General features: G+C 46.4%; 3 protein-coding genes and 2 pseudogenes across 5 annotated transcripts; 4 read left to right on the top strand and 1 right to left on the bottom strand.

Annotated features, from left to right (window-relative positions):
- The first annotated feature begins 17 nt into the window (after positions 1-17).
- Positions 18-10,019, top strand: SAR1A (secretion associated Ras related GTPase 1A). 2 transcript variants are annotated; one of them, XM_028729579.2, is made up of 7 exons: positions 18-163; positions 3,057-3,131; positions 4,021-4,140; positions 4,864-4,929; positions 6,140-6,243; positions 6,639-6,770; positions 8,880-10,019. In XM_028729579.2, exons 2-7 carry the CDS (start codon positions 3,074-3,076, stop codon positions 8,994-8,996), a joined length of 597 nt encoding a protein of 198 aa, XP_028585412.1. In that variant the 5' UTR covers positions 18-163; positions 3,057-3,073; the 3' UTR covers positions 8,997-10,019. The 2 variants fall into 2 exon arrangements, with proteins under 2 accessions (XP_028585412.1, XP_028585413.1); XM_028729580.2 differs by lacking the exon at positions 18-163 and adding an exon at positions 682-811.
- Positions 10,020-13,427: 3,408 nt separating this feature from the next.
- On the top strand, positions 13,428-14,367 carry LOC114597243 (zinc finger protein RFP-like; annotated as a pseudogene).
- On the top strand, positions 14,366-15,832 carry LOC144328103 (E3 ubiquitin-protein ligase TRIM15-like; annotated as a pseudogene).
- Positions 15,833-16,125: 293 nt separating this feature from the next.
- Positions 16,126-23,478, top strand: TYSND1 (trypsin like peroxisomal matrix peptidase 1). Of its 2 annotated transcripts, XM_028729581.2 has the most exons (4): positions 16,130-17,601; positions 18,581-18,711; positions 20,172-20,357; positions 22,200-23,478. In XM_028729581.2, exons 1-4 carry the CDS (start codon positions 16,448-16,450, stop codon positions 22,415-22,417), a joined length of 1,689 nt encoding a protein of 562 aa, XP_028585414.2. In that variant the 5' UTR covers positions 16,130-16,447; the 3' UTR covers positions 22,418-23,478. The 2 variants fall into 2 exon arrangements, with proteins under 2 accessions (XP_077786636.1, XP_028585414.2); XM_077930510.1 differs by lacking the exon at positions 20,172-20,357 and having other exon boundaries at positions 16,126-17,601.
- A 15,625-nt stretch (positions 23,479-39,103) lies between these two features.
- LOC114597245 (testican-2) lies at positions 39,104-67,956 on the bottom strand. The gene is made up of 9 exons (XM_028729582.2): positions 67,857-67,956; positions 63,037-63,151; positions 61,688-61,802; positions 54,382-54,496; positions 52,726-52,845; positions 49,231-49,449; positions 47,880-47,942; positions 46,663-46,800; positions 39,104-45,653 (listed from the first exon to the last, which is right to left on the bottom strand). The coding sequence occupies exons 2-9, from the start codon at positions 63,066-63,068 to the stop codon at positions 45,508-45,510; spliced, it is 948 nt and encodes a 315-aa protein (XP_028585415.2). The 5' UTR covers positions 63,069-63,151; positions 67,857-67,956; the 3' UTR covers positions 39,104-45,507.
- Between the last annotated feature and the right edge of the window lie 1,953 nt (positions 67,957-69,909).

The following is a 69,909-nucleotide window of genomic DNA, read 5'->3' as shown; positions in this document are numbered from 1 at the left end:
TTTCCCCTCACCGGAAGTAGCCTCTGCCGCTGAGAAGGGAGGAGATGCTACGTAGTTCCGGCGTGTCGCTGGCGGCTGAGGAGCGAGAGCGGAGGGGTGAGGGGGAGCCGTCGGAGCCGCTTGCCGCCGTCGTTGGTCGAGGCTGCTGCTGCCGCCCAGTCCGGTAACAGGGAGGCGCCGCTGGGCGAAGGGAGGCCGCGGGGGAACGCGGGGACTGCGGCGCGGGATGGGCGTTGGGCCTGGGCCGGCGGGCGGGCGGCCGAGACGGAGGGAGGGAGGGAGGGAAGCGAGCAAGTGACACGCAGGCGAGGTGGGGGCGGGGAGGAGTGGTCTGAGGAGGCCGAAGCCGGAGGGAGCCGCTCTTCTCTCTCTCTCTCTCTCTCTCTCTCTCTCTCTCTCTCCCACGGATAATTTATAATTATATTTTATATTATATTTATTATATTATATATTATAATTATTATAATATAATGGATGTGTGTTTGTGCCTGTGTCTCTCTCCGCCTGTCCATTGACCTCTCGGGACCGGCTCACCGCTTCTCTCTTTCTCTCTCACTCGGCCTTAGCTAAAGAGCCTTTTCCTTCTCTTACGTGGCTTGCCGGGATTGCCTCCCTCTTCTTTCTTTTCTCTCTCTCTCTCTCTCTCTCTCTCTCTCTTTCTCTCTCTCTCTCTTCAACTCCTTCCTCCTCAACTCTCTCCGTCGTTCTCCTTTAGTTTATTTGTCTTTGGGGTCCCCGAAGTCCCCAAGGCTCAGCTGCTGACAGCCCACCTTTCTCATTTCCACCCTTCCCCTCCTCAAAAACAAAAAGGGTAGGTGGGGTATTAATACTAATAATGGTGTTGTAATGCTAAACCGGTGTTGTAAAATCGGGGATGGAAAGCGGGAGTGCCGAAACAGTGGAGTAGTGACCTCTCTCTCCCCCACCCACACAAAAAATGGCAATCTGTGCCCCTCTCTTGAGAATGAGGGTGACACCTGTGCATTTTTTTTGTGGGGGGCGGGAGGGAGAGGCATGGGTCTTTGGCTTGCCACCCTGGTTATCCTCCAACTAGTTGCTGGCTTGGGTTGTAAGGTTATAGTTGGTTTGAATAGCCGGAACTGCTAGCACTCTATTCCGCCCACCCGCTACTCATCCTTGGTTTTGGCTTTGCCCGAAGGCAGCTTGCTCTCTGTAGGATTGCCAACTTTATCCCTTTGCTCATAGGCACTTTCGTTCCTTAAAGAAATATATGGGAGGCTCCCAATTCGTGGCAAGTGAATTCTGTTCACCTGTTGGGTTTCTGGTTATTATGTAATCTGGTTAGTCACAAGGGGTAGGGGTAAAAGATGGCAACCCAGACTTGGCATTTGGATTTTATGTGAGCTTTGATAAAGGGATGAGTGATGCTGTTCTCTTCTTGGGAGTGTACTGTAACCCAGGGTTTCCCAAACTTGGGTCACCAGCAGTTTTTGGACTACGACTCCCATCATCCCTAGCTGGCAGGACCAGTGGTCAGGGATGATGGGAATTGGTAGTCCAAAAACTGCTGGAGACACAGGTATGGGAACCCCTGGTGAAACCTTTGTAAATTTATGTTAAAAATACTTCCCCCCCCCCCAGGTAACTGAATAGTTTGACAGGTAATTTTTAAAATAACCAAAATGTTTTGAGCCATAAGCCTTTCTGGAATTTATGCCCTCTATCCTAGAAGTCATGGAAGTTCATTTAGTTTATTAGTAGTAACGGCAAATGCACTCTGTAATGCTGACAATAGTTTTGTTGTCAGAATCACAGAAGTTGGAAGGGAACCCAAGGGTCATCTAGGCCAGTCCCCTGTAATGCAGGAATGTTAACTGCTTCAGACTTCAGAACCTTTTCTTGGCATCAGTCTGTTTATGGGGCTGAGCACTGACTGATTAAGCTTGGAATTCATGGCATCCTATTTGTGTAGCTGTGTTGAAATAAGGAAGGATTATTATCTGGTAATGGTAGACTTTAGACAGAAAAGTTGGTGGGTAACTTGTTCAGTGTTCAAATTTATGAGGAAAATGTCCCCACCCTAGCCCCCTCCCAATTTTAGCCAAATTGTACGCCCTGTAGCCTTTGCTTTGCATTCCACTCCCTCTTGTAATTCAAGCAGTAGTTTTGTTGTAACATTTGGATTCCATGCTTTTGAATTTATAAATACATTAGAAATTTAAAAGTTATCCATTTGGAATTAGATGAACCGAAGAAGATGTCTGAGCACCAATTAAACGGCCTTAATATTGGTATCCATGGGTACTCTTTGTAAGAACATTTGTGAGCATAGTGAGTGTTATTGTGTGTTTCATGGGGCATGTTTCACCTGCTATGAAACATACTAAAGCAAGGAACAACTTTTCCCACCCTCAGTTAAGATGTATGTGTATCCATACATTCTTCCATTGTATCCTGAGAGAAATGGATGCCAGTAGCTTATGTACCTTGCTTACTTGAGTGTTCCCTAAACACACGCTGCAGAAGGAGAACCTTTATTTGTGTTCACCATATGCAGTGACAAGGCAGGGGATCCACAACTATATAGTAGTTGGGGCACTTGTTAGCCCTTTACAAAGACCGCTAAAGACTTGTTTTGGTGCATAAGCCTGAAATGAAAGGCTCCCAACCAAGAGAAATCAGTTTAATTTCTCTTCTATATTTTCTTTTTGTGATTTGTGGGGCTGTCACTCAAAGTCTTGCATAAGAAGTAATATATATTTGGAAGCTTCAGGAAGACACCTCGTAACATTTCTACTAAGAATAGAACTTGACTTCATATGGGGTTAGAGTAACCTGCTATGCATATCAAATATGCTGGTACAGAGAGTCAGTTGAAAACATAGGAGCCATTGTGCAAACTGTTTAACTTATATTCCCTGCTTGAGGGAGGAAGTGTTGATTTGTTCCTGCTATCTTCATAGCTACCACTCAGTTTTGTTTTTCTGCTGGTCCTTCTTAAATGGCAACTTTCTAGTTCATAGGAAATTATGATAGCTGAAATGTTCTGGTATATAGCCAAAATTGACAAACAATTGCTTTTATTTTTCTCCTAGGCAATTGATCTCCCACAATGTCATTCATATTTGAATGGATCTACAATGGCTTCAGCAGTGTTCTGCAGTTTCTAGGTAAGGCTTCAAATGTTCACCTATGAACAGTTCTCTTCGGCTTAGTGTTAACATCTGAACTGCTGGTTTTCACACAATCTGCTACTAGGAACTGAGAGGTGGTGGCACATTATCTGATGCCATTTTCACCCCTCTGGCTTTTCTAATTCTGAATGTGTCATTTTGCTCATTTGCCCTAGAGACCTTGCTAATTTTTTATTTCTTAAAACTGGCTACCTACAGTGGGTCTCAAATTTCAGCAGCACCCTGTGCAGTGCCAAAATTCTACAGACTCCCCTAACCCGCCTCTACTACTTTGCAGTCCCATCTCTAGTTGATTGGCTGCAGCTCTTCAGATTTTAAGAAAGGAAACTGTCCTATCCCCACCAGGAGATGCCAAGGATTGAATCTGAGATCTTCCATATTTAAAGCACATGTTGTACTGAGCTATGATCCTTCTCCCCTTTTCCCTCTTGGCTAACTTCACCAAATGTATTGGAGTCTATATGGAAGTAATTGTACAATTACAAGGAAAGGGTGGAGACACCATAGCTTACAATTCTAGGAGACTAAAGGGCACAAAAACCTGGGTAAGAGGGGCAAGCGGCAACACTCAATGAAAACAGAAGACTTCTACTTTGTATAGTACCTAAGAGGAAGTAGTCTGTCTTAATTTCAGTACTGTACAAGTTAGAAAGCTCAGCCCTTCCACAAATGCTCCCTTCTTCCACTAGTAGCACTGGCAATTTTCTGTAGAAAAGCATCTGTTAATGTGCCCAAGGTAGCATGGATATTCAAGATACAGTTTTCAAGATCCATTTATTCTAATTATACAGCTTACTTTGATCCAGTGATCTTATTCCATTTTTTTAACATGCTGCTTTTTACACGCTGCTTTTTTGTTCTGCAGGATTATACAAGAAGTCCGGAAAGTTAGTTTTCTTGGGTTTGGATAATGCAGGCAAAACCACTCTTCTGCACATGCTTAAGGACGACAGGTTGGGTCAACATGTGCCTACCCTGCATCCAAGTAAGCTTTACATAGCTTTGGGTGGTGTTATCTATTAAGGTCATTTAAAAAAAAAAATTGCTACTGTATGTTACTAGACTACTTAGAGCAGGCATGGCCAAACTTGACCCTCCAGCTCCTTTTGGGACTACAGTTCCCATCATCCCTGACCACTGGTCCTGTTAGCTAGGGATGGTGGTAGTTGTAGTCCCAAAGCAGCTGGAGGGCCAAGTTTGGCCATGCCTGACTTAGAGCCTAGCATGTATGTTTTAAAAAAGTTGTATAATAGCAGTTCTCATTGCCTTGAAAAGTAAGGCTTATAAGCCTTTTGTAACGATTAATAATTTTATAAAAAACTAGTAAGAGATTATAGGGAACTGTGTCATTAAATGCACATTATACCTGGTAAATTTTTATAAGCTAGAATTAAAAATAATTCCATGTCATTTGAAGAATTTGAAAGTAATTTTAGACTTAGGTGGTGCTTTAAGGCTAGGGTCTTAGCCCTTCAGCCATTGCTAGAGTCCAGCTCCTCAGCCACAAACAGCCAATGGCCTGTGATGATGGGAACTGCTGCTGTTGTCATTGGACTGCATCTGGATGGCAGCAGGTTAGCCACCCCTGCTTTTAAAGTCTGGTTTGTCCTGAATGGCTTCTCTTAGATGCAGGGATTTTTATATGTGAGAGAAACAGTACAACCAACCAGTACTGGAGTTCATAAAATATTTCCCTTCTTTGCTGCAGCATCAGAAGAACTGACAATTGCAGGAATGACTTTCACAACTTTTGATCTCGGTGGCCATGAACAAGGTAAAAGCAACATTTCCCGTCTTGTGATTTGCGATTGATAAGTGTTTCTGTCTTGGTGCTGGTTATTTTGATGTAGCAAATTATTAACTGGGAGTTTTAATTAGCTGGTCATGATGATGCCATCATGGTTCTCAACCTTTTTGGTATGGTGACTGCCCCGCGCCAAAGTCCAAATTTACTTGGCATGGTGACCCATCAATTTATATTGTTTTTTTCCTTGCTGTCGGTTTATTGTTACATGAATTTTGGATCACAAGCTCGAGTTTGTGTACCTCTTGTTCCCATGCTTTTCTCCTCGAACCATACTTTTCCCTCTTGGCTCCACACTTGCATGATTTTGAATGATATGACAACCCCTGTTCTCAAGGGGGGGGGGGCACTTGAAACGAAGAGTGCCCTTTCACCACTCCCACACACCCAAAATAAACCTTTGGGTCTTTACTCCACACTTCCCTTTGTGGGGGAGGAGTTTGAAACAACACATTTTTATACAAGCCAAGCCTGTGCATTTTTTTAAAAATACAATTTTTGTTTGTTCTGGGGATATCGTGATACTTTAAGTTATAGCAACATCCACCATGAAAAGAAACTCGCAGCTAAGTCAGTCCAAAAGCCCACCTAGTCCAGCATCCTGTGCTCACACATGCTAACCAGATGCCTCAGGATGCTTGCAAACGGGACCTGAGTGCACTCTCCCCACTTGTGACTCCTAGCAGCTAGTATCCACAGGGGTACTGCCTCCAGTAGAGGAGGTGGAACATAGTTATTGTGGCTAATAGCCATTCTAATCCTCCTTACGGAAACAGCTCTTGCAGAAACAACCACATGAAGATAAAATGTGGCTCGGTTTTTAAAGCAGAACAAGTTGGCCTCAAGAAATGGCCCTGAAAATGTGGAAGGACTGAAATTTTGAAGCTAGTTTACATAATGTATACTTTTTAAATTACTGAGCATAGGTGTGAAGTGAGCACTTGCCATAGAATTAAAGGAATTAAGGCACCCCAAGGGTCATCTAGTCCATCCCCTGCACTGCAGGGAAAAAGATAAGCACATGCAGTAGCTACTAGTGACGTTGTTGACTTTGATTATAATGGCAAGCTGGAATTTGAAAATGTGTCAAGAAACACTCATGACCAAAATTCTGCCTTTCTTGGGTATTGCAGCTGGTGGCTGTGTTATCTTTATAAAAATGTTTTTCTTTCCCTTTTAGCTCGGCGTGTTTGGAAGAATTATCTACCAGCGATTAATGGGATTGTCTTTTTAGTGGACTGCGCAGATCATGCACGTCTTTTGGAGTCCAAAGTGGAGCTTAATGTATGTAGCGTCCCCCCCAGTTTTACACAACCAGTTGGAGCCTGTATAGAATCTCTCTTCCTTTCTGTCACCTGAAGAATTGGATCTTAAGACTGTGTGAAAGAGAAGAGGTGTCATAATGAGAAAAATCTAATAAATATAAAGTGGAGAATGAAAACAAGGCAGTAGTAGTTAAAGCATCTAAGTTCTAGAAACAGTTTTAGGCCCGAACATACTTTTCAATAAGCTTCTGTAGGACTTCACTGTAAGTCAAGTGCAACTACCGTGATGCCTCACTTTGTACAGTAGTGCAAAGATTTTATGTATGATAATAGACAAGAAACTGTTTGGGATTTATCGAGAATCATTGCTGCAGATACATTGTGACGCACATGTAATTCTCTTTTTCCTATTAGGCACTAATGACTGATGAAACAATATCAAATGTGCCAATTCTTATCTTGGGTAACAAAATTGACAGACCAGAAGCTATCAGTGAGGAAAAGCTGCGAGAGATTTTTGGGCTTTACGGGCAGACCACAGGAAAGGTAAGAAGTCAAAGCTGCTCATAAAAATAAGGAAATTGATATACCGTATTGCAAGACTGATATCCTTTTAAAAGCTCTCTCAGTAGAGTGGTATTTCAAGATCCAAGTCTTGAAATCTGAAGTTCTAATGGCTTTTAAAATACTGGAAAAGGACAGATAACAGGCTTTCAGTACATCTTAGTAGTTTTACTAGCCTACTAAAGAGGTTAGTAGGCTGTGTTTCTGTGCTAGCCCAGGAAGAGGAGAAACTTCTTTAAAGACTAGTGGGGAAAATTGCCTTCTACGAAACAGGCTGACTGCCTTTCTTCCTCAGCCAGTGCAGAAACAAAGAACTCTAGCAGAAGAAGAAAACGAGATCCCTCCCTCTCCACCAGCCCACTTGCTCACCATGTAATTCCTGGTCACCAATGGCTACCAGGCAATTTGTTAAGTAAAAGGCTAGTTTTAGTCAAATCTATAATAAAAGTACAATTGGTCAAGGAGAACTGCAAGAGCTCGCTTTCGTAGAATAGCTTTATTTGGTATATTTGCTCCTTTTTGGAATTCTTTCTCTTATGTGCAGTTAGAAATGACCAATCTTGTATAGTACAGTGGTGTGCCGCAAGACGAACGCCTCGCAAGACGAAAAACCCGCTAGACGAAAGGGTTTTCCGTTTTTGAGTTGCTTCGCAAGACGATTTTCCCTAAGGGCTTGCTTCGCAAGACAAAAACGTCTTGCGAGTCTTGCGATTTTTTCCCCGCTTCCCCCCCTTTTTCTAAGCCGCTAATAGCCTTTTAGCCGCTAAGCCTTTAATAGCCGCTAATAGCGCTAATCCGCTAAGCCGCTAATAGGGTTGCTTCGCAAGACGAAAAAACCGCTAGACGAAGAGACTCGCGGAACGGATTATTTTCGTCTTGCGAGGCACCACTGTATATGAACCCCCGGCTTCCCCAAAAAGAGATGAACAACAAAATCGCCTGACATTTAAAAAACTAATAGATTTATTGTGTCATAAGCTTTCCTGGTATACTTCATCAGTTGCATGAAATGTTACCTTCAGTTGGAGGGTACATATATACGTGGGTGTAGAGAGAGAATTGTAAAAAGTGGGCAAAGACAAATCTAGTGTGACAAATCTAGTAAAGCATAAATATATACATGATCATTCATAACAGCAATCGTTACTAATAACATAGGAAGCCTTAAGTCATTGTGTTAATGAATGCCTACTAAAGGGCATGCATTATCTAGATTTAAAGCCTAAACTAATCGAATCAAGTTTCTCTGATTTAACCATTTTCTGCTTGAGTCTCCATTTGAAGTTCCTTTATTGGAGAATAGCAACTTTCAGGTCAATAGTAATGCCTTAGGAGATTGAATTTTGCATACAGTGATTTCTTAATATTGCCATCTTTGTTGTCCAGTTGGTTTCCATTTATTTTTACATAGACTGTACGTAAAAAAACACAAAAACATTGCTGGCTGATAGATATACTCAGATTTTAAAAAGTGTTGCATATGTTCATGCTTGCCTGACCTCTATGGGTATACTGCAAATTTTATTTTTGTTTCTTGCATTTATGTACTGCATACTATGTTTCAGTCAAGGTAGAATTTACAATTCAAAAATACAATTTAATATACTTGTGAAATTTACAATTTAAAATGTTTACAATTAAAAATAGCTCAGCTGTTTGCAAAAGGGGTTTCAGACAGCCCTACACTGGGCTTTGGCTGCACCAGACTGCATGCCAAACTGGGGAGGAATTTACCTTACTCACGAGCTGATGAGGGTGAGTTAAATCCTGCTGATTTGGCTGTACACATCAGTTCCCAACAGGGGAACACAGGGGAACACAGCCAACATAGAATCAAACGTTGCCCATCAGGTGATCACACCCACCCCCCCTGTTGGAGTGTTGTCGGTTGATTGGCAGGTGGGTGTGTTTTTAAAAAATGGCATTGCAGGCCAAATTTAAACCCCAGTGCACCATGACCTGCAGCTCGGAAGTTCCCTACCCCTAATTTTTAAGAAAGTTTTGTGTGTGTTTGAAGCCATGCGTAACTCTTTTACTGTTTTAAGAATTCCGCAACTGAGTCTCTGTGAATGAATTCTTGTTTGACTCTAGGGGAATGTGCCACAGAAGGACTTGAACACACGTCCCATGGAAGTGTTCATGTGCAGTGTACTGAAGAGGCAAGGCTACGGTGAAGGTTTTCGTTGGCTATCGCAGTATATTGACTGATACTTGGAGAGAAATCTACTCCTGGACTGATCCTGTTCACAGCTTCCTTATGGACTTTTCTATTAGAACATGGAAGGCTCTCCAACCGCATACTGGCAATGACCGAGAGACTCCTGTCTTCACTTACCCAATATCACAGTGGTGACACAATTCTTTTCCCTTTGTCTGGGAGATAACATTCTACACACTGGTGCAGGTTGTTGTCACTTCCAGTTGCCATTGTTTCCCATGGAAACCATGGCTTTCAGTTACAATGGGGCTGGTGAGTTGGAACGCAAAACTGCACACAGCGCTCTGAATGGCTGGAAAAGAGAACCTGTCTCACCACTGTGGCCAATTGACTTTGGAAAAAGCAATTCTATTTTTTAAAGAAAGTGTTTAATGTAAACGGTGTCCCTTTAGATTTCTTAAGTTAGCATTCATCTTGTTTGGGCCAGAATTCGATAGGGTTTTTATTAATCTATTTAAATGTTATTTAGATAGAGAGATCCCAAATTACTGAACCAGCTATCATGATATTAATAATCCTTAGTGAACAGAAAGATGGGCTTAGTGAACAGAAAGATGGTTGTGCTGTCACACTGTTTGATCATGAAGATGGTGCTATTGGGACTGACTTGTGCAATGATTTGTTTTCTTTAATTTACAGGGGTTTTAGTTGGGGAGGGAAATGGAACGCACATGCAGACACACTTGTTCTAGCTTTCCATGTCATTATGCATAGGAGTCTGAAATGCGGTTAATCACCTTAGCCCACCTCTCAAAGTTGCCACCACTTCCTTTGTCGGCAGTCTTCTTATCCCCCTTCTCTGCAGCAGCAGTGGAACAGTTGTCTCAGGCTTGTGATATGGTTTGTTCTACATTGCAGGCAACTGCTGGAAAAAAAATGCAGTAGAAATCATGAGTTTATTTTGTTGGGTTATTGTAGCATTAAATTTTTCCACCAAATGCATATCATAATGCTGTTAATGTAAACTAACCCTGTTTCTTTTATATTCAACAGAGCTTGTGTTTGAAATTTCATTACTTGCCTAGACATCTTCATTTTCCATTTTAAAGAAACCACAAGTAGACATCAGTCTCCTTTAAAGGAGTATGATGGGGCTTTAGCTGAAATTATTTTAATACTCGCTGGCAGTGTATTTCACTGATAGATGCAAGAGATTGGTGGCTCAGAGTCTGAAAACTCTTGGGGTGACTTGTGTGCTAAATTTTGTTACAGAAGATGAAATGCAAAATGGCAAAACACCAGAAGAACTCTTGTTTTTGTGCCATAGGCACTTTTTCTGCTGAAAGGTGCACTCTGTTGCTAGGACTTTAGGTAAACTTGATTGTTAGTTCCTGTGATCTAGCACCTTTTGTCTCTGCATCAAAATCTTTGAAAGGGAAATAAGTCCTTAACATAGCCATTAATAGTTTGAAATTCCAGTTTCTTGTGCTGGTGGTGTGAAAATTGTTTTGTTTTGGTTTTTTTTAAAAAAAACTTCTGAGTTTTGCCACATTCACTCAGCGCTTGGGCGTGTCAAAATGTGTTGCTATTTACCCAAACACTTAATGGATTCCACTGAAGCATGTAATGCAGCTGTAAAGACAGGAAAATTTACACTTTCTCTGCCAGCAAAAGGAACAGAATGTATTGCTGACATGGTACACTTAAATTGCACCGGTTGATGCATCTGACTTGTAAAGCTTAATACAGTTGGGGTACTCCCAGAGTAGTTTAAGCTGAACCATCATTAGAAAGAAGCGTGTGACAGTAAACTATTCCTGAAAAGCATAACTAGAAGTCTGATCAGGATCAATAAGGCTCTCTTTCCACTTATAGAATACTTGTAATTCTTGACCTATTTGCAGTGTCTTCACCAAAAATGGCTGCATATAGCATCGTCATTGATTTCTCTTTTAATCTTGTCTCTGTGAAGCCTTTTGATTTTGCAGAAGCTTTTCGATCTGTAAATATCTCCCCAGGCCACCGTGCCTATGACTGTGTGGCCAAGGAGGTGTATAGAACCACGTCAAACTACAGTGGTCATGCAAACACACTTGACTTTAACCAATCAGTTACTACATTATTTGAATCTCCAGTATTGACCACTTAGAGTTCTCCTGTTGGATGTTACATTCAAGGAATGCTAATGGAATTGTTCTTGAAACAATATGCGACCTGGTAACCCCTTACCAGAATTGACATACTCCAGTTCCATGCTTAAAGGGAAGACCCCAGTGAACAGAGCTATAGAATTTGTGCCCAGTAGAGGCATAGTTTTCTATGAAGGTGGTGTCTCAACCACTGGAGAAAGCACTTGTGAATAGCTCTGACCTTTTCCCCCCTCCGCCTTGCCATGTATTGTCACTAGACAAGTCTTAACTCCTTGCAATGTATGGATATAAAGTTTAATATATACTTTAGAAACTGGATTACAGATTGGAAGGCGAGAGAACATGTCATTCTGTTAGCAAAATGTTTTAACTTCCCATTTCTGGAAACGTGAAACATGTTTGCAGAGAAGGTTTGTCTGTATCCAAAACATTTTAATAAAGTTTTTTTAATAAAAAAAAACAAGAACAACCCATCACACTTAGTGGACTGAGTCTGGCCATAATCCTAATACGTTAGAAGTTCATATGCTCACAAAATAAACTAGTGATAAAAGGTGTACAGTTCCTGATCTATAATGGCATTTTAGATAAATGGTTTTAATAAAAAAAAATGTGACTTGAAGGTAGTAGAAAGTATGTCACATAGTAGTGTTAGCCACCAAATATGTTCAGTTACGTAACTGAAGCTCTGAAGCATGTTTAAGTTAGCTGGTTGGTTCAGAAGAAAACCTATAAAGGAAAAGGAAGCCCTTTCTGCATGTGGAGTTGCTTAAAAAGAACGAGATTGAAAATTCATTAACAGGTTAAAGCCCGATTCAGAAGTTAACACAGAAATAGAGCCTGAACAAGCGTATAACTGGTACAGTTTCTGTTTGTATATTTCAGCTAGTTACTATTACTTAAGTGGCCATTTGAATAAAAATGAAAATTAAAGTAGATTCTATTTAAGATAATGCAAAAAAAAAAGTATTATTTCTTGCAGCTTTTGCTCTTAGATGTACATTCTTTCATAACTGGGTGGAAGGTGAAAAAAGTGCTTAGTAGCTGCAGCTGAGGGGGCGGGAGGAAGATCTGGAGGTGACGTTGCCAGTTGTTTTGTGTACTGGGTGTGGGTTGCACAAGAGAGGGGAGGAAGTCTGGAAATGGCAGGGAAGGTGAAAAGAGACCTTGGTAGTTGCATGGGGGGGGGAGCAAGTAGGAGCACAGCCCCTAGTAAAAAAGCAAGGAAAAGAGTTAATCACCTGTCTAAATAGGCCATTGTCTTCATCGCATACATGTTATTTGAGTAAGATCCTTGCAACCATCTCATTCTGTGCATTTCTTTAAAAGTTTTGCCTTTTCTCCCAGGCCATATTGGGGGAAGGCCGGCACAAGAATCTCCCTGCCCCAACCTTAACTAACTTGATGGGTAAAGAGACTGCGGTAACCGTTTTGCAACCTCAAGCAGCTCCTTATATTCTGTTGTGGCAGATATGGCACACAGATTACCCAACCTGCTCTGCTGCTTGAAAGCATGCATATCTAAGAGCAAGAGGAAATGCAAGAAAGGACATGTTTATGCGAATCTTGAATAGAATCTACTGCTCTAATTTCCTAGTAGTAGTGTGACATCTTGCATTTTTTTAAAATTAGGAAATTGTTTGTTTTTTTCAGCCAATGCTAGGCAATGCAGGGGATAAGGAAAGTTGTGCACGTGCTTGGTGCAAACCAGTGTTGCCTAGCAACAGCCTGGCTGGGCTGTAATTTTGCAGCTGGACCCACTGCCAGCATGGGTGAGTAATGGAGTCGGAGAAGTCAGGAGGCAGAGAGGTCTCCCTTCTCTGCAAAAAAAAAAGGGATTCAGCAGAGGCATTGAAAGGAATTACGTATAGAGAGATAAAATAATTTTTAATAAGACAATTAGCAACTGAACTAAATAATGGCAGGGAGATGTGACAGTTTCAAGGCAGGGGATAAAAATACAAGTATGAAAGGAGATGGGGAGGAGAATTTATGGGAGGTGAGTAAAAACAGTTTGACAGGCATGCAGGGAGGAAACATAAAACACAGTCTTTTCGACTTAAAGCCTCTAAAGCAAGTTCTTCCTAAAATGGGGAGTGGATTCAGAGTACCTCCACAGCTAATGTCTATATTTCATAGACTCATAGAAGTGGAAGGGACCACAAAGCTCATCTAGTCCAACCCCCTGCAATGCAGGAATTTTTAACCCAAAGTGGGGCTTGAACCCACAACCTCGAGATTAAGAGCCTCGCGCTCTACGACTGAGCTATCTCCCCCTCTCTCAAGACACTGCATGAGCCTCTGAACTAAAATAAACATGAACACCTGAAATGAGAAGCCACCCGCTCCATCTGCCTGCATTGTTTTCAGAACCCAATGATGGCCATAGACTGCGGGCGCAATTTCTGCTGGGACCGCATTGCCCAGTGCTGCAAAAGGCCTAGTGCAAATGTGTTCTGCCTGCCTGCATTGCAGAAAGCGCTTTCCCTGGCAGAACTTCCAGCCCATCAGGCACCTGTGTAATATCAAAGAGTTGGCCATGCAGTGCGGCATGCAGCAAGCAAAGGAGAACAAAAGCTGTGCAAGAGAAACCAGGAACCCCTGAAGCTCTGCGAAAAACGATCAAACATCCATCTGCGTGGTTTGCAACAGGTCCAGGGTGCATAAAGATCACAGCATGATTCCTATAGAGAAAGCTGCTCCAGTTCACCAGGAGAAAATACATCACTGTTTGCAAACTCTGGAAGAAGAGAGACACAAGATTTTGTCATTTAAATTAGATGTAGGGAAGCCAAGTTAGGATCTTCCGGCAAAAACCGAAGCTGAGAAGCAAAAGCCTGTGTTGGAATTGGAGAAGCTCCACCAGTTTCTTGAGAAAGAAAAACAACTGTTAACCCAGCTGGATTGGGAAGGAGGAAGAAGAGCCATGTGGCTTAATTTTCTGAGATTTCCCCTAGGTAAAGGTAAAGGGACCCCTGACCATTAGGTCCAGTCGTGGCCGACTCTGGGATTGCAGCGCTCATCTCACTTTACTGGCCGAGGGAGCCGGGGTACAGCTCCTGGGTCATGTGGCCAGCATGACTAAGCCGCTTCTGGCGAACCAGAGCAGCACACGGAAACGCCATTTACCTTCCCGCTGGAGCGGTACCTATTTATCTACTTGCACTTTGATGTGCTTTCGAACTGCTAGGTTGGCAGGAGCAGGGACCGAGCAATGGGCGTTCACCCCGTCACGGGGATTCGAACCGCCAAGCTTCTGATCGGCAAGCCCTAGGCTCTGTGGTTTAACCCACAGCGCCACCCGCGTCCCTTTTGAGATTTCCCCTATCAGCACCCTAATCAATGAGCTGGAGCCAAAGTGTCAGGAGTTTCTAGCTGGGTTGCTGCAGGATATTGGAAATATCAGGTGCAATGGGGGCAAATTTCAGTTTCCTTCTCCACCCAGTTCTTCAAAGCTCAGTGCAGTGCATCAGGAATTCTCCAAAGAGAGAGTGCATCGCTGCATGGTGAACTAAGGAAGTTGAGAGAGACTTTGACTGAACAAAAGTGGATAAATGAGAATGTGATGCTGGACCCCGCAACAGCTCGCACTCAATTTATTGTGTTTGACAGTCAGAAAGCTGTTGCACGGGGAGCTGTCCTACAGCACTGGTAGATTTAACCCCACCCACTGTGTGCTTGGCTCTCAAGGATTAACATCAGGGAAGCATCAGTAGACAGTGGATGTGAGCAAGGAACCTTCCTGGTGTGGCTGCAGGTGTGGCCAGAGAATCTGTGAAGAGGAAAGGACTGCTGAATATTGTCCCTGAGGAGGGAATCATGGCTGTTAGGCCTGGGCGATGTATCAGTACTAGGGCTGGGCAATACCTGCTTTTCAACATCAAAATAAACATTGCGATATTTCAATAATGCCTGAAGCCATGTAGAGGCAAAAATGGTGATGTCCTGGCAACTGCTACTACTTATGGGTCTGATAATTTTCTACTTAACCTTTAACATATTGTTACAACTGTTGTGCTACTTTAAACATTATCAGTACAACGGTACTATAGCCAGTTTTCTGTAAAATTAAAGCGGTAAAAAGAATCTAAATCTGATGGCTGGATAGCTCAGTTGGTTAGAGCGTGGTGCTAATGCTAAGGTTGCAGGTTCGAACCCCATATGGGGCAGCTGCATATTCCTGCATTGCAGGGGGTTGGACTAGATGATCCCCAGGGTCCCAACTCTACAATTCTATGAAAAGACAAACATTTACTCAATGATAGCAAGCTTAGCTAAACCATTAAAAAATTATGGAGAATATAGTACTGTTCTATGCAGTTTTGTGGGCAAAGTCAAAATTCACAAAGGTAGTAGATTTAGAAAAAAATATTAAATAAACCTGCGTATGATTATAAATGTAATTTATTTTCAACAAATTCAAGAGTAGTTTAAGTCTACTTGCACCACCTGTGGGATGATTGCAGAATCGCAGAGTTGGAAGGGAAGGACCTCTGAGGGTCTTCTAGTCCAGCCCTCTGCAAGGCAGGAACCTCACTGATGCAGCCGTGATAGATTGCCATCCAGCCTCTCCCGTAAGAGAGCAAAGGCAACCAGTTAAATCTCCCACACACACACCCCTTTACTTAACCCATTTGTGACACAAGGAACAATAAGGCTTTGGCATGGCAAATATATGTGCTTTTTTACTCCTGAGTAAAAAATTCCTGCGTTTCAGGGGGGTTGGACTAGATGACCCCCAGGGGTCCCACCCAACTCCACAATCCTATGAAATCACGGCTTCGCTTTACTTGGGAGGCTCTCCCCCTAGCCCCGCCCCCGCCCTTGAGCAGGCAAGCCAACCAACCAACCAGCTCCCGATCCTGCCAGGAAATCTTCCTGCTGAGCCGGAAAGTAGCCAATCGCGGAGGACGTCCGCAGCAATAGCCGCTGCAGCCAACCGCAGCTCGCTTGCCCGGGCAGAGCAGCCAATAGGAGCGGGATCTTTGCCCCACCTGACCTTGCTCGCTCGGCTCCGTTCTGATTCCGGCTGCAGCCGCTGACTCGCGCGCTTTCGAAACCTTAGGACTTTGCCCCCTCGAGCTACGCCGGGCAGAGCCCTGTTCGCGCACAGGAGAAGGGGGATCTCCGTGAGTTTTGCACCTGCTCTTTCCAGCTAAGCGAACAGATCCCAGGGGGCCCGGGGCAGTCCCCACGTGCCTCCTTCGCCCGAGTTCTCTTGCACAACTTCGAAGCTTCGCCCTCCCTCTGCAAGGCTCTGATCCCCCTCCTGAGCTGCTCTTACTTTTTCCACCATGCCGAGTGGATTTCTCTCCCGGTGCTGCTAAGGAAAGGCGTTCTTCCTCGCCGCAATGGCCGAGGCTCTGCAGGTGATAGCAGAGAAAGCTGGCTGTGTCGTCCGTGTTTCTCACGCGCGCGGATCTGTGCCCCAAGGACCCTGGAGTGGCAGCGGCGTCCTTTTGACGCCGGACCCGGCCATTGTCCTCTGCCATGGCTCCGTCTTCTCTCCTTTCCTCCTGCCAGCCGAGCACCAAGACTGGGCCCAGAGCCGATTTCTGCTCCCTGATAGCTTCCCCCCGGACATCCAGATCCAAGTGCTTAGGCCAGCAGAATGCAGTCTTAAGGCTCCCAATAGGAGCTGGCTAGGTGGAGATCTGGCGGGGAACACCCCAGCCTTGAGATTCAACCCGCTTTCAAATTGGCACGAGACACCCAGCGGCCTCCGCTGCCACAAGGCCGAACTCATCCTGATGCTCCCCTGTGTGCCCTTCCAGGATGCTTTCTCCAAACTCTTCAACTCCACTGAACAGTGGCGTTTTGGCACAGAGATGGAGCTTGAAGAGGAATCCAGTGCCCCAGAAGACGAGGCACATATCCTGCCCTGGTTTGCACTGCTGAGGATCTTGGATGGCGATTCCCATGGTGTGGGCGGGGTGAGCTGCGTGGCGGCCGAAACGCTGAGGAAGGGCGACCCGGTCTTTGCCTGTGGCTCCCCGTTTGGCTCCTTTTGCCCGGACATCTTCATGAACACCCTCAGCAAAGGGATTGTGAGCAACACATCCGGAGAAAACAACGCCCTAATCCTGACCGACGCTCGCTGCTTGCCCGGCACCGAAGGGGGCGGCGTCTATGCGTTATCAGAAACCGGCCTTCACTTGGTTGGGATAATCGTAGCTCCGCTTTGCTGGAAATCCAGCGAATGGGTAGGTCTAACTCTGGTTTGTGCCGTCAACAGTATTCTACACTGCATCCGGAGCGCCCTTTCTGGGCCTCACCGGGCTCTGAAAACGTGGCTGAACCCCTTGGAACTTGTGGCCAAGTCTCACGGAAAGATGGTGGCCAGAGACGGGCCACATCAGCAAATGCTGGCTGCTGTGGTTCTGGTGGAACGGGGCCTCACCTGGGGATCTGGCGTGATCGTGAACTCAAGACTGGTGTTGACCTGTCGACACGTGGCCAACGGCGCATCAAGTGTCTGCGTTAGGTTGCAGCCCAGCCATGGAAAGTATGTTTGGATTCTCGCCTGTATTGAGAGATGCTAAGGTCCAGTTCTGTTTGCTTTGCTGCATCTTCTAGTCTCTGCAAGATTTGACACTTGAGCATTCAAACCTGCGCTGCTTTGTCCACAGGATAGACCTGGGTTTCTTAATGGGCTGGAGCCACAGGGGTGAGCAGTCAGGGTATATGCCAGATGTTGATCTTGTAGAGAAGCAAATCACATAGCACCTAGAATCCCCATTCAGTGCACTATATTAGAAATTAAGAAACCATCACCTGTGAATTGGAAAGAGATAATAAACTTGAGTGTCAATATAGTGGACACTTCCTTTAAAAAGGAATTCTGTTTGCTTCATATTTTTACAGAGCCACGCGGGGCACTTTTTGTGTGCCCATAATGCTGATGCTTTCATACATGGCTAGGTCATATTTCCAGCAGTGTGCATCTTCCAAGTAGAGTGGTACCTCGGGTTAAGAACTTAATTCCTTCTGGAGGTCTGTTCTTAACCTGAAGTACCACTTTAGTTAATGGGGCCTCCTGCTGCTGCTGTGCCGCCGGAGCACGATTTCTGTTCTCATCCTGAAGCAAAGTTCTTAACCCGAGGTACTATTTCTGGGTTAGCGGAGTCTGTAACCTGAAGCGTATGTAACCCGAGGTACCACTGTATATGCACTCTGGGAAGTCAGGATTGTCCATGTTGTGGGAAATGTATGTTTGCCACTAGGTAAGTTGACTATTTCTGAATGTGCAGATCAACCCAAATGTGGATAACTCAGTGAGACTTGTTTCTAACACACTTCACAGGGCATCATGAAAAACATGGAGGCGTGGCTCTCATTTATGCTGACAGCGCTTGTTTAAGAGACCTTCCCAAAGGATTGCATCTTCTTAATAGTTAGGCCAGTTGAGCAATGCCAAAAATCCTGGCTTATTGCAAGTATCTATATCTGCTGTCTCCTTAACGCTTCCTTCTGTTTGCTCCTAGGAGTTCTGTAGCTAAAGGGAAAGTGGTGTTTGCTACCAAGGACTCTTCTCCCTATGATGTGGCACTGGTAGAATTAGACGATGACCTGCCCACTTCCACAGAGCCCGTCCTGGCGTCAGAGTTTTACAAAGGTGAGAACCCGACACTCCGCCCATCTCCTTTGGGTCACTGCCCATTGGGTCTTGTGGTTTTATTGTGGGGAATAAACCAAAGGCCCTATAACATTCTGCCTACTAAATCATTTCGATATGGGCTGTTCTATTGAAAGTGGTATTTAAAAAAAATCTTGCTAGACTCCTTCCCCTGAGTAACCTCTGTTGAGCAAGTACAAAGTCTAAGCTTTGAAACCATTTTGGGGTGTGAATATGTCCCCGTTGTGCCTCCCCCTCCCACACAGGGACAGCTGGGATAGCTCAGTCAGTAGAGCACGAGACTCTTAATGTCACGGTCGTGGGTTCGAGCCCTACAGTGGGCAAAAGATTCCTACATTTTAGCGGGTTAAGACTACGTGGCCCTTGTGGTCCCTTCCATCTCTACAATTCTATGATTCTATAATTCTGTGAATAGTTGAATTAGATGGTGGATTCAATTCAAGTGACCAAAATCAATCAATCAATCAATCTTTATTATGGTCCAGAGACCCAACAAATCGTTACAAAGCAATGCACAATTCAGACATTCTACCTCCAGGTTGAAAAAGCATTTTGTTCAGACTTAAAGATAGGGATCCTTGCTTCTTGCATGCTATAGTAGTCCCAATCTTTAAGAGAGGCCACCCAAATGTACCCTCCAATTATAGGCCAATTAACCTGCTTTCAATAATTGGGAAGCTCTATGCCCGATTCCTCAGTAGTAAACTGACAACTTTTCTAAATGAACATAATATACTATCTGAAGCCCAGGCAGCCTGGGCGAGAACCATTCAAAACATCAGACCACTGTCTAATGTTGCCCTTCCTAGCCAAGAAGTATACCAGGCCTCTACAGGGTAAACTCTTCGTGGCCTTCATGGATCTGAAATCAGCGTTCGATTCCATCCCCAGATCCCAGCTATGGTCTTAATTAAATCTGACCAAAATTAATACAATATGTTGCCTGTGGCAAGCAGGGCCGTTGCTTTCTGTACTTCATTCATTTTTTATTAAATGTTATTCAATTAATTATTAAATTAAACTCTGATTTGCAATACAATGCTCCTGTTTTGGGAAGGCTAGGAAGTCACTGGAAAGAGATTGGAAAGAGACTTAGTCTAATGTTGCACCTTGGATCACGGTCTCCAAGGAAGATGGGGATGAAGTGTTGATGGCAAGTCTTTTGCTGGCTTCCCTTGTGGCTTGCTTCTGAGCTCTCCTGGAGTTATTGTTGAGGGTTCTTGTGGGATTTTGTCTTGTTTCTCCCCACTGGGAACTGTGCATCTCAGAACTGCTTCTCACGTTGCAAAGAAACAGGAACTTCCGTTAGGTGGTAAGGGCGATTTGTGGGTCTTCTCTTGTTCCTTGGAGAGACTTGGGAGCTTTGCCATCTCTCTGTGATACACAAACTGGACTTTTCGTGCAGTTTTTCATTGCTTTGGTTTGTTCTCTTCATGCAGGAGAAGATGTGAGTATCGTTGGTTTCGGCGTCTTTGGCCAGGCCTGCGGCCCATCGGTAACATCTGGGATCCTGTCAGCAGTCATCACTGTGGGAGATGAGCCTGTGATGCTTCAGGCAACCTGTGCAGTTCATGGTGGCTCCAGCGGGGGAGCCCTGTTCTCCACACACAGTGGCAAACTCCTAGGTACAGCCTCTTTCTCCTTGTTCCTTGCTCTCTCATGATCTCACTATGTAGGTGTAGGGATTGGTGCAAGTATGGAATCCTGTAATCTCATACTTACTGCTGTGATGAAAGCAAGTTCCTAGTCCTTAGTGTGCAATGAGCTGGGTTAAGTGTGGAAGCAGTACTTGGTGAAATCTTGTTCAAGGCTGCTAGCATTTAAACAACATTGGTCTCCAACACTGTCTCTGTGGGATGGATTTCTGCTAGTTCCTCTCTTCCCACTTAAAACCCTCACTCACCCTCAAAATCTTCTCTGGAATGTGGGGGGACTAGCAGATTTTGGGGGGAACATCATGGTGGCTGCAAGGCGAGGAGGGTGGAGTGAAATCCCACCACCCAATTTTAGAGAATTCCCTGTGCAGCCCCATACAATGCATCTCCTCACTGTTGAGGGGGCCCCTTCTAACCCTCTGCAGAGGGTTTTAGGAAGGGGAAGAGAAAGATGGCTGTTGTGAGCTCACACAACCCTTTTTACATGCCCGGCAGGTTAAAAGCAGCAGTTCAATAGGCCAAATGCTTGCCAAAAGGAAATGTCTTTGGGTAGTGGAGACCAGGCAATTGTTGTTTAGTCGTTTAGTCGTGTCCGACTCTTCGTGACCCCATGGACCAGAGCACGCCAGGCATTTCTGTCTTCCACTGCCTCCCGCAGTTTGGTCAAACTCATGCTGGTTGCTTCGAGAACACTATCCAACCATCTCTTCCCCTTCTCCTAGTGCCCTCCATCTTTCCCAACATCAGGGTATTTTCCAGGGAGTCTTCTCTTCTCATGAAGTGGCCAAAGTATTGGAGCCTCAGCTTCATGATCTGTCCTTCCAGTGAGCACCCAGGGCTGATTTCCTTAAGAATGTATCGATTTGATCTTCTTGCAGTCCATGGCACTCTCAAGAGTCTTCTCCAGCACCATAATTCAAAAGCATCAATTCTTCTGCGATCAGCCTTCTTTATGGTCCAGCTCTCACTTCCATACATCACTACTGGGAAAACCATAGCTTTTACTATACGGACCTTTGTTGGCAAGGTGATGTGTCTATGTGTGATGTGTTGGCAAGGTGATGTGATCCCCTTCATGGATCACTGCCTTGCCGTGGCGAAGGGGCTTGAATAACTCAGAGAAGCTATGAACTATGCCGAGCAGGGCACCCAAGATGAACAGGTCATAGTGGAGAGTTTTGACCAAACGTGATCCACCTGGAGGAGGAACTGGCAAGCCACTCCAGTATCCCTGCCAAGAAAACTCCATGGACAAAGACCAGGCAATTGGACAGGGCCAAATGGGTCTCTCGTGGTAGAGACTTTCCAGAGTCTAGGACCAGCTACAGAAAAGGCCAGGTAAATCAAATGCAAGGAGGAGCTGGGTTCTTTACCCCAATGATGCATGCCTGGGTATGGCGTGATTCATAATCCTCATTTGTCTTTGCCAAGCCAAAGTACATTACACAACTTTTTCACACACATGCACTGAGCCTTTGATAATTGGTTGTGTGTAGCAACGCTCTTGATAGGTTTTTATTCTTGCCAACTGTATCTGATCACGGAGGCAGGTTTGTTGTGGGTTGATTTTATCTCTCGATTGCAACCATGTGCAATCGAGAGCTTGCAGCTCTGCAGGATGAAGCTCTTTTATTCCTCTGAATTATGAAATCCCCCTTTTTTAATAACAGACTCTAGTTGCACAAGATTTCCTCAAGGTCCTCTCCACCCGCTTCCTTGCTCAAATACTTGTTTAAGTAGCCACTTCTTCGCAATTTGATTTTGGGTCCTCCAGATGTTTGGGAATACCTAATATTTTTTCCCCAATGGCAGGTATCGTTGCCAGCAACACGAGGGATAACAGCATAGGAGTGACGTACCCTCACCTGAACTTCAGCATTCCCATCACCGTTCTGCAGCCGGCCCTCTTGGAGTACCTTCATAGCAGGAGCCTGCGTGGCTTCCGGGAACTAGACAGGGTGAGCCACAAGATCCAGGTTGTGTGGAGACTCCAAAGAGAGCCTGTGGAGGGACCGCTCAGCAAGCTCTGAAGAACTTCAGAAGAGAGAAGAAAAGCATTGTTTATCCATGCCCTGGTTGAGCTATATCTAGATCAGGGCGGTCCAACTTCTCAGACGAGGTAGGCCGCAAAAAGTGCTTGTGGGCCACACATTGCCTTGTCATGCAGGTGAGGGGAGAAAGGCCTAAATTTGACTCCCCCCGGCCCTCGTGTTGCCTTCCCAAAGCTGGCTAAACAAGGCGCCAGAGCCCTAGAGCCCTTCCACCTCCTTCCCAAAGCTTGGAAAGCAATAACTAGGCTTTGGGAAGGAGGAGGGAGAACTCTAGGTACCTGTCAGAGACCTCAGGCCTCCTTCCCAAAGCCCAGTGCCTCCTGACCTGGCTTTAGGAAGGCAGTGTGAGAACCAAAGGGGTCAGCACATGCGGCCCTTAGGCCTATATTATTGGACCCATGCTTATGGGTGGGCTTGAAATCAGCTTTCCTTGGCTGATTTCAGTAGGGCTGAACCTTTTGCCCTCGTTTCCCATCATGCCCCTCGCTGTGTCCTTCGCTTCTCCAAATCTCACTTGAGCATCAAACTGCCCCCTGTTTCTCTTGAGCTCGTCTCTGCCTGGTCTTCCTTGCTGGGGGGCTCTCTCCTGCAAACCCCTGTGTGCTGTTTCCACCTGTCTTCTGTCCGTTCTTTTTCTAAACCCACCGTTTCTGTAGACTCGGCAGTTGTCCTCTATGCCCCCCTGGGAAGGGGAACCTCTGGCTCTCCTGAGGTTGCTAAGACTCCAGCTCCCATCAGCCGCAGCCATCATGTCAAGGATCCAGTGATCAAGGATGATGGGAGTTAGCTTGGCAACATCTGGTGGGGGGGTTTCCCCTTCCTGTCTTGCCACTTCTCACAAAAAAAAACCCCTACGTTCTCTCTCTCTCTCACACACAGAATCACAGATTTTGTACACATCTGCATTTGCTTATATGTATCCCCTGGTACCCTTTCCCTTTCCTTCCTCTGTTGCCTTTATGCACGGATGAAATTTCTACTGTAAGCTCCTGGAGGCTGCCTGGATTTTGATTATATAAATAAACCATAACATAACTACAGTCCTATGAAGCTATATGACATCTTTTATTAGTTGGTTGTAGTGTCCCTGCTTGCCACCAGGTGGTGCAACTGTTCCAAACACCTATGTAGATAGACTGTGTTCTAGCCGGGTCTGGGTTTTTTGTTTTTCCCCCCAATTCAGTATACTGAAATTGCTTTTTAAGTTTTCAGTCAATAACCTTTTATGCAGAAGTTGTTTGCTGCTGTCTCTTGTGTGCGAAATGAAATGAGCTTATTTCAGAGGCTCCCTCTTGCCCGTCCTCTCTGGATCATTCATTCGTCGCAGAATTGAATATTTAGGAGGAACATAGATAGTGGTTCTTTTTTCTCAACAAGCCCAGTGCTTAGCCACAGAGAAGAGCTGGGCTTTTAGAGGCCCTGACTGTGCCCAGAGAGATCAGTTCTCTTTCCATGATGGCAATGTTCTCCCTTCTCTGATGGGGCCCGTGTTGCTTCTGAATGCCAGCGGCTGGGAATTGGGGGTGGAAAGTCTGCTTGCCCTCAGGTGCTTTTTTAAGGCTCCCCATTAACATCTGCTTGGCCCCCGTGAGAACTGTGTGCTCAGCTAGAGACCGGATCCATCAGAGCTGCTCTTATTTTCCACTTGTGCTTTCCTGGACAAAGTAAACAAAAAACAAACTGCGCAAGCCCTGCTTGTATTCTCAGCACAAGATTGCAAGTGCTGCAATAATAGAACAGTAGCTCTCCCCCTCCCCCCCCATGTAGTGCTCAAGGGGACTTGTGGGTGCTCATGTCCGCTTCTTAAAAAGAGAAGGTAAAGGACAACGCTGCTCTCCACTTCTCGGCAAAAGACGGACTCAAACCATTCTTCTCTTTTTCCTTTCCTCTTCCTTGGGGATGAAATGGACCAGGGCAGCAGGGCAGTCTTAGCTCATTTCATTCCTCTGTCGACTCAGAGAAGGCCAGGAAAAAGATTGCAATTTATGGAAGCAGGCGTTCCGCGCTGTGTTATGTTCATTCAGTTTCCAGTCCTGAAACTGAACAAACAGTTGTTTGGAGGGGCAGGGGAAGTTGTGCTGCATAATTATTTTCTGAACACAGCTTGTGCAGTATACATCTTGCTGTTGAGTGCGTTCAAGCCACGCTATGAATTTCTAATAGATATGGTGTAGAGCAGGGGAATGAACTTTTACTGCTGGCTTCAGAGCATCTCCCCTGCTCACCTGTAGGAAAAGCTCACAGCCAGCGCAGTGAACCCCACTTTGCATCTGACAGGCTGAGATCACGTGAATTTCTGGCTTGGAGGGGCTTTGACAAAGAAGGGGTATAGCTTCATAGAATCCATTGATCTGGGGAGCTCATATGAGCAAAGTCCTAGGGATAGGAGATGGCATGTGGGATACCCATTTGTCTCCCAGTCTCCTTGAGACAAATGTCCACACAAGGAGCTCCACCGCTGTTGAAGAAAATGAAGACTTCTCGAAATGGTCTCGCCAGCAAGTATAGCTCCTTCTTCCTCGAGCCATAAATATCTCTTGCTGCAGCCAATTCTTCCAGCCACAGTGCAGAAGAAAAATACTGTGTGTTCTTAAAAGGATGGTAGAAGTAGTTTGAGAGTTTTTTACCACTTGAGTTGTGGAGGGAGGGGAAGAGGCCAGCATTGAAATCTACCTGGCTCCTGCTAGGAAGAAGAAGAAGAGGAGTTTGGATTTGAAATCCCGCTTTATCACTACCCTAAGGAGTCTCAAAGCGGCTAACAATCTCCTTTCCCTTCCTCCCCCACAACAAACACTCTGTGAGGTGAGTGGGGCTGAGAGACTTCAGAGAAGTGTGACTGGCCCAAGGTCACCCAGCAGCTGCATGTGGAGGAGTTGGTGGTTCTCACCACCTCTTGGGGGAGCAAATTCTGTAGGCTAAACACTCTGCTCCTGTTCTGTAAAATTATAAATAGGATTGTGATGGTATAGGCAGCAGGGGAAGCAATTAAGAATCACTTGGTGGACCCTAGCAACGTTGTCGTCCAACGGAGTGGGCCTGGTCTAGATTCATAAACAGAGGCAGAATTAGATCATAGAACCATAGGGTTGGAAAGGACCCTGAGGATCGTCTAAGTCCTACCCGCTGCAATATGCAGCTGTCCCATACGGGGATCGAACCTGCAGTCTTGGCGCTATCAGCACCATCTCTAACCAACTGAGCCGTCCAGGCTTATGTCTGTTACCCCTTGCTTGTGGATTCTGCTATGTGGCTCTGCATGCCACCACCTGTGTTTTTCTGCAACTAGTCACACATTAAAATCTTGTTTTATGCAACGAGGCCTGGATCAAAGCCAGAAAGGTATACTATCCTGATCTTTTATTTTGAAGAACTGAATGCTGGATGTTTTCCTCATCTGAGGAATGACTTCTCAGTGTAAAAGCAGTGAGTGGACACTAACTTTGGAACATGCGTACAAGATCACGTAATAGACGCCACACAGGTGAACAGTACAGTCCTATACACTCAAAAGTAAACCCCACTGAGTCCATTGGAGCTTACTCCCAAGCATGTATTATTGTATCCGACTGCAGCTGAGGAAGACCATTCAAACATTCCTTCCGAAAACATCCTTTGTCATTCACAAAATTTTGGTTGCCAGTTGTCCTGTTCCCCGCTGCCTATGGGAAGCCCCCAAGCAGGACTGGAGGAGAATAGCCTCTTCCTGCCCATTTTCCTTGCCTAGTATTTGCAAGCGTGCTACTTCAGATCATGGAGGAAAGGCAGGGGCGTCTTGACAAGCACCCAGGAGTAGTAGCCTTATCCTCCGTTCATTCGTCTTATCCAGGGTTTCCCAAACTTGGGTCTCCCGCTGTTTTTTGGACTACAGTTCCCATCATCCCTAGCTAGCAGGGTCAGTGGTCAGGGATGATGGGAGTTGTGGTCCAAAAAACCATTGGGAGACCCAAGTTTGGGAAACCCTGGTCTAATCCCTTCCTAAATGGATGGGTTTGTGCTCCCAAATTCCATAGGGCTGAATGAACTGTGTCCTTCAACGAAAGGAAAATGCGTATTTCCCCCAGTCCTGTACAACACTTTCTTTTTTCTCCAAGGAGAAAGGGTCTTGGCTCAGCACAGTGTAAATCCTGCAAGGAAGAGCAAGTGTAAAAAGGCTTCTCAAACGGCTTAATGCAAGGCAGCATTGCATCACCGCACTTTGCAAACCATAACTGCTGATTTTGTTACACATCTGATCTGCACGCTGTGCAGCTTCATTTGCAAAGGGAGCGCCTTGCTGGAGGGCCAGTTTGCACACAGCTTGTGGATAATCGTGAACTGAAGCCCCCAGGGACCTTCTCGTTGGTTGAGCTGGACTTACTCTTAATGCCCTTCCTTTTGCCTTTTACTGCTTCTCCTGCCATGGAAGCCATCAGAAAGCAGCCCTGCCAAGTTCCTAAATTGCGGGCTAAGCTGTGACTTCCGCTCGCACGCACTAGGGGGCAGTGTGGTCCTTCGGCAGCTCCGCTCTGCCGGCCTCCAATCTCAGCCTATGCCAGCAGCAGCCTATAGAGCTGCAGAGTGTTCATTTTGTGCAAATGGTGTGATCAAAGTGCAACATGGGGCGGCTGCTCTTTTGCCGGCTCTTAACAGATGGGCAGCAGCCCCACGTTTTCTTTTTCCTGGGGTGGAATCCCAATTGCCTGGCCCACTTTGATTTCTGCAGAGGCCATAGGGGTTGTTTCAACGTTGGTGTGAATTTCTGGAGTTCTCCTTCCTCTGGCTTCATCCCCCGCTTGCTGGCGTGAGATTTGATACATGGAATCGTAAGAGCTCCAAAGGGTTCTTTGGGATCAACGGACAAGCACCCTGTTTCGCTTTCAGACCAGGGCTAGCTCTGGGCTTGTTAAGTATAAAACCCATGTACTAGCACAGTCACTAAATAAATATTGGAAGAGTGAGAGTAACGAGGATGTTGCAAGTAGCATGTGGTGCAATTCTAGGCATGTCTACTCGGGAGTCCCATCGACTTCCGTGGGGCTGCCTGCCAAACAGGTGTATTGCAACCTGTCTGTCTCACCTGTAAAACACAGGAGGGTGTGGCGCTGGAATCTCTGCAGTCCAAGAATGCCCTCTTCTTGTGTGGTCTGATAGGCTTCTTCTGGTGACTGAAGAGTTATGCTTCTCCATTGCCTTGCCCATCGTGATGTCCCATTATTATTATTATTATTATTATTATTATTATTATTATTATTATTATTCCCCACCCATCTGGCTGGGTTTCCCCAGCCACTCTGGGCAGCACCCAACAGAATATTAAAAACATGATAAAACTTCAAACATTAAAAACTTCCCTAAGCAAAGTCAGATAGTTGTTTATTTTCTTGACATCTGGTGGGAGAGTATTCCGCAGGGTGGGTGCCACTGCCGAGAAGGCCCTCTGCCTAGTTCCCTGTAACCTCACTTCTTGCAGGGAGGGAACCGCCAGAAGGCCCTCAGAGCTGGAGCTCAGTGTCCGGGCTGAACGATGGAGGTGTCAAAAGAGACGAGCAAAGAGGCTTTTGCTTAGCTAATTAATGGAAGTGGAGGGATCTTCTTAAAGAACAAAAACTATTTTTTAAAAAACAAAGTTGAGGTAGAGAGAAAAGAGCCCAGATTCCAGCCTTTCATTCATTTTGGGGGTGAGGGAAAATTGAAATAACTTGACTTCAAGATTGGAAAGAAATTTCCATGTAGTTTTGAAGGCATGTCTAAATTCCTCATGTACCTTGATTAGCAGCCTGCTTATACCCACAGGATCACAGAACCATAGAGCTGGATGGGACCCCAAGGGTCATCTAGCCCAACCCCCTGCAATGCAGGAATCTCAGCTAAAGCATCCATGACAGATGGCCATCCAACATCTGCTTAAAAACCTCAAAGGAAGAGGAGGCTGTCACCTTCCGAGGGGGACCATTCCACCATTAAGCAGCTTTTACTATCAGAATTTTTTCCTGTATGTTTACTCAGAATCTCCTTTCTTGTAACTTGAATCCATTGATTTGTGCTCTACTCTCTACAGCAGGAGAAAAACAAGCTTGCACCATCTACCACGTGGCAGCCCTTGAGATATTTGAAGATGGCTATCATATCAGTCTCCTGTTTTCCAGACTTAACTGCTGTTTTGAGAATCGGCCCTGAATCTAGCATAATGTTTTGTAAAGCGGGCTTACCTGGCGACTAGGTCATAACATTTTAACATGGGGTGGAAAACATCTCATTATCCCTCTCCGTTGAACATGCTCTCTGGGGCTGATGGGAGTTCAACAACACCTGGAGGGCCACAAATTCTCTCTTCTCCCTCTCAAAATACAGTTGTGTGAGCTTCTACACACACTCAAATTGCCACGATTATTTCTTAAAGGTTAGGCAGTAGGTTGCCAACTTATTCCTCAGCCCCTGTGCCTGAAACAGCTGCTTGTTCTGCAGAGGCTGGCAGACATTTGCTACCTAATAGAGACATGCCAACCAGACGTCGTTTTTGTCTCTGCCATGTAAAGTGTCCCCTCCTCATTTCTGCAGATCAGGCCGGCGTTAAAGGCGCAAGAGCATGCTGGCCTGGGGTTCTTTTTTGGTCAGTTGGCAACCCTATGCAACAGGAAGGCTTGGTGGCTGCTAGGGGAAGGCGGCCTCATCTCGCTACCCTGTAAGGAAAGTTGTTTCCAAGGAAACAAGCTTAGGACCTGCATCCTTCAATTGCCTTCCTTTCAGTGACTACACGAAATCACCTCCAAGGAGCAAACAGGCAAATTTGCTATAGAGGTTGTGAATCAGCTCTAAGCTCACCACACAACTGTTGTTTTCATCTGCCAAATCCAGTTTCCTTCCGTCTCGGGAGACCTGACACAGACTTTACCTTTATGAAATCCTGGCTCCGTGTGTCCTAGTTTTCCTAGCACCTCGCTGGATTTATGGAGCTGATGAGATTCTTGGCTGTGCCAGCTTTGCTTCAAGCTGCCCTTGCTCATTCCTACGACCCATATTTCAGGTGCTGGACGGCTTCTGCAAGGGAGGAGGCAGAATTAGATTCAGAGTGGTTGAAAGGATGGTAGTATATTGTGCCTGTCTAGGTGCTCTTTTAAGTTTGGGCTCGGGAGTGAATTTACTGCTTGTTATTGTGGATATTATTCCGTCTGATGTATTTGTGTAGCCTCCCACCAAATAGGATTTGTGGGTGCCCTGCAATGTTCCAAGTTAAGACTGTGCAGCGTATTTCTGTTACGCTGGGGCTGCAGGAAATGGAAGGGGAGAATAAAGCATCACAGCCTAACCTGTATATTTGGGGCAGAGGAGGAATGATGTGGGGTGGGATCTCGCAGCATCAACCGTGACCCCTGCAATTCACTGGGCCGGGTTCTGCTTGTTTCAGGGGTGGGGAACTGGGGACACCCCCCAGCCCTGTTTGGACTCCACTTCCCATTGTCCCTGAACATTGGGCATGCTGGCTGGGACTGGTGGGAGGCAGACTCCTGCAATGCCCAGAGTGCCACAGGTTGCCCACCCCTGATTTGCAGGCAGCACAGCTGCTCAGTTGGGAGACCATGAGACTCTCAAAACAAAACCACTTCACGTTAATGCGGGAGTGTTGAACCTTTGCCCTCCAGGTGCCGCTGAACTATAACTCCCACCTGCCCCAGCCAGCTGGCCAGGGATGAGGGGAGCTGGTGCCCAATGACAGACGCACCTGCAGCCCAGCCGTTGCCCTGGCTCCCTGCGGAAACTGAGCAGAGCGATCTGTCGCTTCCCCAGCTTGTTGTTTTGCCTTGCCGGTTCAGTGTTAGGCACTGGAGGCCACATCAGCCGGATGGAGGTTTCGGAAAGCGACAGCCCGTCGCCACTCGAGGGACAGGGAAGACGCTACTAGCTAATGCTAGCCTCTCTGCTGGTTTCCTGGTGAGCATGCTTAGTCCCTCAGATGGCAGCTGTGGCTCTGGAAGGTCCTCCCTGGCTGCTGTGCTGATGCTGGAGGATCTCAGGTGGTCTTTGCCTCAGCCGTCTCTTCTTGACCAGGAGGGCCTTTATTTTCAGCAAAGGTCTTCCAGGATGACTGCAGTATATATCTTAGCAGCTGGGATTTCCTGATTTCATTCTTGATTTCCTTTTGCTTTTCAACCTGCTTTCCCCCAAATAATACTATATTCTGCCGTTGTCAGAAGTGACGGCGGTAAATCGTACCATGCACGTTGGAGTTAACTTTATTAGCAAACAACACATTATGCAAGGACCTGGTGGAGCGTCAAGCCTAATGAGCACAGCGACTCAACTCTGGTAGGTCTGGCCCCCATGAAGCAGTTGTTGAGATGGAAGGTCCCTGCCTTCCCAGGGTCCTTCCCAAGCAATCAGAGACTATGCCGATGTGCTTGTCTCTGCTCCTCCCTCTTCATGCATCTTCTGGTTCTGGGAGACTGGGGGAGGGGAGCTGGTCACAGCAGGAGGGGGAGATCCTCTGGCTTCTTCATCCTCAGCCAGAGTCATCTCTGCCTCTTGGCCTCCCTCCTCTCTTGCCTCAGCTTCTGAACTTCCCTCTGTCTCAGCCTTTTCCCTCTCACTAAAGCCTGTTACCTTTTCAGCTTCCGACATCAACTCCTCCCAGTCTTCTCCCTCTGACCACTCGTAGCCATCCCACCAACAATCCCCGGGCTTCTTCCCTTAGGCGATCCTTAGCTGGTTCCTCCCACCATTCCTCTGTGTCCAACCAGTCCATGATGTCTGTACATGTCATTTTGCATAATACATTGTTCAAGGAGTTTCCTCAAGGTTCTGAAGGGGACTTTTCAGGCTTATGGTCTCATCCCCTTCTGACAAAACTTACCCCCGTTGCTCCACCCACTTTTGCTTCTGGCCCCGCCCACCTTTAGCATGTGACCTCCGGAAGATTGCACAGAGAAAGGAATGTGGCCCTTTGGCTTCCCTGCCCCGTAGGGGGGCCTAAAAACCCATCAAAACAAACACATAAATAGCAGCCTTACCCACCACCCCTTTGCCTCACCTTGGCCTCCTACAGAGATGTCCCCATTACAGAAGCAAACAGATGAATTTTCCCAGCAGCTGCCAAGGTGTCAGTAGCACCTGTCACCCAGGGGAGCTGCCAAGGTGTCAGCACTTGTCACCTAGGTGAGCCCTCCAGGAAACGCAGGCAAATGCCCGAGGCGTTGGCATGCTGGTGGCTGCTCGGATAATAAGCTCCAGTAATGAACCAAGCTGGGATTAGCCTCACCCTTTCCCCGAGGAGGGCTTGCGGGCTAAACATAGCCCAGGCAATTAAAAAAAAGTAAGCCCGCAAAATGGTTCTTTCGTGACAACGGCACCTTATAAGGTCCTCCTTTGGGCAGTGGAAGCCACAGGGTGTTGTTATGGGGGTGGGGTTGGCAGCCGTTAGGCACAAGATAGGACACCTTTCATGCTGTGCTAGTATCGTGCTAAACGTAGCCTGGGGTAAGCCACTGGGGAGTTTTATACTTGACTCCAAGATAGCGGCAAAGCTGGGAATAGTTGGCTGTTTCTGTCATCGGGCTGCCCAGCTGCCCTCCCTATGAGTCTTGTTGGGCACAGGCCACCGCTGGATTGTGGAATTCCTCAAGGTTCTGCTTCCAGCAGGATCAAGCAGCAGAGGACCCAAATATCCACATGTGGATCTGCTGGTGGACACAGCCTCTGTTTGAGAAGGTGTGACCCAGAATGCAGTCCTTTTTGACATACGCTGGACCCAACCTCCACCAGAGTCCTAATCGGATGTGCTAATCGGATGCAGCGAAGACGGCAAATGTCGCCTCCCCGCTTTCTCTCTCTCTTCAGCATTCATCCTCATGAAGGAGGTTAGATGAGGTTGGCTCTTTTGTGAGCATTTGGATTCGTTTGCGGTTGCAGGTATATGACGTTGGGTCGAAGCAAGTCTTATCTCACACTTTTCTCCTCTCTTTCCATATTGCAATAAGTCCTGTTTGTAGGAGTGGATTGGTGGTGGCGGCAGGTTTGTTGCTCAAGAGTTGCCCGATCAACTTCAACTGTGCAACCTGAATTTGCCAGTATGCAATTGAATCCCACCTGAAAATAGCAGGCGTCTGGAAGCACCCAGAGAGTCTGGAAGCACCTTAAAGACAAGCCTTTTTATGATCCATCCATGGACTTGACTGGAGTCCTCTTAGTCACATCTGATGAAGTGGGCTCTGGCCCCTGACAGCTTATACCACTGTGAATGGTTCATATTTAGTGTGCGACAAGTAGGGAAAAGAGAGTCAATTCATTTTGCATTTAAAGCCGGGGCAAAATGTAGCCATCCTTTGAAACTCACACTTCTCCAAATTTTGCGGTGCAGGCCTTTAGCGAAGCAAGTTTTACAATAAATGTGTATACTGGGTAAAGTATGCATGAAATTTTCTTTTTCTTTTATTTACTGAATTTGTAGACCGCTCTATACCTGTAGCTTGGGGTGGGCCACAACATAAAACTACAAAATAAAAAAACACATCTGTTAGTGAAAATGACATACAAAAATACGTTAAATCTGGGGAAATTGCGATGCGAAAATGTGTGTATCGGGTAAAATTGCACACAGAAATGTTTATATTAGAAGAAATTCACACCAAAATGATGACTTTTTTTTTTTTTTTTTGCACACTGACGTGGAAATGTGAAGAGCTGAACTTAAGATGGGAAAGGTGAGAAATTTGAGAGAAACCAAAATGGACAGATTTGGCCATTGCTAGTCACAAGAGACTATTATCTCTTGCTGTGTGGGTTTTGCTAAGCTGCTGTCTGAGGCTGATGGGAGTTGTAGTCCAAAACACTAGGAGGGCACCAGGTTGGCAAAGGCTGCTGTAACGCGTGTGCTGCTGAGGTCAGCGGGGCGGGCGGGTTGGAGGGACATAAATTGTGAGCAGGATGTACTGTGCAGTCCGGCACATACAGGCCCTCATAGAAAGCCTCTAAGCCCTTTGCGCCACTTTGATAAATCTACCACACTTCTCCCTCTCCTACAAATATGTCATGACCAGGCGGAAAATGATTAGCCAACTGGGACTCTGGCCAGGGGATGACGACTGCTGTGTGCTGTGCTAAAGCCCTTGAGCTGTGAACTCCACAAAGCGCTCCTGAGAGCAGAGGAAAGCGACTGGTCAGCAGTTCGCATCTGCTGCCTTGGGATGCTGCTGAGCCATGCATGGCCTCCCCCCTTAGAGAAGAGGTTAGGCACATTTGGGTAGCACGTTCTCAGAAGAAGGGATGCCCACAGGAAGCATGCAGCCGAGATCAGAGAAGAACGGGGCCGTCTTCCGAGGGGGGTGACTAGGCAGCTGAACACCGTTTTCATTTTATGAAGATGAACTTGTTTGTTGATGTGTGTATGTCGTCATTCTTCACCTTACCTAATTTTAGAATGGGCAAAACTAGGGCATTCACTGTGGCAGCCTCGACATGGTGGAACAGAGATGTGCTATAATTTTTTTAAAAAATGCCGTTCACATGAACATGATGGAAAAGGTACCTCCGTCTGGGAACAGTCGTGTTTCTTTAAGAACAGTTGTTTCCCTTTATCCTTCATAGTGTTGTTTCCAAGTGACAGAAGGTGGAGTGGTCAAAGAGGAAATTCCTTTAGCAGGTAGAATCGTGGACTTTTGGGGGAGGGGTTATCTAGGTAAGTTGTTTATTATTATTATTATTATTATTATTATTATTATTATTATTATTCCCCACCCATCTGGCTGGTTTTCCCCAGCTACACTGGGCAGCTTCCAGCAATAATAATAATAATAATAATAATAATAATAATAATAATAATATGTCAAACATTAAAAACTTCCCAAAGATTAGTCTTTGTTCCATCATTTCAAGGCCATCCACTTTAAATCAGGGGAAGAGAACCAATTCCCGCTGGGGAGCCAGATCATTATCTCTCCAAACCTTGGGACATCAGGTGATTCTAATATTTCTTTTTAATCCATTAAATTTCTGTACTGCCCTTCATCCAAGGATCACAGTTCAGCTTCCAATATGCTGCACTTTGAAGCCCCAGGGTTTTGTTTTTTTTTTTAAAAAGGAAGTGGAAAGGAGCAGCGTGGGATTAGTTCAGAGAGCAGCGGTGAGAGATGCTTTGCTCCAGCATAGTAGAACTCAGGAGACCACTCCAACCCGCCCTTATCTGTCCCACACCTGGGATGTCATGTATGTAGGAGATCAGGTATAGGGTGTGCAGGCCTGGCTTCACCAGAACAGCTTTGCAGGTCCAAATGAGGAGCCTGGTGGTCCAGGTTTGGCCCATGATCTGGAGATTCCCTACCCCTGTTTGCTTTTAATGTTTGTGGGGTTTGTGTGGAGCTTAAGCAGAAAATGAAACCAGGGAATCTTTCCATATGGCCGGTCTCCTTGTCACTGTCATTGGATGTGTCATTTTCCCTGACGGGGCCACCTGCCATAATTCTCCCTACCATTTGTCTCTCGCCAAACCATCTGCATGTTTCCGGAGTTAGGCAATAGCTTGCCTCACAGCATGACGTTCGCAAGCATTTTAGATATTTTACAGCATTGTTTTCGTTATCCTTTACACTGAACAAAATTAAGGGTGGCACCACCACTGCTTGTGTCGTTACTGTTTCTTCCACATGGTATGCTACTTTCTTCTGAATGGTGTTTTCCAAAAAGACATCGCTTTTCGTCCAATTCCACCACATGTGTATAAGCGCTCTGTGTTGCCTGCAGTCTCTCCGGCACCCTGGGAGACGTTGTTTGACTGTTTGTGCCTCCAGGCTGCCACTGTTTTGCAGGAGGGATTCAAGTGAACAAATAATTGCAGAGGAGTTGGTTTATTGCTATATAAAAAGGTAAAGGGACCCCTGACCATTAGGTCCAGTCGCGGACGACTCTGGGGTTGCGGCGCTCATCTTGCTTTATTGGACGAGGGAGCCAGGGTACAGCTTCTGGGTCATGTGGCCAGCATGACTAAGCCGCTTCTGGCGAAACCAGAGCAGCGCACAGAAACACTGTTTACCTTCCCACTGGAGCGGTACCTATTTATCTACTTGCACTTTGATGTGCTTTCGAACTATTATATATTGCTATATAAGTATCCTGCAAACAAATCAGAATGAATGCTACATAAAGATTGGGCATTGTCTAGCTTCCATGTTTGTGCAACTGAATCAGAATGAGTGCTCAATGAACAGGCTGTCTAGACAAAATCTGTGTGTGCTAACTGCCCAGGAGCAATAGACTATTAACTCTAAGGCCCCTTCCCTACTTTGTGTACAAATAGATTTATTCTATCTTTTACAGTATATACTGGTTTTTGCAATGTAATATTTCATTTTTGCTATTACAATCTTCTAGTCTCTGTTTCATTTTCTGTTGCATTTTTTAAAAATTGCAGAACTTGTTGCCTGATATTTTTCAAAGACCATTCAAATTCTCTGTAATGGGGGAAGGATGAAGGACACCTTTGGGGTAATGCTTGGTCTTCATAGTGGTTGCCTCCATACTATGGAGCAGTCTAATGCAGGAAGTTTGGTCAAGCCCTGCTCTCCTCACTTTTGAAAAGGAATATCAAGCACATCTTTTGGGGAAATTTGTAACCTTACAGGCAGTGATATGGGGCTGAAAATTTTCCACTGCTCTATTTTCCCACAGAAAGTTTTGTTTCCTGGGTTCATTAGTAGCAATTAATGGGTGCCAACTGCAAATTAAATATTAGGCAAGCTTGGTATTTTCACAGGTTTTACTTTTGTTTGCTAACTGCAAGTAAAGGAAATATGCTTAATTAAATCACAGCCTGGGGCATGAGAAAATATTTCAGTGCAAAGTAAAAAAAAAATTCCAAACTTGCCCTAATTTGCATTAGAAAATTTTCCCGTTCAGTTTTTTCCAGAAAACCTACATCACTGCTCACTGGGGGGGAAGTGCCTATTGTCTGTTGTTAACTAAGGATGTTTTATCTGGCAGGCTTTTTATTTTTTGAGTGTGAGTCTATGTTATCCGCTGCCTCAAGCGTTTGGACAGGCAGCAGACAAAATGACATTGGAAAATGTTGCTGGCGCCAGCCTTCCATTGGAACCCAAAGTCTCGGGGAAACAAACCAGGCAAAAAGGATTCATCTGATATTTGATATTGCTTGTGAGAAGCCGGCTGCCAGAACCAGCCACCTGGAAGTTGGTGCCAGGAAGATACAAGCTTTGAGAGGCAGAGTCAACGGAGAGCCAAACTGCTGTTTGAAAACGAGACATGCTGTGATCACGGCGCAGCCTAGAAGCTTCACTGGTGCGGTTCCAAGTGCCCATAACAACCGAGGGCTGCATCTCACTTTACACTTTGAAATCCAGTGTGACGGACATCCAAGGGCAAAAATACCCAGGCCTCTTATCAGGCACAGCCCTGAGACAATTTGGAGAAGAACTGAAAGAATACCTCACCTCACTATTTGCAGGGCAGCCATTCCACATAAATGTTTCTTTGCAGAGCCCTAGTATGTGCTGTTGCTCTTCAATTTGTTGCATATTCTGTCCCTGATGTCCCATTGCCTCCCATCAGTAGCAGACAGCTTGTTGGGGCAACAGCACTCGCCTAGTCCCATTGCTACATGTTCCCTCCCCTGTAGGGTCCTTGACCAGACAAGAACTTTACCCAACAGAGGCCTGGAAAGTTTGGTTTAGGGGAAAATGGGAGGTGCCTCCTGGTTTTTCCTCTTTCTATGTCTTTCTCCAAAGAGTCTGTCTCATAATAGTCAGAGTGTCCTGTGTCTGCACCCCCATATTGGTACGTGAGCTGTTAATGGCCTTTCCTGGTTGTACAGTGCTGGTCCAATACATTTTGCCACCTGAAGCAGAGTTCCCCAGAACGATAGTCTTGCTGCTCCACTCAGAGTCAGACATTCATGTCTTTATTTCCCCCTAGGGCCAGCTCGCCCATGAGGCAACTTGAAGCAGCCGCCTCAGGCAGCAGAAACCCAAGAGACAGTGCTCCCTCTGCCCCACAGCAGAAGGTGCTGGCAAGATCTGGGAAGATCTTGCAAGATTTCAGTGAATTCTCGCTGGGAACTGCTGTCATTTTGCAGCAGCCGCCGTGAAACCCAGGTAAGGGTTCAGGGCCACATCTGAAGGCAGCCCTGTTTAGGGAAGTTTTTAATATTTAATGCTGTATTGTTTTTAACACTCAATTGGGTGCCACCCAGAGTGGCTGGGGAAACTCAGCCAGATGGGCGGGGTATAAATTATTATTATTATTATTATTATTATTATTATTATTATTATTATACGTTTCCCTTTTGCCTCGGCTGGCAAATTGGGACATGCCACCTGATTTCCCACCACCCTCATCCTGGGCCCTGCTCAAAGCAGGCTGCCTCAACCTGCTGCCATACTAGGACTGACCTGGCATGCTCAATAGACAAAAGTGGAAGTTGCATGCCTTTGGTGTCCAGAAACCTATTTTCTTCATATAAAATGCAACACGGCACGAGCCCCTGAGAAGCCAAGGCGTTAACTCTCTCTGCAGGTGCTGTCCGTGTGAAGCCTCGGCAAACAGGCCCGTCACTGTTCAGGCCCTGGAAGTGGGCCTAGAAATGCAGGCAGCTGAGGGGACAGCTGCAACTTGCGAAGTCTTGGCCTGGCGTTAATGGGAAAGCAAGGAGAAAGAAAAATCCTCTGTGGCTTTGTTGGCTCAGGGCCTGCCAACGGCCGCCGCAGAGTGACAGTGAGCAATGTGCCCACACTGCAGCAGGAAGAGGCCTTTGGCGTTCTGCAGCGGCGACTCAACGCTTCGTTCCCATTTCGAGTTGGCATCGCTCCCTTTTTCCTTGTGGCTTTATGTGAGAGCAGAAAACCGAATCCTCGCCAGCAAGCCAGGACTGCTTATCTGGCAGAGCAAGGACAGCCTTTGTCGCCTCTTATTCTCTCGCAATCATTAGGACTGCCAGGAGCATTGGAGCTTTGCAGTGTGGATCGCAGAGATCTGCACAGTACTTGCTTCCAAATGCTACCATCGAGGGAGAGCAGATTCTCCACCAGGTGAACATTTTGCAACATAGGAATGCAGAACCTGTGGCCCAGCAGTTTAGTGGGCGCCACCACCCACCTGCACGGCCAGTTGCTGAGGATGAAGGAAGTTGTAGCCCACCCAAATCTGGAAACCTGTTGGTTCCCCCAACCCTCCTGCAAGATGTGCTCTGGGGTGTGTTGGGGGAGATGCTTTGAAAAGCACTCCAGGCTGATGGGAAGTGTCAAGGCTCAACAACTTTTGGGCTGTCCTGGTTTTTACTTTTTGAAACATGGCAACTGTAGTTTAGGCGCTTACTTGAGGCTGGCTCGGGCCTGCAATGGACACGGCCTAAAGTTTTGGGTGTGGCATGAGAGCCACATTTGGTCTGTGGACCAGACCCTCGCCATCTCTGCTCTAGGAGTTCCACATTTACCCATATGACTGCATACGCCCATTGAGCTGTTCTGCCCCTCCAAAGCAGTTCTGAGGCCGCCTCCCAGCTCAAATCACAGAAATGCCTTTCCTAAGCTAGCAGACGGCAAGAAGTGGGGATTCATCTTGGAAGTGCCACAGCCAGGTGAAGCCCAACAGGTGGGCATTTTTGCTAGCAGACGTCAGCACCCTTCCGTCTTCTCAAACTCTTCCCCAATCCCAATCCCCTCCCCAGTGCCATTACAAACCACAACGGAGTGATGTTTATAAATTTTTATTTTCTTTTTTTAAAAAATAAGGTTGTATTTCATTTCTTGGAATGGTGTACGTGTGTACTTGTTTCCTTAGGTTAAGTAAGTTAAGTTATTAGGCAGAGTACCGACAATGTGAAACAGTTTCCCAGGGAGCCGCCGGGAAAGCAATACAGGAGTGTCACAGCTGGGAGGGAGGGGAGAGGGCGCCCTAGGAACAGAAGGAGCCTGGGGGGCAAGGTCTCGCCCAAGTTGAGCTCTTTAAAGTCCCAGAACTATTTCGGTGGAAGGAAGTGTTTAAACTTTCCCATTGGAACCAACTGGACAGCTTTTGCCAACATGGCACCCTCCGAATGTCCTGGACTCCCATCAGGCCCACGCAGGGTCTGATGGGAACTGTAGTCCAAAGTGGATATCCGGAGGGCACGAGACTAGCAAAGGCCGCAATAGGATTTCAACTTGGGCAGGCTTGCCCCCGCTGGTGTTCCAGCGCCCACCATATGCACACACATACGTTCTAACACTTTTTTTGTTGTTTCATTTTTAATCGTCTAGAATTACCGAGATACACTTGCAGCACTGAAATATACAAACTGAAATCAAAGCACTTGAACACGATGTTTAACGCTATAAAGTTCAGAAGTTATTATTGCACATAAGACTTAAATATGTTATCAGGCTATAGGCGAGTTTGTTTCTCGATTCTGGTTTGTTAAGCGTAAAATGCTGTTGGTTTTTTTCCCCTTTCCAAAAAAAAAAAAAATCAACTCATTTTAACACTTTAAAAACACACATTCTTTCCATCAACACTGAGCTGAGATTCAATACAGAGAAGAGAGAAAGGTTTAATAGAGTGGACTAGACAGAGCTACTTTCATTTGTTCGGTGTGGGGAGACTTGCGATAAATGTGTAGAAATGATCTATTTGAGATTTGGACACTAAAGGGAAGAAGAGGGGTGTGTTTGTGTACAGGGCAAATTTCAAAAGCAGCACACCTGTGAGCCTAACTCCCCCAGTAACTAACACAATTGTCTTGATACAACATGAAGGGAATCCCTTATGTAGAAGCAGACACACTACAGCCAATGTGGATGAGTGTTTTGATCCAAATCTCAGGGCTCATCTGGAACTAAATGGACTCGCAGGTTTCAGTTGTTGGTGCAGACTGGGATGCACACCTCTGGCTGTTGCGCAGAACGTGTGCTGTATATGGAAGTCACTTCCAACTGAGCTCACTTCTGAAGCGTGCTTAAGAGAACTGCAACCTTTGGCTGCCATCTTCAAGTCACATGCTCTACACGACGTTTGTGCATGAAAGCATCAGAACAGGAACACATCCCAATGGCCATTGACCAACTTTTGAGGAGGTGGTTCAAGAACTGCAGCCTACGCTCCACATTTTAAAATGAATTGAAGTCACTTCTGAATAGAAGAACCTTTGGATGAAATGGATAGCTGCAGTCTCGGGAGTTTAATGCATTGCAAAGATTTCCTTCCCTTGGATGTTAATTCTTTTCAGCTGTACTCTGGAGAAGAAGAATGGTCCATTTCCTTCCCCTCCAGCATCCAGAATCAATGAAGATCAAGGGAAAATAATATTTGCACACATGAAAACCAAGAGTTCTTCCAGATATATTCATTTGTCCTCTGATCATCGGCCGGTAAGGGGTTCCAATGGAAGGCAATTTCTTGCCCACCTGAGCTCTCCCAGGGAGGATCAGGGGAGCTTGATCCTCAAAGCTCAAAAGAGTAGAAAGAGGACTTCACCAGCTCAAAACAGCAAGGACCAGGCCCGTAGGGCTGTTTCATACATTACATAAAGGCAAATCTGGGTTTGCTACTGAGGGCACACTCGCCAGGTAGTTGCTGCCAATCACAGTTCCTTGACAAGAGTACTCAGATGACACACAGATTCAAAACATGCTATGAACGCCATACTACAGTCGCTCGTGTCAGCGTACACCTAAAAATGTGATCATCTTAGGGGCAAACCTAAAAATGTATGGAGACAAGCAACCAAGAAGAGGGGCACCTGCTATTAGGGAGACCCCTTTGGCCAATTAGTTGAAGCAACCAAAACATCACATACTTACGCTCCAAAGCAGGCTTGCTCTTTCTTATTTGCACAGGGCTCAAGTAAATGCATGAAAAAATAAATAAAATGGCGGCAATGCAGCCTGGTATTTTCAGAAATCCGAATCTGGTTGATACTAACGGTATGATAAGAGGCTTCCTCGCTTGTCTCTTCTCCCTCTCTGCCAGCACAGAGATGGCAAAACAGGTGAAGTTGTCACAACTGCCTGATACACACAGCTCCAGCGCTGGCTGCTTGATATGGTGATGATATCCTAGCTGCTTCCCTCGGGGAAGAGACTCTTTCTTTTTCATTTCTTTTAAGTCGTCTCTGGTGTTGAATTCCCAGGCTGCCTAAGACAGTTCCTGCTCTTATTGAAAACAAACAGCATTGATGGGGCGAACGTGGTGTGGAAAGCAAAGCTGTGAAGAGGAAGAACTTGTGTGTGCGAGAGACAGAGAGAGGGCGTGCATGCACCAAGTGTTGTTTCCTTATTTACAACATTCAGACTAGCTTGCAGGTTTGGAAGAAAAGAGTGAGATTTTGAAAAACTGGGATGATCTAACCAACCCCAGTGAAATCTAAGCAAAGTCAAGGGTTGCCAACTCCTTTCCCCAGCAGGACCCTGCCCTGAGATTCAAGCCTGCTCCAAAAGTAAGCCTCTTATCTTGAAAGACCTACCATGTAATCCCAGATATGTGAAAGAGGCCTATTTCAGATTACCCAGTAGGAAGGGGCATTGCACATGCTCAGAAGTTATTTGGACTAATCCACATACTCTTAAAAGTTTAACCCTAGCAAAAAGGTTCGGGGAGCTGAGATTCGATTAACTAACTCGACACAAAGTCTTGCTCTCATGTCTTTGAACAGCTGCATGACAGGGGAAGCGCTACAGATAAATTAATCCCCACACTGCCAGTCATGAAGTCACAGTGATTGGGAAGTTTGCTCCTGCAGTATTTCTCTGCTCTCTGTTAGGAAAGTAGTTGGCAACCCAAAGGAGAAACAGGAAGTCTTTAATTCTGCACCCAAGTCCACTTGACAAGGTGAACCCTACAGGGACGGCAAGAGTTTCTCCTACGGACGTCATTTGGGATGACGTATCTTCTGCTTCTGCTACCCTAGAAGTCAGAGAATGTGTCACGAGGTAATACAAATCAGCTAAAAATGCATTAAAACAAATGGGGTGTAAAATTAAGGCTGGAAGCAGAGAATAGGCAAAAGACATTATGTGTTCACCATAAGAAGAAAAAATGCTCTCCAATTACTTTTTAACTCCCCTTAAGAAAATGGAGAGGTTTCTCTCCCATTGGCGAATAAGTACGTCTTTTGTCCCATGGGGAAGTTTTTCTTTCAAAACTGGGCAGAGCTAGACAACCTGGAGAGAGAAAATAGTTCTTAAAAAGAAAGTTGAAAGTGGCATGGTTGACTTATCGTTTTCCATGGCACTGACACTCATTCCTTTGTCTTCAGTCGATGCAATACATTTTTGAGAAGTTGTTTTTTGAGCAGTTCTTGACAGCCAAAACCTACAAAAACCTGCGATCAGACACAACGCCGGGAATGAGGATCAATCACGGGCCACCATTTGTCTGCCATTCTACTTTCAACCCTCTGGAAACAAAACAAAACCCTATCATCCGTCTCCAAGGCTGTCGTCAAAGGTGTCAAGGAGGACAAGCAATCATCAACTATAAGCCTTGTTATCAACACAGCAAACACACACACAAAATTGTCCGCCCCCCTCCCCCAGTTCTACAGTATTCAATAGTGTCTGGTGTGGAGGGGCAACATCATTGCTGCTTCCCTGGATGGGGGAAACCAGGTTGGCAGGGAGAGGCGGGGGCTGTGCAAGGAATACAGGCAGAGCCAACACCGCTCCCCCTGGCATGTCTGCACAGATATGGTCCTGCTGCCACCACTGTGCCATCCATTAAAACACCCCATCCTGGTCACTCCTGTGTCCAAATAGATGGGCAATTCTTCCCCTTCGCATTCATTTTGGGATGCTGCCCTGCCTAGTCAAGTTAGCAACAATTTGCTTCCCGGATTCGAAAGATGTATTTACATGTTATTTAAACATGCACAACTGGGAAATTCAGTCCCAGACACACAGGCAGAAGGGGGGAGGAGGCAACAACAGTGGAGGAGCCCTCAAAGAGGGGCTTTCCAGAAACCAAAGCTTGAGTAAGTCACTGATGCTGAGGTTGCAGGTTCAATCCCTATATAGGACAGATGCATATTCTTGCATTGCAGGGGGTTGGGCCACATGATCCTCAACTCTACAATTCTGTGACTCTGTGTATTAACAAGATGCAAATGGATCTCTTTGCAGCAGAAAGGGAAGGGGGGAGGGTACAAAAATGCAAAGTCTAAGGAGGAAGAAGAGGAATTTCCCAAAGGACATGGACTGCGAAGGCCACTCCCTCCTGGCAGTGACAAGTTCCAAGTCTCGCTCGGTCATAATCTATTATTCTCTCTGCAGAAAAGTAGAAGAAATAGTGGAATAAAGGAGGGGTGTGAAGCGTGCGGGTGTGTATATAGACAGAGACAAATAGAGAGGGAAAAGCCTAGGCAAGAAGGAAGGTTAAGAGAGGTCGACACAGCAAGGCTTGTTTATTATCACAGCTGGGCTACACAAGTGTTCTCTGTTATGGTGCCACCGCAAGCATGTGGCCGGGCTCACTGGGAGGTTTAGCTCACGTTAAAAAAAATAAAAATCCCACAGTTATTCATATTTTTGTGTGTGTATTTGAAGGATATGGAGCCGCACAGAAAGCCTAGATGGCTCTACCGGAAGCGCAGTTTTTGCGTAAGCTCTGGAATGCTCAATGTAATAAGCCAAGCTGGCCCTCCCTCATTCTCCAAGCACGCACGCACACAAACACCCGCCATCTGCTCACACTGCGTGAGGGCACCCGTGGCCGCAACACCCATGCACTCGCAACACACTCACACACAGAATCTCACACCTGCAGGAACCCAGGCCCACAAAGCAGTGGGTGCGTCCAAATGCAGCAGCAGTGGGACGCCTGTCTCTTTCAAAGGAGGATTTAAAGTTTGCCATGGTGCACCCTACCCAGGCGAAAAGCCTACAGTTCCCCTGACCTGGAAAAGAATGTAGAAAAGAGCATCTTTACCTAGAAACAAAGCAGCCAATAGCAACGCCACACTGCAACCCAAATCATTCGGAAGCAGACCTCCTGGGATGGCTGTTTTGCTGTTGACGGATGATGGGTCCCCCTTTCTCGTCATGGGAACTTTGTTCCTAGCTCGGGATGCCTTTTTGCCGTCGATCACCCTAGCCTGCCCCACAAATTTGCATTCCACAATCAATAATGTTATTTCTCCTTTAAAAATAAATAAATCAGTGTTTCTCAGCCAATTGTGTGCCCAAATGCCTCTGTCACTCTGCCAGGGCACCGAGAGGCCATATGGAAGCCCATTATTCTACAGTGACCAGAGATAAAGTTGAGACAGGTTTGCAATGGGACCCTCGAAATTGGCGGGCACAGCCCTGTGATCACCTGTTGGTTCTTAAATCAATACGAGGATGCCAAGCCGCCTGTGGGGAATATTCCAGGGAGGTAGGATTTTGCAGGACCCTCTCGGTGTCTGAGAAGTCCGTGATATGCTAGCCAAGTTTGCAACCAGCGCTGTGCTACCTGTCCCAGCCTGATATGGATCTAACATGTGGTCAAAGGAAGAGAAAGGGGCTGCTCTTCATCCCTGACCTGTCAGCCGAAGTCCAGGTGATCACACCTCTTCCATTGCAACGAAGACCCAGGAATGCTTGGCAGAGCTCCTGGGCGCTTGCAGAGCATGTGCTTGAAAGCAATCTGGTGCACCAGGGTGTACATACCTAACAATGTGTAAATTATTGGAAGCTATTGCTAGGAACCATACCACGAGAGATGATGGGGCAGGTAAACATATTTGGGGGTCTGGCTACGAGCGGAAATGTGTGATGAGACAATTTAAACGTTAAATTAAATTACATTTTTTAAATATATTTATATATATAAAAAGACCACCCGAACCTACAGTGCAGAATACTTTGCCCCCTTTCCCATTTTGCTTTGATACAGCTTTGATCTCTGCTAAGCTGGGGGGTGGGAAACAAGATAATCCCCACGGCCATGTAAGGAGAATGGACTCACCCAGGCAGGTGCATACACACACTCACACACGCACACACAACATGTTCTGCCATAGTTAGTTACATTCAACTGTGTTTCCTGATCATCTTGTTAAGCTGTTCCTCTCCTTCGGGTTTCGACGGCCGTCTCCCAGCCCTGCAGCCAGCATCCTGACCAAACTGTGCCCTCGGCGGCTTCTACCAGATGTAGCCTCCGTCGTCGGCCTCTCCCGCCTCCCCTTCCTCCTCCTCGGCCTCCTCGCCGGCTTCCTCAGTCTCTTTCTCTTCCTCGTCTTCCCACCCGACGCCACTCCCAAAGTCCCCAGAGAATCCAACGATATCATCTGCAACGACAAGAACAACAACAGCAGAAGCAGCAGCGTTAGTAAGGAAACGGCGGTGCGGCACTTTGGTAACCGTGGATGGTGAACCCTCCCCCTCAGAAGGCATTCATTCACTTCTTCCATGGCGAGGAAGCCTGTCCGCTCAACTCTACAAGTGGGGCCGACAGGAGCGAGCCAGCAGGAAATCACACTGAGCAAGTTGGAGTTAACTCTTTGTTAGCAAAACAAAAAACAAAAAAACCCACAACAACAACAACAACCCAGGAGTGTCAGGCCTTGTGAGCACAGCAACTCGTCTCTGGCAAGTCTTGCCCCCCTTCCCCCACCCAGAAGCACTTGCTGAGACTGGGTTCCTACCTCCTCACTGCTGCCTAAGTCCATTGTTTGTGAAGTTAACTCTTTATTCGAAGAAACCAAAACAGCGCAGGCCTAGAGATCACAACAACTCTTCCTAGTAGGTCTTGCCCCAGTGAAGCAGTTGCGAGGTTCCCACCTTCCCACTGCTCTGTAAGGCTCCTCCCTCAATTCCTTCCCCGGCAGCCGAAGGCTCTGTTGTCTTGTCTCCCATTCCTCTGCCCTCTTCATTTCTCTGCATGTTCTGGGAGACCAGGGGGAGGGGAGCTGGTCTCCGCAGGAGGGGGAGACACTTGTGCCTCTTCACTAGCCAGTCTCCTCTCTGCCTCTTGGCCTCCCTCCTCTCCTGCTTCAGCTTCAGGACTCCTCTCTGCCACAGACTCTCCCTGCTCACTCAGTCCTGTTACCTCTTCAGCTTCCGACGCCTCCTCTTCCCAGTCTTCTCCCTCTGACCACTCATTGTGGTCCCACCACCATTCCCTGGGCTCTGAGCTTTCTTGTGGGTTCCACAGCTGGTTCTTTCCACCGTCCCTCTGCATCCAACCAGTCCACGACAGGGGCCACGTTGGAGGCCCCCCTTGTTGTGTGCAACGTGTACGTTTTGTGCTCCAACCCGCCAACAGTTCTTCCCACCTTTCCTCTCCATTCTCCTTACCACAATCTGGATTCCCATGCATCCGCGTCCCTGTTAGTTCCATGCCAAGGTGGTCCACGCACCAACACTCCCCACTGCTTGGGTCACACTGCATCTTCCGATAGTACCCATCTTCATCGCAGCTGGGGATGAAGATCCCTGGGAAAGCAAAGTCAGCAACAGGGCGTCAGTAGAGTTGGGATACAATGGTTGCAGCAGCAGGACTCACTGCTTGGGAAATGATTTTTAGGATTGCTGTGTTTTGAAGAACAAAAAAGAGGGACATATTTGCCGACTTCTGCTTTTAACTATGGATCGCTATGGCAAAAAAGAGGACGTGTCCTGGAAAAAGAGGACAAATGGCAACCCTAGCAGCCCACAGCATCTTGTGCAACTGGGAATTTAAATGAAGATCATACACTTTGAATAAGAAAGGAGCTTAGACTGTAAGGAATAACTGGCCAGAGTACGGACTTTATATTTAATTGTGCTTAGAACCACCTTAAAAAATTAGCTTCTTCAATACACAGTTAAACAAAAAATGATCTGACCTCAGAGGTGCTTTCCGCATAAACATATGCAATGGAAAACGACAAGGGAAAATCTTCACACATCGATTATTTCCCTGACAAGAATTATGGTGTGCAAAAACCACTGACAAAAATCATAACATGTAGTAAGTGGATTGCCATACATGCACACAGCCAGGGCAATGCACCGCTACAAACACCCCTGGCCTGGCCTGCGACAATGAGCTGTTGCACAATTATCACTGAAATCTGCCCAGATTGAGCACAAATGGCTCCAGCCATAAGGCTGCTTTGGGCATGGCCACCCACATGTATGAGCTGGACCAGGCATCCCCAATCTCGGCCCTCCAGCTGTTTTGGGACTACAACTCCCATCACCCCTAGCTAACAAGACCAGTGGTCAGGGATGATGAGAACTGTAGTCCCAAAACAGCCAGAGGGCTGAGTTTGGGGGTGCCTGAGCTGGACCTTAGGGAGGAGCCGTTAGATCTGCCTAAATCTTCATTTCCATGACACCATCATCTAAAACAGGTATGGATCCTCTGGCCCTCAGCTGTGGGGCAAGCAGAGATGGGGCTTGGGTGAAAGAAACTAGCACTGCTGGGTGACGTGCCTTCCAAGCATTGACTATCAGCACCGAGACATCCACAAGATCCCTTTCCCCTTCCCTCACCCATCCCCAAATAGCTCCCCATTTCCACAACTCACCAGGTTTCTTTTTGGCTGCTTCCTGGATCTGTATCCTCTCCAGCTCCACAAGGCAAGGAGGCTCTGAAACACCCAAAGCAAAACACACGTCCATTCCAGGATTGCCAAAAACCAGCTCAAAACAATCTCAGTGGAGCCATGCGCTTGTCAATAAATGAGCTGCTCTCTTCCAGTAATCTCTGATACGAGGGTAAAAGAACTGGCCTGCCTTGCATGTGCAAAGCACTTTAAGCCCTTAAGAAAAAACCACTTACATAAATACCAGGTGTTTCATTTACTAACAGCACTGGTCTACCTTGCAGGTTTGCTGCAAGGATTACTGAAGTATATATGCAAAGGGCTCTGAGTTCATAAGAAAAAGCACTACATAAACGCTAAGCAAATATTCTCCCTCCTAAAAACTATTGGCAGCTTCTGGCCAGAAAATATAAGAGAGACCAGCTTCACTGCAAGTCTGGGAAAAAGCATGCTGCTAGAGACTATCAAGGTGGGGTGATGTTTTGGGGCTTCCGTTGGGGTCCAGAATTAATCTTGAAGGTGCCTTATTTACAGGAATGTTTCTGCACTTTATTAGTAGACCTTACTAATGTTCAATTTTTGGTATATTTCTTACTGAGATGCCGAGATGTTTTGGTTAACTTATTGTTAAATTCTGTTGCCACTTAGCCAGTTTTGCCACCACAAGCAAAATTCATGACGGAAAGGTGGCATGCAAATAAAGGACGATGATCTTTAATCTAAGTGGGGCTGTAACGAGTGCCTCTTTAAACAGCTTGAACTTAGTACTAAAGGTAAAGGGTAAAGGGACCCCTGACCATTAGGTCCAGTCGTGACTGATTCTGGGGTTGCGGCGCTCATCTCGCTTTATTGGCCGAGGGAGCCGGAGTACAGCTTCCGGGTCATGTGGCCAGCATGACTAAGCCGCTTCTGGCGAACCAGAGCAGCGCACAGAAACGCCGTTTACCTTCCCGCTGGAGGGGTACCTATTTATCTACTTGCACTTTGACATGCTTTTGAACTGCTAGGTTGGCAGGAGCAAGGACCGAGCAACGGGAGCTCACCCCATCGCGGGGATTCGAACCACCGACCTTCTGATCAGCAAGTCCTAGGCTCTGTGGTTTAACCCACAGCACCACCCGCATCCCTGAACTTAGTACTATGCTATGGTAAAACACATCAGCCAAGAAGAGGCCTTTTGCTTAGTGCCATCAGTGAAAGATAGGGAGAAGCCCATTTGTCAGCATGTGTGTATCTCTTACAACAGTTGGCACTATATAAAGAACGGTGGGATATGACTGACTGGAAGGAGTCAACACAAAAGACTCTTAGGAGAAACCTTGCAGCAACGCACTTTCTCGCCAGAAGCAGAAGCACCACTCTGCGGTGGAGACACGGCCATCCTTGTAGGTGTCGCAGGAGTTGAAGAAAGGCCGGATGCAGATCTCGTACTTGTCCAGGTTGATGGCTGCCAGCTCCGTCTGGTCCAGGAAAAGGTCGCCGTTAGTGTCCAGCTTGGAAAACATCCAGCCAATCGAGTCTTTGCAACTGGCCACAAGGCTCTTGTCCAGCACTGCAAGCGGATGAGGTTTGAAAAAACAACAACAGAAGAGAGTGAGAAAGAAGAGTAAGGGGGAGCAAAGGTGCCTCTGCGCATATAGTTCTAACGAGGGCCGCTTGCGCCCACAAGTGCGGGATTTGGGTGCAGGATTCATCATCCTGAGGACCTCAGCTTCCATTGTTCCCTCTAAGAGTGAACTCAGGTGGTTTGGAGCCGAAATGGGGCTTCTGAGAGACGAGACGGGGGAAGCAGCGTGTGAAGGTGAACCTCAAGGTAAGATGAAGTATAAAACTTAAAAAATACACCCCTAGGAGGCAAAACCACCCCAAAGACAACCCAATGGACACTGAGCATGCTCAGCAGCTGTGGAATGTTGAGTGTCAGCTGGTAAACAAAACAACCCGAAGTGTGTCTGTGTGTTGCAATGGAGTATCCTAAGGATAACATGTCTGTCTGCAACTCTGAACAGGAGCACTTGCACTGAGAGGTAGATCACTTGCAGTGATTTGTTGCAGGTTCTACTCGTTATTTTAAAGAAACCAAGCAAGCTGCTAGACCTTATGGCTACAAAGACAGTGGTGATTAAAAACCTGTAGGCGATGCTTAGGAGCTACACAAACGAGAAGCCGAGCAGAACACCCTGTGGCTGAGAGGCAGGTGCTCCTGGAGTGCCTTGCCGCTCCTCAGAGAAGCTGCATGCATTATGCAAACAGGCTCGATCTGCATAATTTATACCGCTCACAGAGTTCCGTCTTCCTAGTTGCGGAATTTTTACTTATTTAAAAGCTCGTGCGTCGACACAAGCCTGTGCATACGCAGGGCCTCTCCTGGAAAGGCTGTCTGTCGATGCTGCTGTACTCCAGGATTCAAACGTCAGGCCTGCAAGCCTGAAATTCTGCACCGGAACCCCAAAATACCGCCATTGCAGTTCTGCACAGTTAAGTGTATATGGAGCAGAGGTGAACAACTGCAGGCCCACTGGAAAACCTGGTCCTCTACAAGGTACCAGCTGCTACCCCTCTCTTTCCTGAAGCCAAGCTAGAGGCAGAAGATGCAAGGAGGACATGTAACGCAGGGCAGCAGAAGACAGTGGCAGCCCGCCTGAAAGGGTCATGGCTGCGGCGTCGGCCTGCCACGCTCGGCTCACTTCTCAAAGTGGCCCTCTAGGAAAAGCAGCTGCTGTTGAAGGAGACGGGAGCCTTGCCATTTCCCCGCACGGCCTGCTTCACTTCCTATCTCCTACGTAGTTTGTGATGCTGCTGCCAGGCTGGTTCCAGATGGACTTCCTCGCTGCTGGAGGTGAGCCACGGCGGCTCACTGCTCTGCTTACGAAAGCCGAGGGACGGGAGCGGCAGAGCCAAGGGGGGCACAAGGGCATCGCCCTCCCAGCGCGGCAAGACTTCATCCGATGCATCAGGCCCGCCTGTGGGGAGAAGCATGCGGCTTGGCGGTTTCTGTTCACTGACATTTAAACTAATGATCTTCCTCCTGACCGGTCGCACTTCACGTTCTGCGTGTGCTCTGGGACCAATCTGCCAACTCTGCTCAGGGGCTGGGGACTTGTTTAAAACAAACAAGTGCGCAAAAACCTTTACCTTGCTGTGCTCACACAGCAACTGGCAGAGTGTGGGTGGCCCACACAGAAAGCTCTGCTCTGTGGAAGCAGCCAGGAGATGAGCAGGGCTTGCTTGGTTTAATGTACAAAATGTGCATTTGCTGATGACAAACCAGTCCATCTTTCTGTGCTAAGCACATTTCTCCTTTTATCACACTAACTACAAAAGGAATAATAATAATAATAAGTAGAGAATTCCACAGACTCCAGCTTGTCGTTAGAGCGTTAATTTATCAGATCAGCTCTGAGAACAAAGTATTGTGTTTCAGCTAATGAAAATGTGGCAAATTGGCACATGTATTTAACGCACCGAATCTGATTGGATGAACATGATGGTGACTCAAGAACTGTTTAGTGCAGAGATGGGGAAGCTGTGGCCCTACAGAGTTTATTGGACTACATTGCCCATCATTCCCAGCCAGCTTGGTCGGCAGCTGGGGTCGATGACGGGATTCGTAGTCCAGAAGCATCTGGAGAGCTGCAGATTCCCCGTTCCTGATCTCATGGTATATAAACTAATAGAGTCACACATAAAGACCAGTTTAGTGCCGAAATACGACAAGCTGCTGGCACCCAACAAGTAACTGCTCAGCCAAAGCAAAAACAATTTAGTTTCACAAGGAGAAATAAGAGCTGACACAACAGGAGGAATAAAGATTGACGGAACCAGGCACATCTGCTGCACCAGCTCCGGTGAAATAAATGAGCCTGTGGCTCTCGCAAAGTCCTATTCATTGCAACAAGGCTGTCCCTCTTTAATGGGAGTTGTTGGAGGGCTGATTGTGGTCACCTTCCCTCGTTCAGTGCAGGATACAGAGCTTTCTCAGACTGATCCTGAAAACATGGCGGAATTTTCCCACTGGTGTGTCTGAACTGCAGAAGTTACAGCTGAATGTGTTCCTGCGTCTTTCACACTTGAATGAAACAACCTTCTTCCTGGTATAACTTAGAGGAAATAGAGGGGTGGTGATGGGGTGACCAGTGGCCCTCCAAATGTTGTTGGATTATAACTCCCTTCCATCCTTGTCCATTGGCCATGCTGGCTCTGGATGATGGGAGAGTACAGGTTTCCCAACCCCTGGGTTAAGCCAAAGTATGCATTCAGAAATATCCTATTGTGCATAAGTATCCCCAGGACTGTGCCACTTCGCAGATTGTGAATCACACGTTTCAGCATTATCCCCTATCAAAAGCTCCCTGTGTGTGGAAAACCAGCCTGCCACGAAGAAATATATAGAAGAAACATGGGCGGTATTCAACAGAACTGTTGCATTAACACAACTGGGTCCCCGGCCGCTGTCCTCAAATCTACTCCAGAGAGTTGGAGGAAACCCCAGAAGAGATTTAGGGGGGAAGCAGAGGAGGAGAACATTTCCTTGTGCAAGCAGAAATCCTCATCCTGACTTAAGGTTCGCCTTAATGCTACTGCCTTGAACACAACCCTTTCTCCCCAATGTGCAGGCTTTCCAAGGAGAGAAAAGTGATTGTTTTTTAAACCTATTCAATCATGCAGCCAACCATCCACCTGCAGCTCAAAGATGTTCAGTCTAAGGAATCACTGGACACAGATATCAGTCCAGTAACTGCAGAGAGAATCTTTTCAGAGATTGCATGGGCTCCGTCCCCGTATTTCCATGACTGTGTACGCGTAAACGGCCGCAGTTTCTGCATACCATTCACTGGATTGGCCCCTGCGCTCCCGGAGCTGTTCTGCTTGGCATTCTCATGCAGGAGCTGGAACCAGTCACGGAGCCGATCCCCCAAGTCTGCCAAGTCTTGCCCAGTACAGGTTTCTGTAAATCAAATGCAGAATTATTAGCTGAGCACCCCGAGCTGGGAAGAATATGAAAGACACCCAAACTCTATTTTATTCATTGTGAAAGAGTCTCTTTTATGTAGCAAAACATTCCGCCTCCATGGACTAAAGTCAGTGTGTTTATGTGTGTGATACAGAAAGGACTGCTTACTGATGAGCTGGGGAAGGGGATGACTTGTGACATTTATTAGCTTGGAAATCCCTGCCTTAAACAAAAGTCTGAGCTGTCCAAATGGTGGATAAACTCCAGGATTTGACAAGAGCACCACTCACTTGCCTATCCACATCTTGGACTTGTCTAGAATTTGGCCTTCTGTACTTTTATGGGGATGTAAAGCAGCAGACAGAAGCCTGCCATTTTAAGGGTTTAGGTACAGAATAGCATACAACTCAGAAACAACCTTTATATCAACTAATTGAACAAAACTTACACAATTAATTTGCTAATTAATTTGCTAAGTTTTACTCAGGTAACAGTGCTTTATTCACTAAGTAACATTAAGCATTATATATATGTATCATGTATGCCTCATAGCAGATACTTACCTCTTTATCTTGGCCTTTGATGCCTATGTTATGTTTTTAGGACCCACCTTATATTTTTGATTGTAAATTGGTTCATCTGGTTTTAATACTGTCTAAACCTGCCTTGGGTCCTTATGGTGAGGGGCAAGGAAGAAATCTAAGCAACAACAAAACGGACCTATTTCCTTCCTTCCTCCACTTTGCAAATGACGGTGTAGCATGAACTGGATTTCCCATTCCCATGCGAACTAGCTCTTGGCAGATGTGATGAAATGATTTCTGAATCTTTATTGCATGGACCAGAACTGCAGTCATTGGGGAACCTGATTTTTGGTGCTTTAAGCTTTCCCACAGCTCTTAGGTCAGCACCATATTGACCCAAGTCTAGGAGACCCAAGGTGTGTGTGTGGGACCTGGGCAATGTGTACTCATTATGGGAGCCCTTCCCCAGCAGTGGGCTCTGGTGGGCTTACCTGGCATTAGTGTGCAGCTGAGACTGTGCTCTGAACGCTGCCCTAGAACAATGCTGCACTGTGGGGAAGGGAGCGTTCTGTGGGAAATTCAAACAGTGAGTAGACCCAGCGTAAAGAACTAGCTTTTTTTTTTTTTTTAAGGTGGGTCCATGGCAAGCAGTAGCAGTGCCCGCTGCCACAATGCTGGAGCCCTGAAACTGCCCAAGGTTGCCTGGTAGTAATACCAGCCTTGGGGTCACCTTCCCAGAACAAAATGGTGACAATGCACACGAAACCGCAGCGTGAGATGTGTTACTGGGGGAGGGAGCTTGCCTGCGTCTGGATCATGGTCTCATGTAGTTTTCCTGGCAGACAAATGCACATGGCATGATCAAGGGAGATTGGGGCCCCTTGGAATATGATTTAATGCCAGACTCTTAGGCATGCTTTCTGTTGCTTACATGAAAAGCAGCAGAGAGAGAAAGGGAAGGAGAGGATGCCATCATCAGACTATTCACTAAAATGTCCCCCCTGACCTTGTTTGGTGTCTGTGGCTGAGGTCGGGCTATGCTCACTCGCGCATGGGCACTGCCCCTCGCACTTAACCGTCAGCTGTTTGCTGGTCAGGCAGGCTTGCTGCTCCAGTTTGCACTGCAAGACAGAATGGAGAGTAGATAGTCAGAGAAGTCAGCACTTGCCAATCAAATGGGGGACGGGAAACCCAGGCTCCGGGACTCTGCTGGTCTAGGAGAGCCTGCCATGAACCTCCTCGACCTCATCTCACCTGCTCCTCTGCTGCCACCTGACGCTCCCCTCCTCATTTGGTAGTCCCTGTCCTGTCTGTCCAACATAGACCACACACCCTTACAGAGTGGACAATGCCTCCCTCTCCTCTTATCTTTTGGCAGCAGGAGCAACAGAAGGGGAGATGGGAGGCAGGCCACTTCATCACCTCGGATAACAGGCCAGACCCTTTTGGCTCCTCCTCTCCTTAAGTTGTTTCCATCCCAGCTGGTCCTGCAAAGACCTGGTGCCTGAGTTTGCTTATCTTCCCTCCATCCCTTTCCTCCATTTTGTATCATCTCTTTTAGATTATAAACCTGAGGGCAGCAACTGTCTTGCTTTTTAAATGATTGTTAAGTTGCTTTTCAGCTTCCGGAGCAGGGTCCAAACACTACAAACAAACAAACGGATACTCTAAGTTCTGCACTAAGATGACAATTCACCTACCGCTTAATGCAATGGCTGAATACTCATGCACAAGTTCATAATGGTTACTCCCCCCCCCCCCCTTGCCCAATTCCAAATTCCATGAATAATATTCCTCCGAACGCTCTTTGATGGGAAGCAACTCCATTAATCAGCTCCAGTGTAAACACATTAATCACAGGGATTAGCGGCTGTGTATATCAATATGCTGACATTCAATATAATAAATCGGAGGATGTGACCATTTCCCTTTTGTCCGCGATAGAAAGCACAGCAGGTCTTGGAAAGTATTCCTATGGCAGTATAATGAACGCTGCCTCTGGAGCCATGCCCAGCGGGAGCAGTGGTGCTCAGCTGATGTAGTCCAACTTAGGAAAGGGTTCTGTTACTAGCCAAGGCTACATGCCTGCCGTGATTTCCATGATGGGGAGGGAAAGGGGCATTTCTTTTGTGCTTCCTGAGAATTTCTGCTTTTATGACTGGGAAGATATATACACAAGTATGTGTGCAAGGGAGGGGAGGGAAGTGGGGAATAAACAAGGCTTTTGGTAGCTGGGGTGGGGCTTCAGTGCATGAGGCAGTTTCTCATGCTCCTAATGACTAGCACAAAAGAAATGTTGCAGAATTCTGCATTTAGTTATTGATCGCTATTTTTCATTATTAGAGACATCTTGCAAATGGGCTTATTTTTCACCCGCTTACACAGGTCACAGAATTTGGCTTGACGTGGGATTTTGATTGCAAAGGCATGAACGGGGTTTTTAATTATAGTGCACCCGATTCTGCTTATAAGGTAAAGGGACCCCTGACCATTAGGTCCAGTCGTGACTGACTCTGGGGTTGCGCGCTCATCTCGCTTTATTGGCCGAGGGAGTGGGCGTACAGCTTCTGGGTCATGTGGCCAGCATGATTAAGCCGCTTCTGGCGAACCAGAGCAGCGTACAGAAATGCCGTTTACCTTCCCGCTGGAGCGGTACCTATTTATCTACTTGCACTTCGTGCTTTCGAACTGCTAGGTTGGAAGGAGTAGGGACCGAGCAACGGGAGCTCACCCCGTCGCGGGGATTCGAACCACCGACATTCTGATCGGCAAGTCCAAGGCTCTATGGTTTAACCCACAGCGCCACCATATATCATGCCAAAACACAGGAGGGCTCTGCATAGGGATGGGGAATCAAACTTTCCCCCCATGCTCTGTGAATGTTAGGACTCCATGGCTAGATCCTGCCTCCTTCCCATGATGATCCCTGCTCTTTATTCTGAGTACATTTAGGAGCTCTAAGTTCCAGCAACAAGCATCTCTCTCCCGCTGACCCCTTTGAAATCCAAGGGCAGATTGCAACAGAAGGGTTTTGCAGCAGGCCAGCCTTCTGATCCTGTTACTTTTTTTTATTTAACTCTTCAGGCAAAGAGGAACCAAAAGCAAATAACAATGAATCTTCTTAGTGCTAATCTCCCCCGAATGAAATTTCCTGCTGTGTCCTGGTTTCGAACTAATCGGGCTAAGGCTTCTCAACATTCTTTGGTGCATAATAGGCTACAAACTGGCTGCTTGTTTCCTGCAAACTATAGAAAAATATTTCCCCCAGCCACTGACTTGACCTGCTGTGATTTCATGGGGCATTCACAAACATCTTAATAACTGATGGGATGGGAGAAAGAGTAACATTATTTTTTAAAAAAGGAAGGACCCCAGTATGTTTGGCTGTGAAAAAACACCACACACAGAGCATATGGAAATGGAGCATTTAGTTGGTGGGAAGATGAAGGGGTAGATTCACAAAACCCAAAACAAACTTGAGCAAGATGGCCAATGGAACTGATTACTTAGAGGGATGGTGCAGTCTCCCTCACTGGCATAAGTGATGGACAAATCTTCAATTTATTCCAGTTTTTCATTTCTCCAAACTTAAATTCGGCTCTCCATATTTCCACATGGTTGTGATTTTTTTAAAAAAAGTTCCCAGGAAAATTCACCAGCGTTTTTCTGTAAATTTATCCTAATCTACACATTTGTATGCAATTTCCCCTAATGAACAAGTGTACGCAAAACAATTTCCCCTAATACAATAAACTGTTGCATGTCATTTTTCACTCATATATGCAGTACATACACCAGTATGTGCATTTTTGTACACATTGCTACTCAGGAGAGCTGCACTACAAAATTCAGAAAAGTATGACTTTTGAAGACTGTGCTTTGGTTCTGGGATTGTGTTGGAAAGCATGAAGTAGGTTCGTTCATCTTTACACGCAAACTGAATTGAATTTCTCCTCCCACCCCCTACTCATTGGAGGCTTTCAAACAGGCTGGACCGCTCTGGATTTCCTGCATCAAACTACATGTCCAACAAGACCACCTAAATCTATGGTTTCAAGTGGTTGGTTCAAAGCATGTTACAGCTATTTACATAGCGGCAAAGCCATAATTTCAATGCTCCACCTCACTGCCAGATCAGTGCTCGGGATGCGAGGAGACAAGCAGGAAAGACTCAGAATCCTCACTTCCTGTTGCAAATTGCCCCGGCCACCATACGGAGCAATCCAAAAATGGCCGTAAAAGATCTCTGAGTAGCATGCTTCAGGAGCTGTATAAAAACCAGCCTCAGTTTTTAGCAAAGGAACCATGCTTCGGTTTCTGAATCAGTTTACTCCAGGCTGGGAGGCGATTCTTCACAAGCCTCGCTTCTCTATTTTGAGAGAGTTAAATGCAATTGTATGTGCTAAAGGCAAGAGCTTAGTTGGAACAGACTCCCCCATTCCAACAGCCAGAAGGCAGAAAAAGTAGGTCAGCACAGCATAACAAGGGCTACCCAAACGAGCTTTGGCTCAGTGAGTCACACCAATCCTGCACAGCTTCACTGTACTGCATGTAACGCAAAGGCATATTGCACTCACTTCCAATACTGTAAATATACCACTGCACTGTTACCCAGAGACTCACTTTGTCTAGAAGGAAAGTCAAACGACCTCAGACCCTTGGTGATACTTGTATTGCTGCTGTCCATCTTTTTATGGGACCTGCTTTACATTTCATGGAATCAAAAAGTTGGAAGGTGCCTCGAAAGGTCAACGAGTTCAGCACCCCCCTACAGCAACCTTAACAGAGGGCCAACCAGCATGTGCTTAAACAGCTCCAGCAGAGGAGAACCCACCACCTCCCAAAGCAGTCAAAGAGCTCTTACTGTTAGGAAGTTTCTCCTAATATTAAGCTGAAATCTGCTTCGTTGCCATTTCTACCTGTTGGTTCCAGTCATGATTCCGTGGGCCAAAACCATTCACAACGTCCTAACTGTATGCATTTTGTTTCCAGAATGTGATGTTTTGATACCAACATCTGGGTAACAGACATTCTCCCTTTTCTAACCAACACCAGGGACAGCCAATAGTATTTCCTTCCCCAGAAATGAAGGTGCCCTTAAAAAGAAAAAAGGATTCCTTGATCTTGCTGCCAAAACTCATCTTGATTTCTGGTCTGGTCAATGGGCCCAGCAGGTTTTCATATCGTTTCAAAAACCTGTTTTATTACAGGTGACAATGAGGATAAAATAAATTTGTGGAAGGGGCATAGCTCAATGGTAGCGCATCTGCCTTCCGTGTAAAGGTAAAGGGACCCCTGACCATTAGGTCCAGTCGTGGCCGACTCTGGGGTTGCAGCGCTCATCTCGCTTTATTGGCTGAGAGAGCCGGCGTACAGCTTCCGGATCATGTGGCCAGCATGACTAAGCCACTTCTGGCGAACCAGAGCAGCTCACGGAAACGCCGTTTACCTTCCCGCTGGAGCGGTACCTATTTATCTACTTGCACTTTGATGTGCTTTCGAACTGCTAGGTGGGCAGGAGCTGGGACCGAGCAACGGGAGCTCACCCCGTCCTGGGGATTCAAACCGCCGACCTTCTGATCAGCAAGCTCTAGGCTCTGTGGTTTAACCCACAGCACCACCTGCATCCCGTGCCTTCCATATAGAAGGTCCCAATTTCACTCCCCGGTGTCTCCAGGCAGGACTGATAAGGCCTCCTGCCTGGAGAGCTGCTGCCAGTCAGTGCAGGCAATACTGAGCTGAATGGACAATTCGTCTGACTTGGTATAAGGCAGTTTCCTTTCTTACTGTGGGTCTGATTTGACTAACCAGTCTAATAATAATAATAATAATAATAATAATGATGGCTGGGTTTCCCCAGCTGCTCTGGGCAGCTCCCAACAGAGTATTAAAAACACAATAAAACATCAAACATTAAAAACTTCCCTAAACAGGTTTGCCTTCAGATGTCTACTAAAAGTCAGATAGTTGTTTATTTCTTTGACATCCGATGGGAGGGCCTTCCACAGGGCAGGTGCCACTACCGAGAAGGCCCTCTGCTTGGCTCCCTGTAGCTTCGCTTCTTGCAGTGAGGGAACCGCCAGAAGGCCCTCAGCATTGGACCTCAGTGTCCGGGCAGAACAATGGGGGTGGAGGCACTAGCAGAAGTCTGGACAAGGAAGCTCGCACAATTGGCGAAGGGGGTGCGTGTGTCAGTACAGAATGAGAAGGGTGGAGAAGGGAAACCACTCTGTCAGGCAAATAGAAATGTGTGCGCTGACAGAGCGATCTCCTTAGCGCTACAAATCCCTCCCTCTGTTACTAAATGTGTGTCTGCACCAGAGGAAGTGAAGCCTTCGTATAATTTGTTATTCTCTTAAAAGCTGTGCCTCATTTTATTATTGTCTCCGTGCCTTTTTGGTTCTTTTCATCATACTAGCATTCACGAGAATTCTGCAAACCTGCAGCATTTAGCAATGACAATTTTAGCTGCCCTCAAAAGAAAAAGGAAGGGGGAAAAACAGCTCATAATTACCTCTTCTTTATCTTTAAAATCAATCAATTACTCCACCTCTGGGACCTCCACCAAAGGGTTATATATAATCTTGATATAATTTTGTGGTTTGGTGATAAATTAAGCAGAGGTGCCAGAGAGGTTGTCTTTGTTGGTTATTATCCTTAATATCGCTCGCTAACAATGCCTCCAGTGCTTCCACTAATATATATATGTATGTGTGTGTATGTAATTTATTTAACTGTACTGAAGTACTAAGTACTGCTCCACAGTTTGGGTTAATGTGTCCTTACAATTTTCACAAAATTGTCCGTTTTTACAGATGGAAATGAATGGTGAGAGGACTTAGGGCACCCACTGATAGCCTAGAGGAGAAGAGCATTAATGAAGTACAAAATTATGTCCATGAAATGGCAATGTAGGAAAGAGGGCAAAGTTTCTAAGCTTGAGAGGAGAGGTGTTGTGAGCAGTCAAAAGACACATCAAGAGGAAGGGGCAAGTGGCTTCCATGTCTTCTGCTCACACTCCTGAGTCTTGTCCTAAGGAAGGAGACAGGCACTTCCCTCACAGTGAGATGGCCTCACCCCTGAGCCTCCAACAGAACGTGCTTTTCCGCACTACAATCCAGAAATGCGGAAAGAGGAACCATTAGTCCCTTGAGCAACCATTCTGAAACAAACAGGCCCTAATACCAAGTTAAAGAACCAAGCTTTTCCCATGGCAAAGTGTTGCATGAGACGCAAGTAAATATTTATTTCTCTGTTACATTTATACGCTGCTACCTTTCCTGCTTTTGAATTATGGTGCTGGAGGAGACTCTTGAGAGTCCCATGGACTGCAAGAAGATCAAACCTCTCCATTCTGAAGGAAATCAGCCCTAAGAGCTCACTGGAAGGACGGATCCTGAAGCTGAGGCTCCAATACTTTGGCCCCCTCATGAGAAGAGAAGACTCCCTGGAAAAGACCCTGATGTTGGGAAAGATGGAGGGCACAAGGAGAAGGGGACAACAGAGGACGAGATGGTTGGACAGTGTTCTCGAAGCTACCAGCATGCGTTTGACCAACTGTGGGAGGCAGTAGAAGACAGGAGTGCCTGGCGTGCTCTGGTCCATGGGGTCACGAAGAGTCAGACACGACTAAATGACTAAACAACAACACCTTTTCTTCGGGAAGCTCCCTTGTATTATCTTCTTCTTCTTCTTCTTCTTCTTCTTCTTCTTCTTCTTCTTCTTCTTCTTCTTCTTCTTCTTCCTACTACTACTACTACTACTACTACTAGGATTTACAAGCTGTTTGTAGAGCTAACTCCCAGTACACCATAAAGCCCGCTGAATAACTTTGGGTTCATTACTGGGTGGTTGGTTTTGTTTTGTTTTTAAGCTTAACCTACCTCACAGGGTTGTTGTGAAGGTAGAATAGGTGGGTGGGTAGAGAAACAATAGGACTTGGAGCTAATTCTAGCAGCTCAGTTGCCTAGAGTGTGGTCTGATAATGCCAACGTTGTGGGGTTCGAACCCCTTAAGGGACAGCGGCAAATTCCTGCACTGCGGGGGAGGGGGCTGGACTAGATGACCCTCAGGGACCCTTCCATCTCTGCAATCCTATGACTCTTAAGAATGTAAGGAACAAGCAAAGACTGTAAAACAACTCAAGAGAACAGAGATACAAAACCTCCCTGCACGCCCCCCCCCCCGCATAATACTAAACAGGTATGAAATTCTGACCAGACCCCCTGAAACGTTGCGGCTGCTTCTTCCCCTGAACGAATGCCCTCCCGCCAACCTCTTTTCCAGGCTTAGCTGCTGCCATTTTCTCTCACCACGGAGCTGTAAGTGTGTCCATCGGAGCCACAGACAGATGCGAGCTGGGTCATGTGACAAGGCTTGCACAAGCTCTCCTTGTTTCCATGGAGTTTCAGGGTAGGCTGTTTGATTCTGTGGGTGCACAGGAGGGAGAGATAAGAAAGAAACAAAGAATTCGTATTAAAGCAGGGATAACCTCGCAGCAAACACGCCCTCAGGCACAAGATGCGCTCTTCTCTGTTTGGCACTTGAGGAATGTGAAATATCCCGAAACTGCAGACTGGAGAGTGCTCTTCAGGTATCACTGTGCTACCTGCAATATAACAGGCAGGGATCCACAAGTGAAACTTTTCACAGAGCCACAAGGAGGAAAAGCTTCACCTATGGATTTCTGTCTGTTGTGCTCCCATGAAAGCCACACAGAGAGCTTCCGCCTGCCAAACAGCGACAGCTTTAACCTTCAGTTATATGATTTGTTCGCAGGAGAAAGGGGCGAAAAGCCATCGAGGCCAAAGGCCTCTTCAGCCATTTGGGGCGAATGCGCATGGATTGATAAGGGGCAGGGGCATACACAGAAACACCAGTCCCAATGTCACTGCATGGGCCAGATCCACTTCACACCATCCTGTATTGAGAGCAAAAGTCTGAAGGGAGATTTTAAGGGTGTTCAGATGAATGTGTGCATGCACCTGTTTTCTCCCTGCTCTTAGCTCACAGGAGTTTAGGCAAACACTTGCAGAGAGCTCATGTGTGAACACCTGTGGTTCATAATGTTAAGTGAAGGAGTGGAAGAGAGCCTTAGCCACAAGGAATGAGTTCACCTGCGCAATATGGCCTCCCTTAGGGATACTGCCTATTCCTCCTCTGCCTTTTCACTCTTAAATTCAAAAAAGAAAAATTAATTAAGACTTATGGAAATTGTGCAGGCAACTCTATACCTGCTTGTTCAGTGAGAACAGGCAGTGGGGAGCAGGATCCGGCCAACGGGCCAAATCCTGACCACCCTCACGGGCCATTTTGAGAGATGGGTAGTGCCTCCATCACCTGACGTCACAACGATGTCACATGATCTGAAATATAGCTGGTCCTGAGTTTCAGAGTCCTGGCTAACAAGTGCCACTTCAGCAGGTGGCTGACAAGCACTTGGCACTTTTAAAAATATTCATTCAATATCCTGAATAAAACAAATCACTTTTAAATCTACTAGCCAACTGTATTTAAGTGTGGGTTGTCCTCCGTTGACTTATACGTCCATTGACTTCCTGTTGTGCCCACCACAAAAGGACTCGTCGGAAGCAAGAGCAAGTCACTCAGTAACACCTATTGCCCCACCAGGGACTCATGGGGTGGCCAGCTGCTTCCTTACCTGTGCTCCAGCTTTTTGCGGCTAATGCACATAGCCCGCTGGTAGCCCTGGGCGATGCACACCTTGTGCCGGCTGCATTTCACTTTCTGGCAGGGATCCTTAGTGGTGTCCACACCTAAAGCCAGAAGTAAATGGAGTGTGAATGACTAAGTGCTCCTTTTTATAGCAGAGTTTGCTGCCTGATATAAAGCAGAAGCTTGCAGACAACCACACACAACGTGCTAAAAACCACAAAGCAACCACGGTCTGCAATACTTCATTACATGCAAGTATATCAGGACCAGAAGCTGTTTCACAAATCAACTTAAATTGAGTCTGATAATTGAACTAGTTTCCCATTTGTAGTGTTATCTTATAAATAGGGCTGCCCTACGTCCGGGACTCCCGGGTGTATGGCAATGTCGGAAGTGTTGATTTTTTGGCGAATTTCCTTTAAAAAAAAAAAAAAAAAGCACAGCAACTTCATTTTGAGATTTTGCAGGAAAAGCTCAACAACTTTTGTGTTCGGATATTCACTTTTTGAAATACGGCAGCCCTATTACAAACAACTTTGCTACAATCGACGATTTCGAAATTATTTGCACGCAGTGTGCCGTGTACTGCCGACTGCCTTTGCAAACAAACCTAAACTCATCGCTTTAGGAAGACGGCTCCCCAATATGCAACGGCAATGAACCTTCTTGCCATGTGCTCTCTCTATGACCTGTGTGGATTCCCACCACATGCGAAAAGGTGCTGCGAGAGAACCACCTGACATGGTACGTATAAGCATTCACATTCCCATCTTCGCTGAGGAACGGGTAGGAATGTGCAGCTGCAGCTGTCCTGCATGGACACAATCAAGGGTCACCTTACACTTGTCATGTGTGCCTGTCAATATGCAGCCAACGTGGGCCTTGACAAATCAGCTGGCTTACTCACCTGCAGCAGTGTCCAGTGCTGAACTACATATACTGAAGGCTCTTTGGATTTGCATTCAGGGCGTGTTTGTGTGTGATGGAGGACTTTGTGCAAGAAAAGCCCTAACCACAAAGGTGAAGTATCTGCTGGGTTGAGACCAATATTATTGTCATGGTTCTCTACAGAACTAGCATCTGCCACCTGAAATCTAGTCTCTAGCCACTCCCCTTTCAAACACATTTTTGTTTAGATTTATTTTTTTAAAACACACACACACTCTATGCATCCAAACATCTAAACCCCAAATCGGTGAGTTTTAGGTAATATGGCCACAACAACTAATTATCACTAAATTTGGCAAACAGCTATAAGCTCAGTGGTCGACTGCATGCTTTGAATGCAGAACGATCAAGTTTCGATCGCAAGCATCTCCAAGCAGCTCAGGGAAAGACTCTCCTCAAAATCTGGAGAGCTTCATCCAGTCAACGGAGATAATCCTGAGCTGCATGGACCACTGGGCTGGCTCAGCAGAAGGCAGCTTTCCATGTACGCTGTGTCAAATCATGAATAACAGACAAGTTTCAAGCCATGTGATGTAATCCAGCCTGAATGACTGGTCTCCTGAAACAGCCTCCTGCTTGCATTTGTCAACGAAGGTACACATCTCCATCTGCAATGGTTATCTACCCTCTACCAAATCGTCTGGCAGATGTAGTTTGGAACTTCCTGAGGGCACCTGAGGTTGGAGGAGGATGGGCTAGATGCATCTAGGATGGGAATGGAAGAGGTGCCTCTAAACCCAGTCCCTCCCGCTGCACATCACTAGCTGCCCGCGATTGCTGTTGGATTTGGGCCGCAGAGGACAATGCAGCGTAGAGCTAAGCGCCCTTAAGCTCGCCGCTTTCAAAGGGCATAATAAGCATGCTTAAATCTGTGTGGGTTCAAAGCCAGCAAACTTTACAACGGCAGGAACTTTGCAGCCTGGATCAGGCAGCCTTTGAAAAACAAAATGCTCTTGCACTATTTTCTGAAGGTCAGCAAATCAGTATTCTGGTCAGGCCAGAGCAGTCAAGGCATTCTTTAAATTGAATTGCCTTTATTTAATAAAACCAAGGGAGATCAAAGGACTGGTGCTCAAGTACTCAATTTTCTAAAAGTTTAGGGGGGGGGGAAGTCTGGTGCCAGCAGTGACTTGAAGATCAGGCGGTGGTAACCAGTGAAACTCCAGCTCCTCAAAGCTTGAATGTATAAACCTGCTTTAAACAGAACCAGGACCTCAGTCCACCTATTTCAGTTCTGCCCAAAGCAAGATGGAGGAATTTGTGGCCTCCATGTGCTGTGGGACTCCAACTCCCATCATCCTCAGCCAGCGTGGGATGATGGGAGATAGGAATTCATCAACATCTGGAGGTTCCCCATTCCTGGCCTACACAGATTGGCTTTTGCTTTATAAGGTCTCAGAGAGGAATCTTTTCCAGCTCCATACCTGACGATGCCAGAGTCTGAACCTGGGAGCTTGGGTATGCAAAGTATACACTCTTACTTATTTATGTGTCAATGTTATTTAAGTCAACCATGTCTACACCACTTGCCACCTTAGCTTCTAAGTGGTGTACGGGAAGGATAAAAGGATGTGATGAAATTAAAGCCAATTAAAACTGACTGTGATTTTAAAAATAAATAAATTTAAAACTAGCTGCAATTGAACTATGGTCTGTTCTTATAGCTTGAGCATGCTGTTCTCTTGCATACATTTTTCAACAGTTTAGAAGATTGCGTTGCTCAGGCAACATGTGGATATACTCAAGTTGCTTGCCATAGAACACATGCTTTGATTGCAATCCCTAACATCTCCAGGGAGAAGGATCAGAAAGCAAGGAATGGGGAAGGCTCTTGTGTCAGTTGAAGTAGCAGACTAGACAGACCCAATGGTCTTGCCTAGAAGAAAAAAACTTCCTCTGTTCCAGGTTGGCTAGGAAGCTTAAGTTTCGTAACCACACAGCATCTAAGTCAGCAAACTATTCCATCAGTTCTCCCTATGCCCCATATACGTACTTTCCCTAGAATAGGGAAAGGGAAACCTCAGGTCTGGTGGCCCCACCAGCGCTCTCTTTTGGACCCCCAGAGCTCTCCATCAGCCATATCCCCTCTCCCCAGACCACACGATTCACAGTTTCGGCTTCACAACCTCCCTGAACATTTTTGCCAGTCTGGAACCTGCTCCTGAACTCTACACTCATTGTTTTACCCATTTTTGTTTCTGGCCCCGCCCACTTCTGGCATGTGGCCCTCGGGACATTGCTGAGAAGGTAATCTGGCCCTCTGGGTGAAAAACATTCCCCATCCGTGTGCTAGAATATCTACCCCCCTTTTTTCATCCAAGTCTCCCTTTTGAAAACTAAAATTTCCCATCATGCTTTTGTTACTTGACCTCTTTACATAAATGTCCACACCACCCTTCAGTAGATATCCCTGCTGAAGTGGTTTACATGGAAAGGCCAGTGCAAAAAAGAATCAAAACGCACGTGAAGAATGGCATAAACACAAAGGCCGAAAAGGCAGCCGTATCTGAAAGCTGTAATGCCGCCAATCAGAGGAGCACAGCTGCATTTACCCTTCCTGTCCCTCTTCCCTACCTAACAGTTGATCAGCGCAACTGCAGTTGACTTGGCAGAGCTACATGTGCACAGCTTTGGCTTGTTGCACATGGATATTGTTGGATCAGCACCAACTGCCCCACTTGCAAAAAAAGGAGAGGAAATACACACACACACACACACACACACCCCTCATATCCCACTACAACACTTAGATTAAAATTAGACCAAATTTAGAAAACCTTCAAGCACAGGAAGGTCTTTAAAACAGATTTAAAATTAATCAGAGGAGTGCCCATTTGGACTTCTCTGGCAAAGCATTTGTGCAAACTGCAGTACCACCCGAGACAGCCCTACGACATCTAAACTCAACTGCTTTAAAACGGCTGTGGACGTCTCCCCGACGAGCCCCTGAAACAGCCATTGATTCAGATTATTTCCTCTCCTGCATGAAATTGAGTCCTGCACCATTCCACTTTTTTATTATCTGGACAGCTGCTCAGGGCTCAACTCTGTGCTTCTACTCTGCAAATTTCTCCTCTGTCACATCAACCACCCACCCAATAATTTTGGATCAATCATCTGTGAAGTCACAACTCTGGAGGCATCGATTTCAAGTAGCAATTAAATGATACTAACCAAGGAAACCAAGCCTGCAAACTGTAAACATTTAGAAGCGGGCGTCTCCACTAACATAAAAGGGGAGTTATTTCCATCACTCGCATAAGCACAATCAATTCTGCTCAATGGCACACAACAACCTCATCTAACATGCAGGGAAAGAGACTTAACTAACCCAAACACCTGGAAAAGCATCAGAATTCACCCCAGAAGAAAGTGATTAAGCCCATGGGTAGCCCACTCTAATGAATTATCAAGGGCAGGGAAAACTTTGGCCTGTCTACAAATTGTATTTGTGTTTTTAAGAATATGCATTGGCAGGTAGATTGTATATGAAAGACTACTGCAGCTCAGAAGTAACACCATGCTGCTAATGGAACAGAGGGAGTGGAAGATAAAAAAGGAAGACCATAGCCTCCACTTAGAAGGAGAGTTGCAATTCCTGCATTGTACACACACATTTTTTGCAGCTAGTAAAACTGAAACTGGGAAACACATCTCTCTTCAAACATGCCTGTACTCTGGCTTGATAGTCTTGCCTTCAAAGTCATTTTCAAACGTCTTTAGAACAGATGAAAGCAAGGTAGACACCAGTGAAATTTGCTCCCATATTTACCATCTTGCAACCTAACAAGGTCTTGGGCACTTGATCGCAACAGGTCCTTTAAAAAGATTAAGCGGAACCAAAAGGGGAAAGTGTACCTTCATCAACTGGCTGATTATCCTCCCAGCTTTTGATGTAGTCATCCTACATGGGGGGAAAGGAAAAATGACAGCCTAAGTGAATTAAGAGAGTTTAAACAAGAGAAAATGTCAACTATAAAAATCCAGATGCTGTTGAACTCCAGGCAAATCAAAATCCATACAGATAATGTTATGCAGAGGATGCGACAGTGATGCTTCCTTGACAGCCTGAATTCCAGGAAAGAGGCTCTGTTGCTGTAATTTCTCTTGGCTTTACCCTCTTTGTTCCCTTTTTGCAGGAGAAGCTCAATGATTTGATGGGCTGGCGCTTAAGAAGGCTGAATCTTCTCAAATCCTCAATTCTTCACAAAGCAAAGAAATGGACTAGGCTCTGTGGGATTTGTCCATGCTTGAACAGCGATGGGAAACCTCCGTACTATGAGCCTAATCAGGCTCCCCAATTCCAATTTTGGTCCACAAGGCCATTTTAGCCAAGCCACACCCACCTGACATCACATATGATGTCATGCTGATAGAGATGTGTCAGGTGTGGTGCAGCTAAAGACCTGACTTAGCCAAAATGGGGTTTGCAGGCACTGCTGATCAGCTGATTAGCAGCCCCTGCAAAGCGATACGCCCTTTGTCCTAGCAAACCCTGACCATCAGCTGATTGAGGTTTGCTGTGCCAGGGCTCAGCCATTGCAAGACCCTATAGTGTAGAACTAGGAAGAAGATCCAGGCATTCCAGAATACCAGGTCATATTCTCTTGTCGCTCGTGACCTTGTTTTTACTTTTTTTTAAATAAAAAAAAATCTGTTCACATTTTCCAAGCTAGCAAGCAATCAGAAGTTAGCAGCCCACTGCAAATCAATGAAGCCATTTTCTGCTTTAAAGTGTTATGCAATCAGAAATAAACATGCTCTATCAACCAGAAAAACAAAATAAAAGCAGTTTAATGATAGAGCCCTTGGCCATCCTGCTTTCATCAAAATGAATTGGGGGGATTGGGGGGCGGGGAATCCCCACACCTCAGCAGTTTTCTTTCTTTCTTTTAAAAAATCTCATCCACTATGGCTCTGAGCTGACCAGTCAGAACACATTATTATTATTATTTAGACAGACTGCTTTCCCCCTCCATGTGTACAGTGGTCTTATGAAGGCACTCCTGTGTTGCAGCACATCTACATTTTTTTTAGGGTATGGGAACTGGTGATATTGCCATGTGTGACCTGACAGGCAGGAGAAGGAAAGGCTCGCCTGTGGAGGAGAGGAGTGCACCTAGCCCTCTTACTGGGTTCTCACAAATATGCTGCCAGGCTCTGGCGGGAAGGGAGTTACACCAATGTCACAGAACCATCTAGAATGTCCCTTTAGATGGAGGGCCGGATTCCCTCCTGACCAACCCTCTGGAGGGCCTTATGACAGTGGTGGGCTGGGCCAACTGGGAGGAGGAAGACATGGGACAGAAATATGCCACGTAAGAGCCAGAGGTTTCTAACCACAAACACCTCTCAATTGTCCACCCTGGCACACCGTTCCAGCCAGGCAAAAACATCTGACAGGGGCACAGAGCAAGGCCCGTGAGAGGGGTTGCGGTCTGAGGAGAGTCTGAGAGGGCTGCATCTGGCCCTCAGGCCCACCAATCTCCCCATCTGCTCTCCATATTTTGGGCAGATACCTGATTCAAGATGGTGAGCCAGGGCAGACATTAACTGCCAACAGATGCTGACGCGAAAGAGCAATTTGAGCGAGCAGTGCCATGTCAGGCCTGGAGCCCACGGAAGGTCAGAGCAACATGCAATTGTTTCTAAATACAGCATTGCATGTGTCAGAGCTGCCCTAGGTCCCAGCTCACAAAGGACCAACGCCCAATTCCCTGCTTCACATGCTATACCACTCAAGAGATATTGGAGCTTATCGGGCAGCTGCAGGACTGTGTCAACTCATTCATGTGACTTTAAAGACTGTGAGGGAGCACAAGGGAGCAGGCAGCGCCTAAGGTAGGCAACCTCCATTGTTTTCAAAGTGTGAGGAGGGGGGAGGGGAAAGGCAGTATATGGGCAAAAAGAG

This window comes from Podarcis muralis, chromosome 6 (assembly GCF_964188315.1).
Source record: "Podarcis muralis chromosome 6, rPodMur119.hap1.1, whole genome shotgun sequence".
In the NCBI taxonomy this organism is placed as follows: Eukaryota; Metazoa; Chordata; class Lepidosauria; order Squamata; family Lacertidae; genus Podarcis; species Podarcis muralis.
Note: the sequence above shows the minus strand (reverse complement) of the source record. Positions and strands in the feature narration are given on the sequence as shown.

What these genes read in the sequence shown, in the direction of transcription:
- SAR1A (XM_028729579.2), top strand. Translation starts at nt 3,074, where the DNA reads ATGTCATTCATATTTGAATGGATCTACAATGGCTTCAGCAGTGTTCTG. An exon ending in CAGTGTTCTGCAGTTTCTAG is followed by an intron (nt 3,132 to 4,020) that starts GTAAGGCTTCAA and finishes TTTGTTCTGCAG; the next exon opens with GATTATACAAGAAGTCCGGA. An exon ending in AGTCCAAAGTGGAGCTTAAT is followed by an intron (nt 6,244 to 6,638) that starts GTATGTAGCGTC and finishes TTTTCCTATTAG; the next exon opens with GCACTAATGACTGATGAAAC.
- LOC114597245 (XM_028729582.2), bottom strand. Translation starts at nt 63,068, where the DNA reads ATGTGCATTAGCCGCAAAAAGCTGGAGCACAG. An exon ending in CGCAAAAAGCTGGAGCACAG is followed by an intron (nt 61,803 to 63,036) that starts GTAAGGAAGCAG and finishes GTGCACCCACAG; the next exon opens with AATCAAACAGCCTACCCTGA. An exon ending in AGGGGCCAATCCAGTGAATG is followed by an intron (nt 49,450 to 52,725) that starts GTATGCAGAAAC and finishes ATCCGCTTGCAG; the next exon opens with TGCTGGACAAGAGCCTTGTG.
- TYSND1 (XM_028729581.2), top strand. Translation starts at nt 16,448, where the DNA reads ATGGCCGAGGCTCTGCAGGTGATAGCAGAGAAAGCTGGCTGTGTCGTC. An exon ending in GGCGTCAGAGTTTTACAAAG is followed by an intron (nt 18,712 to 20,171) that starts GTGAGAACCCGA and finishes CTCTTCATGCAG; the next exon opens with GAGAAGATGTGAGTATCGTT. An exon ending in ACACAGTGGCAAACTCCTAG is followed by an intron (nt 20,358 to 22,199) that starts GTACAGCCTCTT and finishes CCCCAATGGCAG; the next exon opens with GTATCGTTGCCAGCAACACG.